The sequence below is a fragment of the Ranitomeya imitator genome, chromosome 2 (genome assembly GCF_032444005.1).
Source record: "Ranitomeya imitator isolate aRanImi1 chromosome 2, aRanImi1.pri, whole genome shotgun sequence".
Taxonomy (NCBI): domain Eukaryota; kingdom Metazoa; phylum Chordata; class Amphibia; order Anura; family Dendrobatidae; genus Ranitomeya; species Ranitomeya imitator.
This window is the reverse complement of record NC_091283.1, coordinates 175,638,892-175,701,511: the sequence shown is the minus strand read 5'-3', so window position 1 is coordinate 175,701,511 and position 62,620 is coordinate 175,638,892. Positions and strand designations below refer to the sequence as shown.

Sequence of the window (62,620 nt, the reverse complement as noted above, 5' to 3'; positions counted from 1 at the left end):
CTCGCATTGAACTCACAAGTGTGACCCTGGCCATAAGATGAGGGTCCTTTATTTTTTTTTTACAGGTTAACTGCATTGATCATAGTTTAGGCATAGCAACCATTGTATCATCCATGGAACCACCAAAGTGTCTACTCTTGCTATCAAGTCCTCACCTGCAAAGTTTAGTAACTATGTATGTAGAACCCATAGCATGGCCCATGGTACTCGCCACAACGAGCAGGATAGCTTCGGTGAGCACAAAGCTGGTGATCCAGCTGACCATTACGCAGAGGCCTGAAGCCGTTCTTCTAATTGCTGCAGGTTCCAGCAAGAGAACACTTTATTGAAGGTCTCTTTTTACAAGTAGAGATAGATCAAAGTGTTCGATCACAAATCTGCAATAAATAAACCATTGGCCTCAACAGAGTAGAACAGGTTCATCCATAACTTCATAGGCAATGCAGTAACACATCTACATTCTTATGACTTCCTGATGTAGGTGCACAGAAATCTAATGGGCACCTGGTGGTCTCCAACGTGTCAGACCCCATACAAGGTGTAACTTCCAGTCTAATGTTCATACTGGGGTAAGTTACTCTCCATGGATAGGTATATAGAGCCATGAACAGAAAAGATGGTCCGCACCTGTCTAAGGAGGGTATCATATGAAGTTGAGCGTACGTGCCTTCAGGTCACTTACCTAATATATACCATATGATACATACAAGGGGGATGATTTCCAATAGTTAACATGAGCATCATGGGTGTGCGGGTAATTCGCAGTTACAGTCAAGTTGGTGGAATTGTTCTTCATGTCCATCTGTGACTGCGGAAGCGAACGGGATGAGACTTGAGCTGAGGACATATCTCGTCGTTTGTGAGATTGTTTTGGGATCCCTTGGACTCATGTGGACTATTGCTTTGTTAGCTGGCACAAGGATTATCTGGAGGTGCCCCCGAATCTGTTCTGTTGGACTCGTGGAAGGACTATTGTTTCGTTTATCGGGTGCGGGATTACTGGAAAGCACCTCCAGATCTGTTTATTTCCTTGGGCTTATTGTGGACTTCTGGTGGACTTGAAGGACATTATGGATATTTGATGTTGTATGCTCCCTGCTTTAATAAATCTCATTGGATCATCCCTCGGCCTGTTGTCCCTTCCTGCTCTGCTGTACACCCCGTCACAAACTGGTTGGCAGCAGTGGGATCAGAGCAGAAGGAATGGAGGACAAAGGCCCATCAACATTCGGAACCAGCACCGCAGAGTACAAGAGCTGGACTGCGATGAACCTACAAACAAAGGCCCATGAAGTAGGAGTCCGTTTTAAAGGACTCTCCAAGGAGCAGCTAATTGAGGCTTTGGAAGGAGTTCGCCTGCAAGATGACACTGAGGAAGGATCCTCACAGCAAATGGAGGAAAGACTGCAGCCGGAGGTAAATACCCATATGCTGCCTTCCAGGTGCGATGATCAAGGATGTGACCGATAGGATACCAAAGCTCTTCAGCTCCAAGGACTTTGAAGAGTTGGGGAAGAAAGTAAAGGAACTGGATGCACAGGTAGTTTTTTCTTCTATCCTTCCAGTAGATGGGCATGGCACCAGGAGATGGAACAGGATCCTTGATGCAAACAACTGGCTAAGACGATGGTGCAGACAACAAGGATTTGGATTCCTGGACCACGGTGTGAATTACTGGTATGATGGACTCCTCGCCAGAGACGGACTACACCTCAACAAACCTGGGAAACACACATTCGCCAGAAGACTCGCTACACTCATCAGGAGGGCGTTAAACTAGAAGAAGAGGGGACGGGAAGAAAAACATTAGACTCGTACAAAGACGACCCAGGAAAACATACTCAGAAGGGAGGTAAGAACATTTCTAAAACAATCCACAGTGAGGAGATTGGAACAAAACAAAATCCTCTAAACTGCATGCTCGCAAACGCCAGAAGCCTGACAAACAAGATGGAAGAACTAGAAGCAGAAATATCTACAGGTAACTTTGACATAGTGGGAATAACCGAGACATGGTTAGATGAAAGCTATGACTGGGCAGTTAACTTACAGGGTTACAGTCTGTTTAGAAAGGATCGTAAAAATCGGAGAGGAGGAGGGGTTTGTCTCTATGTAAAGTCTTGTCTAAAGTCCACTTTAAGGGAGGATATTAGCGAAGGGAATGAAGATGTCGAGTCCATATGGGTTGAAATTCATGGAGGGAAAAATGGTAACAAAATTCTCATTGGGGTCTGTTACAAACCCCCAAATATAACAGAAAGCATGGAAAGTCTACTTCTAAAGCAGATAGATGAAGCTGCAACCCATAATGAGGTCCTGGTTATGAGGGACTTTAACTACCCGGATATTAACTGGGAAACAGAAACCTGTGAAACCCATAAAGGCAACAGGTTTCTGCTAATAACCAAGAAAAATTATCTTTCACAATTGGTGCAGAATCCAACCAGAGGAGCAGCACTTTTAGACCTAATACTATCTAATAGACCTGACAGAATAACAAATCTGCAGGTGGTTGGGCATCTAGGAAATAGCGACCACAATATTGTACAGTTTCACCTGTCTTTCACTAGGGGGACTTGTCAGGGAGTCACAAAAACACTGAACTTTAGGAAGGCAAAGTTTGACCAGCTTAGAGATGCCCTTAATCTGGTAGACTGGGACAATATCCTCAGAAATGAGAATACAGATAATAAATGGGAAATGTTTAAGAACATCCTAAATAGGCAGTGTAAGCGGTTTATACCTTGTGGGAATAAAAGGACTAGAAATAGGAAAAACCCAATGTGGCTAAACAAAGAAGTAAGACAGGCAATTAACAGTAAAAAGAAAGCATTTGCACTACTAAAGCAGGATGGCACCATTGAAGCTCTAAAAAACTATAGGGAGAAAAATACTTTATCTAAAAAACTAATTAAAGCTGCCAAAAAGGAAACAGAGAAGCACATTGCTAAGGAGAGTAAAACTAATCCCAAACTGTTCTTCAACTATATCAATAGTAAAAGAATAAAAACTGAAAATGTAGGCCCCTTAAAAAATAGTGAGGAAAGAATGGTTGTAGATGACGAGGAAAAAGCTAACATATTAAACACCTTCTTCTCCACGGTATTCACGGTGGAAAATGAAATGCTAGGTGAAATCCCAAGAAACAATGAAAACCCTATATTAAGGGTCACCAATCTAACCCAAGAAGAGGTGTGAAACCGGCTAAATAAGATTAAAATAGATAAATCTCCGGGTCCGGATGGCATACACCCACGAGTACTAAGGGAACTAAGTAATGTAATAGATAAACCATTATTTCTTATTTTTAGGGACTCTATAGCGACAGGGTCTGTTCCGCAGGACTGGCGCATAGCAAATGTGGTGCCAATATTCAAAAAGGGCTCTAAAAGTGAACCTGGAAATTATAGGCCAGTAAGTCTAACCTCTATTGTTGGCAAAATATTTGAAGGGTTTCTGAGGGATGTTATTCTGGATTATCTCAATGAGAATAACTGTTTAACTCCATATCAGCATGGGTTTATGAGAAATCGCTCCTGTCAAACCAATCTAATCAATTTTTATGAAGAGGTAAGCTATAGGCTGGACCACGGTGAGTCATTGGACGTGGTATATCTCGATTTTTCCAAAGCGTTTGATACCGTGCCGCACAAGAGGTTGGTACACAAAATGAGAATGCTTGGTCTGGGGGAAAATGTGTGTAAATGGGTTAGTAACTGGCTTAGTGATAGAAAGCAGAGGGTGGTTATAAATGGTATAGTCTCTAACTGGGTCGCTGTGACCAGTGGGGTACCGCAGGGGTCAGTATTGGGACCTGTTCTCTTCAACATATTCATTAATGATCTGGTAGAAGGTTTACACAGTAAAATATCGATATTTGCAGATGATACAAAACTATGTAAAGCAGTTAATACAAGAGAAGATAGTATTCTGCTACAGATAGATCTGGATAAGTTGGAAACTTGGGCTGAAAGGTGGCAGATGAGGTTTAACAATGATAAATGTAAGGTTATACACATGGGAAGAAGGAATCAATATTACCATTACACACTGAACGGGAAACCACTGGGTAAATCTGACAGGGAGAAGGACTTGGGGATCCTAGTTAATGATAAACTTACCTGGAGCAGCCAGTGCCAGGCAGCAGCTGCCAAGGCAAACAGGATCATGGGGTGCATTAAAAGAGGTCTGGATACACATGATGAGAGCATTATACTGCCTCTGTACAAATCCCTAGTTAGACCGCACATGGAGTACTGTGTCCAGTTTTGGGCACCGGTGCTCAGGAAGGATATAATGGAACTAGAGAGAGTACAAAGGAGGGCAACAAAATTAATAAAAGGGATGGGAGAACTACAATACCCAGATAGATTAGCGAAATTAGGATTATTTAGTCTAGAAAAAAGACGACTGAGGGGCGATCTAATAACCATGTATAAGTATATAAGGGGACAATACAAATATCTCGCTGAGGATCTGTTTATACCAAGGAAGGTGACGGGCACAAGGGGGCATTCTTTGCGTCTGGAGGAGAGAAGGTTTTTCCACCAACATAGAAGAGGATTCTTTACTGTTAGGGCAGTGAGAATTTGGAATTGCTTGCCTGAGGAGGTGGTGATGGCGAACTCAGTCGAGGGGTTCAAGAGAGGCCTGGATGTCTTCCTGGAGCAGAACAATATTGTATCATACAATTATTAGGTTCTGTAAAAGGACGTAGATCTGGGGATTTATTATGACGGAATATAGGCTGAACTGGATGGACAAATGTCTTTTTTCGGCCTTGCTAACTATGTTACTATGTTACTATGTTACTGTGAAATGAATGTACAAGCCCATGGAGAGCGAGGACACCAACATGAGAGAACCTGCCATATGACGTAAAAGAAATGGATGAGGAGGGCACCATGTGTGGAGTCCATGGAGAAACATTGATGGGGTTCACATACTTACCAGATATAAAAAGGAGGATTTTCCTGCTTGCTTTATCCATTAACAGAGCTGCCACGAGGACAGAGACCAATCACCTACAGGCACCCTCCAACATCTCCGGGCTGTAGGAATTGTCCTCATACATCATCAGCGCATTGATCCTTGTTCCCACAGCTGCATTGTGTTTCTTATCTTTGTAGATACTGTTATGATCAGGTGACCTTGGAGCAGCATGAAAACGTTCACTGGAGTAGGTGGTAACTATACAGACCGCAAACCCTGATCTTAACACCGCAACTAGAAGTAGCCGTGGGGTGTGCCTAACAAATCCTAGACACCTCGACACAGCCGGAGGGCTAAGTACCCCTATAGATGGAAATAGGAATACTACCTTGCCTCGGAGCAGAACCCCAAAGAATAGGCAGCCCCCCACAAATAATGACTTTGAGTAGTAGAGGAAAAGACACGCAGGCAGGAAAAAGGATTTAGCAAAAGAGGCCACACTAGCTAAAATAGGAAAGGATAGGACAGGATACTAAGCGGTCCGTATTAAAATCCTTCCAAAAAATATCCACAGCAGAAAATACAAAAACTCCACCATCTAACTAAAGATGTGAAGTGTATATCTGCAACTCCAGAGAATCCAACAAGACTGAGAAAACACTGACACAGTCTAAGCTGGACCAGAGAAAACAAATGAATAGCACAGAATATAAGCACACTGCATGTGTGCCACAGAAAAAGAAACAGACACTTATCTTTGCTGAATTGGCAGCTAAGCAGGAGAAGCCAGAAAGGGATCCAACACTTCCCAAGAAACATTGACAACTGGCAAGGACTAATGAATCCTGCACACCTAAATATCCCAGTCAGAACTGCAATCAGCAGATACACCTGGCCAGGACTGCGACTCAGAGCCAACTGCATTCCCACCTACAACCACTGGAGGGAACCCAAAAGCAGAATTCACAACAAGATACCATGTCTCAGTACTTATTTTGGTAGGTGCCATGTTATCTTTATTTTATCAAAAACATTTTTATAAAACAAAACCACTAGTTCTCTTTTTTCAAACAAGAAGAGGATAAAATAACAATCTTTATACACAATTACAGATTGATATTTGTGTATATAGATGTCAATTAATCAAAAACAACAATAAAGTAACAGGATTTGGCATTACAGGGTTTATCCAGGACTTTTACATTGATGGCCTCTCCTTAGGAGAGGTCATCAGTGTCTGATGGGTGGGGTGTGACAACCTGCACCCCCGCCGATCACTGTCCCCGGTGTTGAACGGAACTGCTCAGTTACAAAGCTGCACAGCTCCGTCAGCCGATTTGTGGGGGTTCCAGATGTCACACTCCCACCCATCAGACACTGATGACCTATCCTGAGGTCAACCCATCAATGTTAATGACCGTGACAACCCCTTTAATTAGCCTTTGAGTTGAAACAATATCCATCTAACCCAAAGCTGATTCTCAGTGACTTTTCTGTTGTAGGGTTCTAATTTTGATTATTTCTTCTTTTCTTAAGGCCCTAAGGGTAAGTGGATGGAGAATAGAAAGGGTCACTCTATCAAATTGGGAATATCCAACCAGGGTCACTACCTCGACTCATATTTATGCATGGCATTCCTCGATGCCGTGAAAACCAAGGCCTCTTCCACCCGGCTGATGCTCTTCCCTTTGTGATGCCCAGAAAATGTACGAATGACCAAGAATCCACACAGCGGGTTTCACACCTCCTGAAAAACTAATTCTACATTTAATGGATTAATAAATCCGGTCTGATGTACCTGTCAAAACAGGAGGAACGCCATCTACCAATACGCTGAGTCGGTCGCTTCTGTAGCCGCTCCAATCCTGAATGAGTACCAAACTCCCTAGGAAGGAGGCCCAGTGAAGTAAGGAATTACGAGAGAGGGATTGTAACTGAAATACTGTCAGTGGGGAACCATCCTCATGGGAGAAAAAAGCCCCACCAGAAAGGCGGACTGATAAATAATTGTTAACTAGATTTAAAGGACACATAGGACCAGGAACTGCAAAAAGTGGCACCCATGAAACCATCCCGGACAGGTCCATCTTAGATTTACGAATCCAAAGACCCCAGATGCTGAGGGAGGCGTCATCATGCTGAAGACCACCCAAAGTATGCTTTGAGGAGGGGACTAACTCAAAAGTAAAGTGCCGAAAGAAGCAATACTAAATGTGGCAGATAAAAGAGCAGATTCGAAAGGAGAAGAACAGATGGCGGGGGGGGTGGGGGGGGGTGTCGTAAATCAAACTGGTAAGCAAATTGAAAGAAACAGGCCGTCTGCTCTCCTGACGAATGTGTCAACTCCTCCAACCCTTGATGGCCTGACGACTGATAAAAAGCTTGGTAACATCTGTCCAACCAAAAAGACAAAAATAAAAGGCCAAACCAGAAGTGCGGTTCTGAACAGCTGCTCCAGATACCCCAGTGCTGCGAAGGTGAAGTAGGTAATCAATGGTAACTTCAAAACGGGAGCCATGGGATGACAAAATCAGTCTGTCCCCTACTAAATTATACCACTCTTCCACGTCTTACGGTAAGAACACCATGTAGACAGGGCAACCGAGGATCTCACCAGATCCATTAAACGTCCTCCACCACTTGCCACATGAGGGACAGGCATGGATGCCCCTCCACTTTGGCTGTGGGTAAACAGTCTGAAAATTTCTCCCAATCACAATGAGAAAGAGTCAGCAATTCAATTGTTAGTACCTGGGATGTGGTGAGCTCTAAACCAGATGTTAAAATTTAAACATTGCAAAACCAAGAACCTAAGTAGCTTGATGACAGGGGGAGAAGAGGATGCCAGGTGATTTATGGAGTGCTCTATATTTAGGTTTTCTGTCCAAAAACAAATTAGTTTATCCCAGAGAGAGGAACCCCAGATGGCAATAGCCATGACAATGGGGAATAACTCTAGCAAAGTGCGATTTTTTACTCAGCCTGAGGAGAGCCAGGACTTTGGTCAAGGTTCTGCACAGCATTGATCCCCAAAAATAACACCGAAACCTGAGGACCCACCAGTATCAGAAAAAACAGATCCTCATTAGTCACTTCCGGGACTGAAAACATGTGTGACCATTATAGGACAAGAGGAAATCTTTCTAGACCAGCAACTCAGCTTGTAAAGCTGGTTTTATTCGAATTCTGTGATGGGGAAGCTTGATACCTCTGGTTGACAAGGACAAACATCTTGAAAAAATTCTTCCCATAGGCATTACATGGCATGCAATTGTGAGAAGACGACTGCATCTGTCCTAGCATAACTTTTTGGATGGAGCAAAAACTTTCAATCAGCGACAGCAATTTTGAAATTTTCTCAGAAAAAAGCCGAAAAATCAATACCTTAGAATCGATCTCAATCCCTAAAAAGGATAGGATGGTGGAAAGACCAAATGTGTTGTTGGTGGATACAGGAACACCAAAATGTGCCATGAAAAACAGAAAGTGTCCAACAAAATCTGGCAGGACCTGAAGTCCTTGGACCCACAAACAAAAAATCATCAAGATAATGGATAATCGTTGGGGAACCGGTCTCATATTTGACTACCCTCTCCAGGAAACAACTGAATAATTCAAAAATAATAGCAAGAAATAGAACAACCCATAGGCAAACGTGTCATAATAATAAGAACCATCTATGAAGCAACCCAACAGGTGCTGGCAATCCAGATGAACTGGCAAGAGGCAGAAAGCAGACTCAGTGTCTGATTTTGCCATTAAGGTCCCAGGACCAGCCTCACTAATCAACATGATAGTCCGATCAAAGGAAACGTATGTGACCGATATGTTGCTTTCCGAAATGCCGTCATTTACCGATGATCCTTTGGGGTAGGAGAGGTGTTGAATTAAACTTGCTGGGATCTTTTTTGGGAAATATTCCTAAAGGGGAAATGTGCAATTTGTAAAATGCTGGGGTCGAGAATGGACCTTTTAGTCCGCCTAGGGGGACCTCTTTCTGAACCTTATCTATAAGAATTAACGGAAAATCGCATGCTGATTTTAAGTTTGGGGGAAAAAAACGGCTGTCTAGTAAAAGAAAAGGGGATGAAAAAAATGGAACTGAAACATAACTGAGCTCCCGCTTCCTTATTGGGGGTAGAGGTCGAGCCAAGGCCCCATTGTGGTTACGCTCACTGGGGTCCTTAGATTCTGGGTGGTTGATGGGTTTTGTGGGGAATTTTGGTGAAGTCCAAGGGCATTTGACTTTGGCATGGGAGCCTCCACAGTCCGAACACTCATGTTTGTACTTGCATAGTCTGAAAAACTGACAGTGCCCTTCATTGAACAGCCAATAGGAGCCGGGTCTGTGGACAGCCACTGACCTTGCTCGGGAGTGGGCAGAGGCAGCTGTGTGAAAGGCAGGTGTGACTTTTTGAGCCAACATGAGTCAGATCCATGTATCCGTAGCTTTTACTCCCCAACCCAGATTTGGTTGTAGGGCTAAACGCCTCCTGAATTCGTCATGGTAGGGCCACCAAGCGCTACCCCCATGAGCCTTTCCCTCCAGACCAGAATATATATATAGGGGAGCCACCCACAAGCTCGATCAGAGCTCCCTCTTCTGGCCTGGAGTGTGAACATGTTGTATGCTTGTGTTTACCTAATGAAAGAGATCTTCCTTCGCTTCCAAGCGTGACATCACTCTCCCCATGAGGAAATCAATGCCACTGTAACAATCAGGATCCTGGGGTGTTAGGCCTCTTTTACACATCAGTTTTTTAGAATCAGTCACAATCCGTGAGAGAGAGAGAGAGAGAGAGATTCCCTGAATGGAAAAATGGGCTAAATTAAAGGAATAGATATTCTTCCAGGCATGCTCAGTTTAAAAAAATGGAATCCGTCGTTGAATTCTGTCTTTTGATGGACAGCGACGGATCCTGCGCCCATAGGCTTCCATTATAGCCAACGATGGACGGTGCAGGACCCGCTGCTGTCCGACTGTCGACGTACACCAAAAACCTTACTTTGTCCGTTGTCTACGGCCGACGGACAAAGACTTTACGACAGATCCGTCAAACGAAGGCCATCCGTCACAATCTGTCGCTAATTCAAGTCTATGAGAAAAAAACTGATCCAGCAGCAACATTTGCTGGATCTGTTTTTTTTTAAAAAAAAGACGGATTGTGACTGATGGCAAAAAACTGATGTGTGAAAGAGGCCTTACAGGGTAATCTTCAGACCAAACAGGCAACATGTGAGAAAGTTTTATATTTGTTTTTTTCCGGGGAGGGAGGTCTATTTATCTAAATTCCAGGCTTTTTCTGTCATCATAACCAGATGAACAGGTTGTCTATCATTACAGTCTTCACAAGTACCCCCTGGTGTCATACATTCTTCTACATTTCTACATACAATTGCTGGGTACAGTCAATAGCATATGCCAAGCAACCAGTATTCAAGTTCCAGCTGATCACAGGCTTGCAAAGATGGGTGACTACCATTATGTCTGCAAATACAGCTGCCACCAGGGTTTACTTCCATTTGAAACTCAAATTACAAAAAATATAAGTCCTGCCCATATTCAGCATAAGAACAGAATTTCTCATGTATGTTCAGATTATAAAACGTGACATATATATACGCCCCTAGTGAGTATAATTTTTTTTCTATACATTAAAGAATAATGGGGGACATATACAAGGATGCGGAACATATACCAGGATGTGACCCAAGATAAGGGACAGGTACCAGGATGGAGCCCAGGATGAGGAACATAAATACCAGGATAGAGAGTATGTATATATATATATATATATATATATATATATATATATATATATATATATATATATATATATATATACAGTATACACTAGGAGGAGGGACATATATACCAGGATAGAGCATATATATATATGGGGGGCCCAGCCCAAATGTTGCACCGGGGTCCTCAGACTTTAGTTACGCCACTGGACATGATGACCCTGGAGGTCCCTTTCTTTCTTTGGATTCCTACATATTCTTCTCATTACTACCTTTTCCCATAGGATCACATATTCTTTTTACACTTTTTATTTTTCCTTGCCAAGAGCCATAACTTTTTTTATTTTTCCGTCCCCACAGACATCGTTTTGAATGATAATATTTATTGTTACCATATGATGCAGCCAATAATAGGAAAAAAAATTCCGAGCGTGGTGAAAAGGAGAAAACAAAACTCCCGCACTTCCGCCATTGTCTTTTGAATTATGTTTCTAAAGCGTTCAATGTGCAATAAAAATGACTTGTCAACAAAATTCTCCAGTTCGCCATGAATACAATGATACCATACTCATAAGTTTTTATTATATTTTAGTAGGTAAAAAATGTAGAACATTATTATAGAAAATTTAGAATTTTGCCACCATTTTCTGACACCTTTTGTGGGCACAATTTTTTGCCTGGGGAGCAGATGTTATTATTATTACCATATAGGATTACATACAACATTTTGATAGTTTTTATAGCATTTTCTTTGTATGGAGGTTCAGTAGCCAAAAAATTATTTATAGGGAAATGTGGTAACTAAAAACTTTGTTTGCAAATTTATGTTTGGACGTGGAGTGAGGTAAGTTTGGCACAAAGAGGGCATAATTACCATAGGGAGGCACTTTCACCATGTAGGGAGACAGACTGAGTACAATTACCATATTTGGGCACAGGGGGCAGTATTACAGTGCGGAGGCACAAAGCAGGGAATATTGAGGTTTGATTTTGAAGGGCAGATAAGTGATATTGGTACTGTCTATGGCACTATGGCTATGGGAAGCAGTTGAGGTCTGTGCAGGGGGTGAGAAAAAGTTGGGAGGGTGCTGGAAAAGTGATGCGCTAAAGATGTATTTGTGTTACATTCTGCATGGACGGTTCTTGGATGGAAAAAGTCGTCATGGCTGTCTGGGTTTTAAAGACAATAAAAGGAAAAGTGAACAACTTAGATGATAGAAAGTAACACCGAGGAGTCACTGGATTTGCTTATACATTATATATTTTCTGGGCCAGGGCCAACTTTTGTCAGGCAGTGTATAATGCCGAATCCAAACAGTACTTAACATGAACACTGTCAGGATTCCTCTGTGCTTGCTGGTTCGTCATATGCAATTTCCATATATGCAATTATGCCGTGATTAGCTTCTCTTTCTGCTTTTTCCAATGTTCATATCAAGTGGAACTGCGACCTGACTGGTAGTGATAAGCGAGTATACTCGTTGCTCGGGTTTTCCCCAGCACGCTCGGGTGGTCTCCGAGTATTTGTAACTGCTCGGAGATTTAGTTTTTGTTGACAGAGCTGCATGATTTACAGTTGCTAGCCAGCCTGAATCCCCACATGTAATCAAGCTATCTAGTAGCCACAAATCATGCAGCTGCGGCAAGGAAAATAAAATCTCTGAGCAGTTACAAATACTCGAAGACCACCCGTCCGTGCTGGGGAAAACCCGAGCAACCAGTATACTCATTCATCACTACTGACTGGTTGTTATGGGCATCAGCACCAGTCTTCATTAAATGTCCCCAATTATGTAAGCTGTACTTTCCCTTTAAAGAACATAATATATCTATCGTAGATGTTATCCTGCGGCTTGCAGGTCGTACATTACGGATCAGATTTGTATATGGTTGTTGTTTTTTATTTTGTTGTTAAATTTCCTGTTGCCACATCAGCCGTGGTAAAGAACGTCTTTTCGCATATTCTAATGACCCGTATATGTCAGCGATGTTTCTGCCATCAACCCCAGCACGTGATCAGCGTTAACTGTGATTTCATGGAATCCATAAAGTTAGCCACTGCCGGTGACAAAACCTCCTTTGTTAGTGAGGTCAAATTACTCGTATATTTGAAATTTCCTGCTCATCATCAGCGTAACTGGGCTCTCCTGGTCCTTTGAAATTGAAGGACTACCCTATGCATAGACCACTAATATTAGATTATTGGGGGTAAAACACATCCAGTTCCATTTAAAGGGCCATTCCAAGGTACACTGCCTCTTCTGCTTTTGGTATATAACCAGAATGGCAGTCTACCAGCCGCTCCGGTGGCTACTTGATGAAGGAACGTCGACCAGTCCGGAAGTACGATTCAATTTGTTCCAAAGTCCGTCCCTTGGTTTCTGGGACATAGAAATAAGTGAAGATGATGCAGCACACGCAGATGATGGTGAAGAAGAAGAACGGAGTCTCCAGATTAAAGGCGTTCTGTGAAAAGATGAACATTTCTAATTAGTTTATTACGGCATCAAGTATAAGACTTTCTAAGGTCAGAAAAACATAACCACATCTACACTACACTGCCATCCTGTTACCTATCCTAGAAGACAAGGACGTGGACATTGGAGCCGTTGGTTGAGTTAAGGCCTTCATACACATTAGAGGAAAGTCAGCCAAATCTGTTAATTTTTGGGCATACAGGCCTCCCAATTCTCCCCTAGTGGCAGATGCCAGGCTAAAGAAGCTAAATTTTAATGCTTGATCCTTTTGGGACTTGAAGGAGGAGGGTAAGGTCACTGTCTCTCCAAATTGAAACACATGCATGCTCGGTTGAGTCAAGAAAGCATGTACCGTATATAGGGAGTCAACAGCTATTGAAGGTGTGTTGACAAATTTATGTTGAGATATCCTAGTTCTTTACATGATGAGTGTGTTGACCATTGACACAACCAGCGGAAACAAGGTGTCCCTTCTGAAAATCGGGGGCCCATAGGACTCATAATGAACAAGCCACCTGCAACGTAAGAAGATATTGCCCAAATTTTCATAGCTTAGACTTCAACCCAACCACCAACCAGACAGAACTCTGCTGTATAAGTAGGACCCATGGCATGGCTCACGTTCCTTCACTGGTACTCACCACAACAGGCAGGAAAGCTTCGGTGAGAACAAAGCCGGTGATCCAACTGACCATCACGCAGAGGCCTGAAGCCGTTCCTCGGGCTTTCAGTGGTAGGATCTCAGACATGAGAAGCCAGGTGATTGGTCCCCAGCCAAAAGCATAACCTGAAGAGGAGATAGCGTTAGCACAATGAAACAGGTACTGAAAATTATGATTACTCAACTGCCCATAGAGCGTGCACTTAATGGGGTTGTGCAATTTCGAAAATGTATTTTTATAAACCCCATTAGTTAATTCAGATTAAATAAAAAGGGGACCCCTCTGTTCAGAATTCTCATCTCTTGGCCAAATAGGAGAGTGGTTACAAAGGAACGTCTCTTTCTCTGGAGAACCCTGCATCACACAGGTATCCACAAAATAAAAAATAGGCATTGTATAATACTTCCAATCCCCTCTAAAGGCACTGAATGGAAATTTAATAGTTTTGCTAAAGTTTACAGATGATAGGTAGAGGTTCCAGCAAGAAGATACATCATCAAAGGTCTCTTTTTACAAGTAGGGACCCTTTAATGTGTTTTTGATCACCGAGCTGAGATAAAAAAAAAAAACATTGGGCTCAAAAGAGTATAACAGGTTTATCCATAACTTCATAAGCAATACACTTCTAGACTCTATAGAGGCGCACAGACATCTAATGGGCACCCGTTGGTGTCCAACAATGTTGGACCCCATACATGTCAGACCCCAATGGTCATATTGAGGCAAGTTACTCTCCATGGATATGTGACGCCCCAGGGTCCTGGTTGTCACAGTGGCATTGCTTTCCTCACGGGGAGAGTGATGTCACGCTTGGAAGCGATGAAAGATCTCTTTTTTCAGGTAATCACATACACACAACATGTTCATACTTCAGGCCAGAAGGGGGAACTCTGAACCCGAATTAATGGAAACTTTCCTATATTCTGGTCTGGAGGAAAAGGAAGTCAGTCAGTCTGTCAGCGGACAGAGAAGAGAGCAGTCGGACTGTGAGTGTCAGAAAGACTGAAGGGGCCATGTTGCCAGAGTTGCTGCAGCTCCTGGAGAAAGGGAACTAAGAAAAAAAGGACAGTTTGTAGAAAGTGTGCAGAGAGCAAAGCACAGGAGAGAGACACCAGAATAGCAGCATTTGGACTACCTCCCTGACTGAGCGCAGATTCCGGTAGCCGTAAGACCAAGGTTGTGTCAGACTCTAGGACGCTCAGCAGAAACCGGCAGGACAGCTGAATTATAAATCACCCATCCGCCTTAACACCCAGGAGGCACAGTGGCACATAGAGCTCGGGTCATGATAGAGATCATGTAAAAAGGCTCGAGCCACCTATCATACGGGTTTGTGTCCCAACCTATATCGGGGACAGTGGAGAACTGTGAGGACCTTATCAGAAGCCATAGGCAGTAAGGGACTACAATACCACCGTGCTTTGAGGAAGGCTTTCATCTCCACCTGGTAAAGGGGACTCTGGATTTGCTTCCAATCCGGTCGGACCTTGCCTGTACCTATAATCTGGGGCCCTGGACTGCGGTTGCCTGAAGCTACAGTAAACCAGGTAAAGAGACTGCAAACTTGTGTCCTCGTTCTTTACTGCACCATGCACCATCTTCATCTACACACCGGGAGCCCTGGGGACCCACTTCACCTGTGGGAAGTTATACCATCTAGCTGCCATAACATCACCCCAGATGACCCCTTTAAGCAGCGTCGGTCCCCACTGACCGAATACCACATGTGGCGCCACGAACACAAACTTTATTAAACCCTTAAAAGACCTTCCCCTTTATTTGGGCGCCCAGGGCCACGAACCGGGTCGCAGCCACCGTGACATCCCCTTTAAGTACTCGACCCAGTACCGAGTACCCCACGGCCCTGGCGGGCGACTCAGATAGGTATATAGAGCCATGAACAGAAAAGATGGGCCGCACCTGTTTATGGATGGTATCACATGGAGTTGAGAATACGTTCCATAAGGTCACTTACCTAATATATACAACATGATACATACAAGGGGGATGATTTCCAAATAGTTAACATGAGCGTCATGGATGTGCAGGTCATTAGCAGTTACAGTCAGGTTGGTGGAATTGTTCTTCATGTCTACCGTGAAATGAATGTACAAGCCCATGGAGAGAGAGGACACGAACATCAGAGAACCTGCCATACAAGGTAGAAGAGACAGATGAAGAGGGCACCATGTGTGGAGTCCATGGAGAACCATTGATTAGATTCACATGCTTACCAGATATAAAAAGGAGGAGTTTCCTGCCCGCTTTATCCATTGCTAGAGCTGCCACGAGCACAGAGACCAATCTTACAAGTCCAACCAGGGCAGCATCATATCCGCCTCTCTAGAAGAAGACACCACAGGTCAAGGATCACCTACAGGCACCCTCCAACATATAAAATTTCCCAACATTTCCAGGAGTAGGAATTGTCCTCATACATCATCAGCACAACCATCCCTGTCCCCACACACTGCATTGTGTTTTTAATCATTGTAGATACAAGATCTCAGTCCTTATTGTGGTAGGTGCCATGTTATCACTAGTCTGTGAGATATCCCTGATATCTGAGACTCACTGAGATACCAACAATTGCCCTCAAGATCAAAGGACTATAAAGTAGTAGAAAGATGGAATTTTAATTTTTCTATCATTAGATACAGATTGGGAAAATTGTGGTAAGTTTCGGCGCTGCTAAATCACTAGAATTCAAGAATTATTAGTACATGTGGCGTTATTATTCTACGCGAGTTCAAGACTCCTTCATCAGGAAACACCACAGAAACATCATGGAATTCTAGAGATTTAGCAGCGCAGAAATTTACCACAATTTTCCCAACCTGTATCTAACGGCTGGTCCTTCCTGGACTCGTGGATCTGCTGCAGCGAATCCTTTCAATGCTTCAACTCAGCTACATCTGGTGAGTGCAATCTTATGGATTAACCTTTTAACCTTCTCAGATAAGACACTATTTGTGCTCTTTCCTTCAACAGTTTTCATAGAATTTTTCTATCATGATATTTTAACTTCACGTATATCTATGAACTCGTTCACACAGAATGCAGTATTTACCATGATTGTGGTGCAGGACTCCGTCTACTTCTTTTGGACTATAAAACAGTAACAACTATTAATTTACTATGACTGGGTTGGATAATCAGAATTGGGCAGCTGCTCCGGCCCTCCTTTTTCCATGGGTTCCCAGTATTCTGCACCAATGACAGTTTTAGCAGAGTGGTCATTTAAACTATACAAATTAGATGAAAGTCGGGCAAAACCACAATTTTTAATGGGACTGCCTGACCATCTGATGTGTATGGGTTCTTCCAACGTTCCCCAACAGATGTTGAAAATTTGTAGGCTGATACTTTTGTTTTCATGGAAGAAGCCTGTAGCGGATGTCTCCTCTCTTCCCGTTGAAAACACAAGACAAATGCTCATGTCAATGGGAAAGTCGGAAGAGATATCTCTCTGCTGAACAAATGTTCAGACAACAGCTGAAAACAGAAAAATATAATGCTAGCTCACCGTTGAAGGTTATAGAAGTCGAGCCTGCACGGAACCGCGAGCCGACCACTCGTGTAGAAATTGCAAAAAAAGAAAAAATGTTCCAGCTTCTGGTAAAATTATCAGAGCAATCAGGCAGAGTCCGGCCGGCTTGGAGGCAAGTTGGGAGTCCCCTTTTCCAGGTGGAGATTAAGAGCCTTCCCTCTAGTGTGGTGTTGTTGTAGTCCCTTACTGCCTATGGCTTCGGATAAGGACCTCACAGTTCTTCTCTCTGTCCCCCATATAGGATAGGACAATACCCATATGACAGGTAACTCAAGTCTTTTTACAAGGACTCTATCATGCCCCAGGCTCTATGCGTTACTGTGTCTTCAGGTGTGTGTGGCGGACAGGTAACTTGCAATTCAGCTGTCCTGCCGGTCTCTGATGTAAGTCCTAGAGTCCCTTACAACCTTGGTGTTCCGGCTACCGGTTATCTGCTTTTGCCAGGGAGACAGTCTGCTCACTGCTGTCTTCCCCCTGGTGTCCTCGCCTGTGCTCCTCTCTCCTACATGCTCGCTGCAATATATTCGGCTTTCGGTGTTGTCTCTGTCTTGTGGCTGCACGGCTCCTCTGTTTCCTTCCCCTCTGTCTCTCTGACACGAACTAACTGAACTTTCCCTCCAAGACCACAATATATAGGGGAGTCACCTAGGAATAGGATCAAAAGCTCCCCCTTGTGGCCTGGAGTGTGAACATGTTGCATGCTTGTGTTTACCTGGTGAAAGTTATCCTTCCTTGCCTCCAAGCGCAACATCACTCTCCGGCTGGAGTCACACTCAGCGTAAGACAATACGGTCCGTATATTACGGCCGTAATATGCTGAAAAGTCCCCAAAATAGTGGTCCGTAGCTCCTCCGTAGGCAGGGTGTTTCAGCGTTTTTTGCGCATGGCATCCTCCGTATGTAATCCGTATGGCATCCGTACTGCGTGTTTTTCTCGCAGGCTTGCGAAACCAACATACGGCTATACAAGGGATCCATGTGTAAAAAAAAAAAAAAAACATATATACTGTCTATATATATATATATGTCAGTAGACACATATATGTATATATATTATTACGGTACTTCATACAGCGCTAGATAGCTTTAAAGCCGGTAATTCAATTGCCGGCTTTTGCTATCTTCTTCCTAAAACCTGACATGATATGAGACTTGGTTTACATACAGTAAACCATCTCATATCACCTTTTTTTGCATATTCCACACTACTAATGTTAGTAGTGTGTATAAGCAAAATTTGGTCGTTCTAGCTATTAAATTAAAGGGTTAAATTGCGGAAAAAATTGTCGTGGGCTCCCGCACAATTTTCTCCGCCAGAGTAGTAAAGCCAGTGACTGAGTGCAGATATTATTAGCCTGGAGAGGGTCCATGGTTATTGGCCCCCCCCCTGGCTAAAAACATCTGCCCCCAGCCACCCCAGAAAAGGCACATCTGGAAGATGCGCCTATTCTGGCACTTGGCCTCTCTCTTCCCATTCCCGTGTAGCGGTGGGATATGGGGTAATGAAGGGTTAATGCCACCTTGCTATTGTAAGGTGACATTAAGCCAAATTAATAATGGAGAGGCGTCAATTATGACACCTATCCATTATTAATCCAATAGTAGTAAAGGGTTAAAAAATACACAAACACATTAATATAGAGTATTTTAATGAAAAAATCACAAAGGTTGTTGTAATATTTTATTCTACGCTCAATCCACTCACTGAAGACCCTCGATCTGTAAAAAAAAAAAAAACAACAATATACATACCTTTCGAAGATCTGTAAACTCCCACGATGTAAATCCATCTGAAGGGTTTAAAATATTTTGCAGCAAGGAGCTCTGCTAATGCAGCGCTGCTCCTTGCTGCAAAACCCCGGAGAATGAAGGTAAAGTAGGTCAATGACCTATATTTACCTTCATTTGCGGTGAGGCGCCCTCTGCTGGTTGTCCCTAGATCGTGGGAACTTTCCTAGAAAGCTCCCAGGCTCGAGTTCATAAGAGGCGCCCTCTGCTGGTTGTCCTCATATGAACTCGAGCCTGGGAGCTTTCTAGGAAAGTTCCCATGATCTAGGAACAACCAGCAGAGGGCGCCTCACCGCAAATGAAGGTAAATATAGGTCATTGACCTACTTTACCTTCATTCCCCGGGGTTTTGCAGCCAGGAACAACGCTGCATTAGCAGAGTTCGTGGCTGCAAAATATTTTAACCCCTTCAGATGGATTTACATCGTTGGACGTTACAGATCTGCGGAAGGTATGGATATTGTTGGTTTATTATTTTTTTTTTTGTTACAGATCGAGGGTCTTCAGTGATTGGATTGAGCATAGAATAAAATATTACAACACCATTTGTTTTTATTTCATTAAAATAATTTTTAATAATGTGTTTGTGTTTTTTTTAACCCTTTACTACTATTGGATTAATAATGGATAGGTGTCATAATTGACGCCTCTCCATTATTAATTTGGCTTAATGTCACCTTACAATAGCAAGGTGGCATTAACCCTTCATTACCCCATATCCCACCGCTACACGGGAATGGGAAGAGAGTGGCCAAGTGCCAGAATAGGCGCATCTTCCAGATGTGCCTTTTCTGGGGTGGCTGGGGGCAGATGTTTTTAGCCAGGGGGGGGCCAATAACAGTGGACCCTCTCCAGGCTATTAATATCTGCCATCAGTCACTGGCTTTACTACTCTGGCGGAGAAAATTGTGCGGGAGCCCACGCCAATTTTTTCCGCCATTTAACCCTTTAATTTAATAGCTAGAACGGCCAAATTTTGCATATACACACTACTAACATTAGTAGTGTGGAATATGCAAAAAAAATGGGGATATGTGATGGTTTACTGTATGTAAACCATGTCTCATATCATGTCGCTGCATGAAGTAATAATATATATACATATATGTGTCTCACTGACATATATATATATATATATATATATACCTATTCTATGTGTACACATTTATTCTACCTATTCTAATGTAAGCTGTCAGTGTGATTTTACTGTACACCGCACTGAATTACCGGCTTTTCTCTCTAACACCGCTGCGTATTTCTCGCAAGTCACACTGCTGGTCCGTGTGTAATCTGTATTTTTGGGGCTTCCATAGACTTTCATTGGCGTTTTTTTTGCGCAATATTGTGACAAACGCAGCATGCTGCGATTTTCTACGGCCGTAGAAAGCCATATAATACTGATCAGTAAAATACGGCAGATAGGAGCAGGGGCATAGAGAATAATTGTGCCGTTTGTTTGGCGAGTTTTACGGACGTATTTTCTGCGCTCTTACGTCCGTAAAACTCGCTAGTGTGACTCCAGCCTCCCAGTGAGGAAAGTAATGTAACTGTGACGACCAGAACCCTGGGGTGCCACAAATGCGTTGTTTGCTTCTGTTCCTGTCCACCATATTTTTTAATTGTTTTTTGATGGAATAAAGATTGCGCTGAAAATTTTACCAGAAGCTGGAATATTTTTTCCTTTTTTTTGCAGTTGTCAGACAACAGCCACCTGATGTGTATGGCCACCTTTCCTGGCGTGCTTTAGTGAATGAGAGTATTATTACTGCGCTAAATGACAAAATTGTGCCGCATCATTGTCAGTCTCAGTTACTTTGCAAAGCTCTATATGGCTGTAGTCTGGACACTGAATGGCTGTATTATTTGAGCACTGAATATAAATATTGGGTTGGTAATGTATGACAGTTTTATGAGCGCCATCAGGTAGAATTATTATTTGAGTACTGTATAGAGGTATTAATTAGGCATTGTATGGTGGGATTTTACATACGGCTGGAAAAGTCACTTACAACAGCAGCGGTAAGAACTTAGGGTAATGGATATGCACTGGAGATGTTGGTAAGTGGGAAACTCAAAAGCACAACTGTCCTCACCAGAATGACTTTGGTCTTGTTAAAGATGGGCTCCAGGTAGGTCAGTATTGGATTAATTCCAGATAATTGCTGCAAACACCTCATGAATACCGAGATGAGGATGGGTTTGTAGTAGTATGGATCGAAGAGTTCGCTCCAGGTGAGAGAACTGCTCTGAAAAGATAGAAACATACATTTTCACAATAATTTCAATTATCTCAATCACTGCTCCCAGCATCCATCCATCCATAACTCCCTTTGGAGCCTTACCGCTTTCAGGACGCTCTCTTTAATCCTCTGGAACTCCCCTCTGTATGCCGTGTTGGGGCCACGGAGCCAGGCCAGCGCCTGAAGGGCCTGCTCATCCTTACCTTTAGATATTAGGAAACGGGGGGAGTCAGGCATGAAGCAGAGAAGGAAGAGCATGAGGAATACGGGCACCTCACCAACTATTGCCAGCCAGCGCCATGGCAGGATGAGCCCTTGGAGAATGAGATGGAGAGAACATAATGCAATGATCCCATGAATAAGACTGATTTCTATCCTCTTGAAGTAAAACATAAAGGTCACAGCTTGTCCCCAGTTCAAATGTGGACAGTTTTACTATTATTTTATTCCTTCTGTTCCCCTGAGTATTCAGGTTGTTGTGTTTTTTTTGTTTGTTTTTTTTATATCCGCTCACGGTTCCAGAGATATGGTCCTTTTCATTTAGCGCTAATTTTTATTGTCTTAGCGAAGGATAATTATGCATAGCAGCCTAAAGACACGCCCCAGAGGATGAATCATAAACTGTGAAATAAAAATTTAAAAAAATTAATATTCAGGGAAGCAGGGGGAATGAAAAAAAACAACAAAAAACTGGCCACTTTTGAAAAAAAGCATTTTAAAACATTATATGTACTCTGAGATGGTACTAAGAAGTACACCTCACCACGCAAAAAGGCAAAAAAGCAAAAAGAACAAGCCCTCACTTAGCTCGAGCAAAAAAAATAAAAATTACGTAGCTCAGAAAATGGCGACAAAGCACATTTATATTTTAACTTTATTTTACAAAATACTAATTATTTTATCAGTTAAATGAAATAAAAAACTGTACAAGTTCAGTATCGCTGTAATCACACTGACCTGGAGAATGATGTTAGGCTATGTTCACATGTTGCTTTTTTCATGTTTATTTTTCTGCAGACAAAAGCTACTCTCTTGGCAGAAAAGAAGCAATGTAAATAAAGTAGGTTTTGCTGAGTATTTTCTGTGGGGGTTTTTTTTAGCATTTTTGGTACGTTTTTGTCATGGTACATTTGTCTCCTGTGCATGCTGATAATGTTTAGTGCATAAAAAAAATATGATTCAACTTCTTAAAAAACGCAGCAAAACCTGATACCCGTGTGTTTGCAGCGTTTTTTGCACCACCCATTGGCAATGGGTGAATAAATGCTGAAAGAAGTGACTTGCTACATTTTAGTCAGGAAAAAAGGTGTGTGCATGAGATTTGTGAAATCTCATAGACTTTGCTGGTGATCTGAAAAGCAGCTGAAAATTTACATGCAAAAAAATGCATGAAAAACGCTATAACAGCGATAAGTGTGAACATAGCCTTACCAGGTCATTTTTACCGCAATATGACAGCCGTAAAAATGGATTTTTTTGCACCTGGTCACTTGTAATTTTTTCCCTCATCTTTTAATACATTATGTAGTAAAATACACAGTGTAATTCAAAACTGGAACCCGTCCAGCCGAAAAAGAAAAATGAGCCCTCTTTCTGCTATTGGGATGGAAAAATAAAAACGTGATTGTTCTTGGGAAAAAGGGAAGAAAAAAATTGGAAGCTCAAAAATGAAAATTGGCTGTGGTAGGAAGGGGTGAAAACTAGAGTTGGTGCAAATTAGTTTGCATGACTCGGTTTATCGGCTAAGTCAGTAATCTCTAGCAATCAGACGGAAGCCATTTTGATTAGCCAGCCTGGAGCAACTTCATCTTTGCAGTGTGAGGCCGGCTAATCAGAAGAAGGGCCGCGAATGTCGTCAGTTAAACGGCGGTTCTCATTACAATCATGGCTGATGGACAGGTCATGTGAATCGATTTCCACCAACTTTAAGACATTTTGGTTTTCATTCAGTAATGGGAAGCAGAGATCTTAAACATGGTGGAGAATTGTAACACAAAGTATAATAGAGAGTTGCATGCTAACATGTTATGACTGTGGTTATAGCAATAACTATATGGCTGTGTACATGACTGTCCGTAGGCAATGACATGTTGTTAATAAAGTTAGGTGTAAAAAAAAATTACCTCACAAAGTGACAGAGAGAGCACAGGGCAGAGACACTCCTGTACACTGACTGACAGACATAGTGTGATTAAATACTGACAGAAATACTGTTCTGCGCGAGCATGAGTAGCCATTAACATGGCCGGACTGTGTCCTCAATAATCTGCTGCTCATGATAACCAAAGGAACACTCATTCCAGAAGAAGCAAAGATGGCTGCCAGCACTAATCCTGTCAGATTGCGCTTTCTCATTTCCACCGCTTCTTCCAAGAGCGATAACTTTTTTTACTCATATGAGGTCTTGTTTTTTTGCTGGATGACTTGTAGTTTTAAATGACACCACTCATTTTACCATATAATGTACTGAAAAACAAAGGTAAATTTCCATGTGCGGTGGGAAAAAAAAAATCACAATTCTCCCGTTATTTTTCAGGGTTTCGATTTTACGGCTTAAATTGTCAATAAAAAATTACCTGGAAACATGATTTTTCAGCTCAGTACGATTACGGAGTAATCGCAACAATAATTTAAATTACAAAATTGCTGTGTCCTTTTTTTTTTGTCTCCAAACCTGCTTTCAAAAATATCCAATAAAGAGCTATTAACCCCTTCATGACCCAGCCTATTTTGACCTTAAAGACCTTGCCGTTTTTTGCAATTCTGACCAGTGTCCCTTTATGAGGTAATAACTCAGGAACGCTTCAACGGATCATAGCGGTTCTGAGATTGTTTTTTCGTGACATATTGGGCTTCATGTTAGTGGTAAATTTAGGTCAATAAATTCTGCGTTTATTTGTGATAAAAACAGAAATTTGGCGAAAATTTAGAAAATTTCGCAATTTTCACATTTTTAATTTTTATTCTGTTAAACGAGAGAGTTATGTGACACAAAATAGTTAATAAATAACATTTCCCACATGTATACTTTACATCAGCACAATTTTGGAAACAAAATTTTTTTTTGCTAGGAAGTTATAAGGGTTAAAATTTGACCAGCGATTTCTCATTTTTCCAACAAAATTTACAAAACCATTTTTTTTAGGGACCACCTCACATTTGAAGTCAGTTTGAGGGGTCTATATGGCTGAAAATACCCAAAAGTGACACCATTCTAAAAACTGCACCCCTCAAGGTACTCAAAACCACATTCAAGAAGTTTATTAACCCTTCAGGTGCTTCACAGCAGCAGAAGCAACATGGAAGGAAAAAATGAACATTTAACTTTTTAGTCACAAAAATTATCTTTTAGCAACAATTTTTTTATTTTCCCAATGGTAAAAGGAGAAACTGAACCACGAAAGTTGTTGTCCAATTTGCCCTGAGTACGCTGATACCTCATATGTGGGGGTAAACCACTGTTTGGGCGCACGGCAGGGTTTGGAAGGGAAGGAGCGCCATTTGACTTTTTGAATGAAAAATTGGCTCCACTCTTTAGCAGACACCATGTCACGTTTGGAGAGCCCCCGTGTGCCTAAAAATTGGAGCTCCCCCACAAGTGACCCCATTTTGGAAACTAGACGCCCCAAGGAACTTTGAACCCCCAGGTGCTTCACAAATTGATCAGTAAAAATGAAAAAGTACTTTTTTTTTAACAAAAAAATTATTTTAGCCTCAATTTTTTAATTTTCACATGGGCAACAGGATAAAATGGATCCTAAAATTTGTTGGGCAATTTCTCCTGAGTACACCAATACCTCACATGTGGGGGTAAACCACTGTTTGGGCACATGGTAAGGCTCGGAAGGGAAGGAGCGCCATTTGACTTTTTAAATGAAAAATTATCTCCATCGTTAGCGGACACCATGTCGCGTTTGGAGAGCCCCTGTGTGCCTAAACATTGGCGCTCTCCCACAAGTGACCCCATTTTGGAAACTAGACTCCCCAAGGATCTTATCTAGATGCCTAGTGAGCACTTTAAACCCTCAGGTGCTTCACAAATTGATCTGTAAAAATGAAAAAGTACTTTTTTTTCACAAAAAAATTCTTTTCGCCTCAATTTTTTCATTTTCATATGGGCAATAGGATAAAATGGATCATAACATTTTTTGGGCAATTTCTCCCGAGTACGACGATACCTCATATGTGGGGGTAAACCACTGTTTGGGCACTCGGCAGGGCTCGGAAGGGAAGGCGCGCCATTTGACTTTTTGAATGGAAAATTAGCTCCAATTGTTAGCGGACACCATGTCGCGTTTGGAGAGCCCCTGTGTGCCTAAACATTGGAGCTTCCCCACAAGTGACCCCATTTTGGAAACTAGACCCCCCAAGGAACTTATCTAGATGCATATTGAGCACTTTAAACCCCCAGGTGCTTCACAGAAGTTTATAACGCAGAGCCATGAAAATAAAAAATAATTTTTCTTTCCTCAAAAATGATTTTTTAGCCTGGAATTTCCTATTTTGCCAAGGGTAATAGGAGAAATTGGACCCCAAGTGTTGTTGTCCAGTTTGTCCTGAGTACGCTGATACCCCATATGTGGGGGTAAACCACTGTTTGGGCGCACGGCAGGGCTCGGAAGGGAAGGCACGCCATTTGGCTTTTTAAATGGAAAATTAGCTCCAATCATTAGCGGACACCATGTCACGTTTGGAGAGCCCCTGTGTGCCTAAACATTGGAGATCCCCCAGAAATGACCCCATTTTGGAAACTAGACCCCCAAAGGAACTAATCTAGATGTGTGGTGAGGACTTTGAACCCCCAAGTGCTTCACAGAAGTTTATAACGCAGAGCCATGAAAATAAAAAAATAAAAAATATTTTCTCAAAAATGATGTTTTAGCCTGCAATTTTTTATTTTCCCAAGGGTAACAGGAGAAATTTGACCCCAAAAGTTGTTGTCCAGTTTCTCCTGAGTACGCTGATACCCCATATGTGGGGGTAAACCACTGTTTGGGCACATGCCGGGGCTCGGAAGTGAAGTAGTGACGTTTTGAAATGCAGACTTTGATGGAATGCTCTGTGGGCGTCACGTTGCGTTTGCAGAGCCCCTGATGTGGCTTAACAGTAGAAACCCCCCACAAGTGACCCCATTTTAGAAACTAGACCCCGAAAGGAACTTATCTAGATGTGTGGTGAGCACTTTGAACCCCCAAGTGCTTCCAGAAGTTTATAATGCAGAGCCGTGAAAATAATAAATACGTTTTCTTTCCTCAAAAATAATTATTTAGCCCAGAATTTTTTAATTTTCCCAAGGGTAACAGGAGAAATTTGACCACAATATTTGTTGTCCAGTTTCTCCTAAGTACGGTGATACCCCATATGTGGGGGTAAACTACTGTTTGGGCACATGCCGGGGCTCGGAATTGAAGTAGTGACGTTTTGAAATGCAGACTTTGATGAAATGGTCTGCGGGCGTCACGTTGCGTTTGCAGAGCCCCTGGTGTGCCTAAACAGTAGAAACCCCGAACACGTGACCCCATTTTGGAAACTAGACCCCGAAAGGAACTTATCTAGATGTGTGGTGAGCACTTTGAACCCACAAGTGCTTCATAGAAGTTTATAATGCAGAACCGTGAAAATAATAAATACGTTTTCTTTCCTCAAAAATAATTATTTAGCCCAGAATTTTTTATTTTCCCAAGGGTTACAGGAGAAATTGGACCCCAAACGTTGTTGTCCAGTTTCTCCTGAGTACGCTGATACCCCATGTGTGGAGGTAAACCACTGTTTGGGCACACGTCGGGGCTCTGAAGGGAAGTAGTGACTTTTGAAATGCAGACTTTGATGAAATCGTCTGCGGGCGTCACGTTGCGTTTGCAGAGCCCCTGGTGTGCCTAAACAGTAGAAACCCCCCTCAAGTGACCCCATTTTAGAAACTAGACCCCCCAAGGAACTTATCTAGATATGTGGTGAGCACTTTGAACCCCCAAGTGCTTCACAGACGTTTACAACGCAGAGCCGTGAAAATAAAAAATCATTTTTCTTTCCTCAAAAATGATGTTTTAGCAAGCATTTTTTTATTTTCACAAGGGTAACAGGAGAAATTGGACCCCAGTAATTGTTGCGCAGTTTATCCTGAGTATGTTGGTACCCGATATGTGGGGGTAAACCACTGTTTGGGCACACGTCGGGGCTCGGAATTGAGGGAGCACCATTTGACTTTTTGAATACGAGATTGGCTGGAATCAATGGTGGCGCCATGTTGCGTTTGGAGACCCCTGATGTGCCTAAACAGTGGTAACCCCTCAATTTTACCTCCAACACTAACCCCCCCACACCCCTAACCCTAATCCCAAATGTAGCCATAACCCTAATCACAACCCTAACCACAACCCTAATTCCAACCCTAACCCTAAGGCTATGTGCCCACGTTGCGGATTCGTGTGAGATTTTTCAGCACCATTTTTGAAAAATCCGCGGGTAAAAGGCACTGCGTTTTACCTGCGGATTTTCCGCGGATTTCCAGTGTTTTTTGTGCGGATTTCACCTGCGGATTCCTATTGAGGAACAGGTGTAATACACTGCAGAATCCGCACAAAGAATTGATATGCTGCGGAAAATACAACGCAGCGTTTCCGCGCGGTATTTTCCGCACCATGGGCACAGCGGATTTGGTTTTCCATGGTACTGTAAACCTGATGGAACACTGCTGCGAATCCGCAGCGGCCAATCCGCAGCCAAATCCGCACCGTGTGCACATAGCCTAATTCTAAAGGTATGTGCACACGCTGCGGAAAACGCTGCAGATCCGCAGCAGTTTCCCATGAGTTTACAGTTCAATGTAAACCTATGGGAAACAAAAATCGCTGTACACATGCTGCGGAAAAACTGCACGGAAACGCAGCGGTTTACATTCCGCAGCATGTCACTTCTTTGTGCGGATTCCGCAACGGTTTTACAACTGCTCAAATAGAAAATTGCAGTTGTAAAACCGCAGTGAAATGCGCAGAAAAAACGCGGTAAATCCGCCATAAATCCGCAGCGGTTTAGCACTGCAGATTTATCAAATCCGCAGCGGAAAAATCCGCAGAGGACCAGAATACGTGTGCACATACCAAAACCCTACCCCTACCCCTAACCCTACCCCTACCCCTAACCCTACCCCTAACCCTACCCCTAACCCTAGCCCTAACCCTAACCCTAACCCTACCCCTAACCCTACCCCTAACCCTAACCCTAACCCTACCCCTAACCCTACCCCTAACCCTAACCCTACCCCTAACCCTATTCTAACATTAGTGGGAAAAAAAAAATTCTTTAGTTTTTTATTGTCCCTACCTATGGGGGTGACAAAGGGGGGGGGTGTCATTTATTATTTTTTTTATTTTGATCACTGAGATATAATCTATCTCAGTGATCAAAATGCACTTTGGAACTAATCTGCCGGCCGGCAGATTCGGCGGGCGCACTGCGCATGCGCTCGCCATTTTGGAAGATGGCGGCGCCCAGGGAGAAGACGGACGGACCCCGGCAGGATCAGTAAGTATGATGGGGTGGGGGAGAGCACGGGGGGGGGATCGGAGCATGGGGGGGTGGATCGGAGCGCGGGAGGGGTGGAACGGAGCAAGGGGGGGTGCATTGGAGCATCGGGGGGGTGGATCGGACTGCAGGGGGGGTGGATCGGACTGCAGGGGGGGTGGATCGGAGTGCAGGGGGGGTGGTTGGAGCACGGGGGAGGGTGATTGGAGCACGGGGGGAGCGGACAAGAGCACGGGGGGAGCGGCGCACAGGATGGAGGGGAGCCGGAGCAGTGTACCCGACAGATCGGGGGGCTGGGGGGGCGATCGGTGGGGTGGGGGCACATTAGTGTTTCCAGCCATGGCCGATGATATTGCAGCATCGGCCATGGCTGGATTGTAATATTTCACCCGTTATAATAGGTGAAATATTACAAATCGCTCTGATTGGCAGTTTCATTTTCAACAGCCAATCAGAGCGATCGTAGCCATGGGGGGGTGAAGCCACCCCCCCTGGGCTAAACTACCACTCCCCCTGTCCCTGCAGATCGGGTGAAATGGGAGTTAACCCTTTCACCCGATCTGCAGGGACGCGATCTTTCCATGACGCCACATAGGCGTCATGGGTCGGATTGGCACCGACTTTCATGACGCCTACGTGGCGTCATGGGTCGGGAAGGGGTTAAAATGTCCCTTGGACCCCCAAAAACATAACATTTTTTCATCTCCATTTTTTTTTTTTTTTGTTGTTTTTACATAGCCACGTGATGCATTGTTTTTTACGGGACGAGTTGTACTTTTGAATGACGCCATCCATTTTATTATGTGATGTACTGGAAAGCGGAAAAAAATTCCAACTGTGGCTTAATAGCAAAAAAAAAAAAAGCAATATTACGCAATTATTTTATTTTTAAGTTATAGCGTTCATTTTAAGGTAAAAATGACCTGACAATATAATTGATTCTCCAGGTCAGTACGATTACGGAGATACCAAACATGCATAGTTTTTGTTTTATTTAAGTGGTGAAAAATATTTAGAAAGTTGTAAAAAGAAAGCCGCATTTGACTTCATTTTCCGAGAGCCGTAACGTTTTCAATTTTTAGACTATGGGGCTGGGTGAAGGCTTGTTTTTTGCGCTCCGAGCTGATGTTTTTATTCATATCATTTTGAGTAGATATGATGTTTGATCACCTCTCATTACAGTTTTTTGTTGTTGCAGCAGATGAAAAACTGCAATTCTGGAATTTTTATTTTTTTTCTCGTGACGCCGTCTATTATTCAGATTAATTTATTTTATATTTTGATAGATCGGACTTTTAAGAACGCATCAATTCCATATATGTATATTTTTTTATTTCTTAATTTTTAATGGAAGAAAAGGGGTGATTTCAACTTTTATTTTTTCTTTCATTTTTCATATTTTTTAAAACTTTTTTTACTTCTCTATGTTTGTTAGTCACTTTCGGGCACATGAGAATGCGTTCGTCTGATCGCTCAACTATATATAGAAATACCACAGTATTGCTGTATATAGCAAAAATCACGGTCTTCTATGAACATCAGCCACTGGCTGGCTTTCACTGGAAAACTTTCATGACAAGAACAGGGGTCTTCAGCAGACCCCTGGCCATCATGGCAACTCATCAGTGCCCACAATCATGTATAGAGCGGTGCAACTCCCTGCGAGTGTGCTGTAAATGCCGCTGTCATGGATTTACAGCCGTGGATAGGGCTCTGTTACAGTCACATGATGGCTGATTATCACAGCGATCATCTGCCAGCAAAGATGAAGGCTCGATTTATAAGCCTGCATCAAAGTCAGGGAGATGGCATATGATGTAATTTGTACATCATATATCGTTGAGGGGTTAAAAACTGCACCTCAGCAGCTACACTTACCCAAAGCATAAAGAACCAAAGCTCCACAAACAGCCATCAGCTGAGGACAGGCTCCCAATGCTCCCCGTACACCAGCGTGGGAGATTTCAGATATATAAACCTAGAACACACAAAACATCACATATGTTAGTATCGTGAGTCGTGAGCCACCTGATTCATTAGTAGAATTCCAGAACTGCAGTCGACACACACAATCGTGAAATCAATAAATAGTAGATGGCGAGTCATTTCAGTGGGATTGGCATATACTTACTTACAACAATCCTGTTGTTCTAAAATTGGACTTCCGCATAGTAATGAACTCTGTTAAGCTGATCAGTTACCATAAATGACCCTTCTGTCCCCAAATATGAGAACAGCTTACACATACCATAGATTAGTACAGGGCATTGCATTGGGGCTAGAAACCTCAAATAGGGAGCTGAGATATGGGGATCGGTATGGTACGGTACTCACACTGTACAACGTACATCAAAAGGGCTAATAAGTGTTAATCCTGGAATGCATAGCCCATGCTTACGGAAATTTCCACGGTATGTGATGGGATGTCCATATTACGGTATGTGTGAAGAACAGAGAGACGATTGTGGGATATGGGAACCATAAAATGTATGTGTCAATAAGATGCATTCATTTTGGTAGGTGTCCATATATTTATCATATACAGTTGAAACCAGAAGTTAACGTACACTACATAAAATCAGTTGGATGCATCAGCTACACCAGTTTTGTCAAGAGGAATGGGCCCAAATTCCGACCAACTATTGTGAGAAGCTTGTGGAAGGATATCCCAAATGTATGTAAACTTTTGACTTTGCAGTAAGTCATAAAAATGCCTTAAAACATCCTCTCTATCATTATTCTGGCATTTGGCAAATATTAATAATTATGGTAATCCTAATTTACCTAAAATGGGAAAGGTTTATTCTGATTTCATGTCAGATATTAAAAAAAACATGGCGATGTGTATTTTTATATGGTGTATGTAAACTTCTTGTTTCAACTGCAAGTGTCATTGTAAATGTGGTAATTTCCATGTGGCGACTTTAGAAATGTTACTTTCCGTCTATCCCTTTATCTTTCTTCCAACAAAACACATGGCAGAAACATTTCCTTCCCTTAGTCCATATTATATCATTACATGTTGAAAAAAGTCTGTTTCTATAGCACACTCTGGTCCATGTTATATTATTACATGTTTATCTAAGTCCGTTTCAGTACAACTCTTTGGACCATAATATATAATTAATTTCACATCCATATTACATCATAAATCTGTTTCAGTAGTACTTCTTGGTCTATATTATTTACATGTGGATCTAAGTCCGCTTCAGTAGAACTCCTTGGTCCTCATTATATCATTATATGCTGCTCTACATACGTTTCATTAGAGGTCCTCGGACCATGTCATTACTCATTACATGTTGCTCTAAGTCCATTTTAGTAGAACTCTTTGGCCCACATTATATCATTACATGTTAATCTACATCTGTTTCACTAGAGGTACCAGGTCCATGTTATTACATGTTGATCTAAGCCCATTTCAGTACAACTCCTTGGCCCATATTATATCATTAAATGTTGAGCTAACTTTTTTCCGTAGAAATCCAGGTGTAAGCATTATTGTTGTCATTTTTCCACTTTTGAGGCAACCAGGCGTTTTTTTAGTTTTGTAGTTTGCATGTCATATCAGTAATCAACCAGACTGGTGGCTATGGACATGCTATCTGACAAAGATTTAGTAAACAGTCTGACTCACATTAGATAGCATAGGAGTCAATGCAAGCAACCAGTTAGTTACATACCCCTGTGCAGTGTCTCGGGTGATTTCAGGTGGGAATACCTCCATAACTCGGCAAACATTGCCACATGACACAATTTTGCATGTGAAATTGGAGACACTGGGAGTGACAAGTGACAAGTCTTACCGGTATAGATGATGATGTCAGTCCTCCGGCCAGACCTGTTAGAATCCTGCCCAAAAGTAACATTGAGACGTGTTGTGCACTGCCCATGAGCAGGAAGCCCACCGCTGCTGGAAAAGCCGAGAACATGATACTCAGTTTACGTCCCAATCGGTCATTTAGGAACATCGAGCTTATCCCTCCAACACAGCATCCCAGAGCAAAGATGGACTGTCCAGGGAAAAAAAAAATTTATAAGCATTGTTCAGGATTAGAAAAGCATGGCTGCTTTCTTCTAATGACAGCACCACAGCTGCTCACAGGTTGTGTGTGGTATTGCAGCTTAGTCATATTCATTTCAATGTAGCCAAGCTGTAATACCACACAGAACTCATTGATTGATACAAAGAGAGAAAAAATCTGTACCCCGAACCATGACTTTTCTGCGTCTGTAATGTGCAAAACTGGATCAACATCTTCTTCCAGAACTGGCAGCACAGGTGAGGGGTAAACCAGACCGTAACCAAAGGAGAAGTTACCAAGAACGGCGGAAAAGGCGGCCAAGAACATCTTCTTGTTGTCTAGTGTTCTGTATGGAAGGAGGTGAGAAGAGTTTCAAAATAGGGACCCCCAACTTAGTGATTGTCATCAAATCATGACCTAGTCGACGAGAGGACTCAGAGCTCCTCCCCAAGCTGAAATTTTCGGCCATTGGAGAGAGAAAGGGGGTATGAATCTGAGGTGGGGGGCCTTCATACTCAGTTCATCCACATATGTGGAAGTTGGATATGGAAAATAATCTCCAAATTGTTGACAAGGGCACCTCTTTTTTTGTGGGCATGCAATGTGCATCAATGGCTTATGGCACCGTAGCTGTTGCTGTTGCAAAACTGACTAGAAGAAAGTAAAAAAAAGTATATTACTGAATTATATATTTATATAATAATGATTATTATTATTATTATACATTTTTATAGTGCCATTTATTCCATGGCGCTTTACATGTGAATAGGGGGCAAATATAGACAAATACATTAAACATGAGCAAAAAAACAAGGCACACGGGTACATAAGGAGGGAGGACCCTGCCCGCGAGGGCTCACAGTCTGCAGGGGATGGGTGATGAAACACTAGGAGAGGGTAGGGCAGGTTGTGCGGCGGTTCAGTAGGTTCAGGATCACTGCAGGTTGTAGGCTTGTCGGAAGAGGTAGGTCTTCAGGTTCTTTTTGAAGGTTTCTATGGTAGGCGAGAGTCTGATGTGTTGGGGTAGAGAGTTCCAGAGTATGGGGGAAGCACGGGAGAAGTCTTGTATGCGGTTGTGGGAAGAAGAGATAAGAGGGGAGTAGAGAAGGAGATCTTGAGAGGATCGGAGGTTGCGTGTAGGTAGGTATCGGGAGACCATGTCATAGATGTATGGAGGAGACAGGTTGTGGATGGCTTTGTATGTCATTGTGAAGGGCTTGACATACGGGGAGAGGCTTGGGAATAGGCTACGTTCACATTTGCGTTGTTGTGTGTTGCGTCGGCGACGCAACGCACAACGCATGCAAAATGCATGCAAAACGCATTGTTTTGTGACGCATGCGTCCATTTTTGGCTTGATTTTGGACGCAAAAAAAATGCAACTTGCTGCGTCCTCTGTGCCCTGACGCTTGCGCCAAAAATGCCGCATGCGTCACAAAACGCAAGACAACGCATGTCCATGCGCCCCCATGTTAAATATAGGGGCGCATGACGCATGCGTCACCGCGGCTGCGCCCGACGCAACACTAATGCGAACGTAGCCATAGCGGGGAGACAGGTAGATTAGTTGGGCAGCAGAGTGTAGGATGTATTGGAGTGGTGCCAGAGTGCTAGAGGGGAGTCCAGAGAGTAGGAGGTTGCAGTAGTCGAGGCGGGAGATGATAAGGGCATGCACTAGCTAATGATCTGGGTAGATTGTTAAATGACTAAGATGCTGTCACTGTCTGCACATAGAGATTGAAGTATATAGTCACAAGTACTGCTCATATAAGAATGTGGTGGCCCAATCCTGCATGGGGGCCCACTGGAGGATTCAGAGATGCGGCCGAGGTAAGGAGGCTTAGCTCGACCATCACTGAACAAGACATAGAAGTGCAAGGTTTTCAGTGCTCAGAGACAGGTTCGAGGTGCTGATCCTGAACCAAACCACCACTGAGCAAGACACAGAAGGTGGAACGTCAAGACTGGACCAAGAAATATCTGATGACAGATTGATCAAAGGTTTTATGGACTAATGAGAGGAGAATGACACTTGACAGACTAGATGGATGACTCGTGGCTGGAGCAGTAACGGACACAGACATCCACATGCACTCAGACACCAGCAAGGTGGAAGTGGGGAACAGCTATGGGCTGGTATTATTAAAGATGAGCTAATTGGACCTTTTGGGGTTAAAGATGGGCTCAAAATCAACTCCAAAACCTACTGCCAATTTTAGAAGATACTTTCTTCTTGCAGTGGTGGAGGAAAAAGTCTGCATCTTTCAAGAAAACTGGCTTTTTTTATGCAGGACATGACAGCAATGAAATCTGCACTGCTTGTGTGCCAGTAAAGACCTTAAAGCATAACCAATGTTTTAATTTTCATTTCATAAATCAATTGTACACGTGAAAATAAACAACTCTGTCATATATCTTATCAGATACATTTTCTTCTCTCTCTGCCAAAATTGATTGGTCATTATCAAAAATCTCAATTGAAAGGTAAAATCTGTATTCAGTGAAGACTTTCCCATTACTGTGGTAGGAGATGGCAGCTGCTACTGATAATATTATATGTAGATGGGAGGAGGGAGAGACAGAACTGACCCCTCTTCCCATCTACATAATAATCAGTAGCAGCTGCCGTATCCTATCTCAGTAATGGGAAAGTCAGATTTTACCTCAGAATTGAGAATTTTGATAATGACTGATTAATTTTGGCAGAGAGAGAAGCAGATCTCTCTGATAAGATATACCACAGAGTTGCTTATTTTCATGTGTACTACTGAATTATGAAATAAAAATTAAAACGACGGTTACGCTTTAAAGATGAAATAATAAAGACATGGCTCCTTCCTCACCCCACCTAAACTTTATTGAGCACTTATGGGCCATTCTTAAACAGGAAATTTACGGTGAAGCAAAACAGACACAAAAAGTTGATCACCTGTAGAAAGATGGACTGGGCCAGTGGTGCCTCTCTTTTGCCGGTCCCGGAACCATCGGGACTGTCACCATTGTTGCAGGGGAAAAAGCATTTAGACCTGGAAGGACATTTGCACTTGATTGAAGGGGGCAGGACAGAGATAAAAGGTGCTGCGCACGGGAAAAAGGGAGACTCAATGGGAAGAGTACACAGCAGGAGACGACGTGAGACGACGCCACAGCACCGGCCCTCACTGCCATTTGCTACCTCGCTCCTCTGCTGACCGTGAGAGAATTGATTGTGTTCCCTCACCCATCTGTAATACTGGATTGACCACGTGTGCCGTTCCTCAGGCACACTTCTGGACAGGACAATCAGCCGGAGCCGGCCGGCTTACATCCCGCCTCCGCCACTGAACTCTACAACACTCCAGCGGAACCAGAGACTGAGTCACGACTCTTACGTTGCTCCGTCCTTGTAGGACCTCGCTCAAGAGAACCCGGACACACTGCTTCCTTCAGGAGACAGTGCCTCAGTTTCCTTCAGGATCAAGCCAAAGACTTCACATACTTTCTTAGGCGCCACCGTGGGAGTACAAGCCTTCACCATCCTGAAAACTTCAGACTGATAATTTTCCTGTTATTTAGCCAACTGTTTCTTACCCCTGTTTATACATTTTGCTTTCACCACTTTATCATCAATACTCTCCCTGTGTGGAGTATCCCCTGTAATAAACTCCTTAACTCTTGTTCTGCCTCTTGCTCATCACTGCATCCTGCGTCCCTGCGATTTCTACAGATTAAAGAGGTTTTACGACATACAAAGTGCATTTAAATTAATAGATCTTGGAATAATAATAATTCCCACCATTGGATGTGTTTAAATAAAATGTTCCTGTTATGAGATAATCTTATAAATGTGCTGTGTACTGTGTAATGGCTGTGTCTGACCGTACAGGCATATGGTCTGATCACACCATAGCCTCTGGACAGGGGAGGACTCAAAAAAGTGTATACAGACATTAAAGCAGGGGATCACAAATGATTCTTTTTGTGAGGTTAAACATTTCCCTGCCTGTTTTACAAGCAATGCTTTACCTCAAAGAAAGAATCAGCTGTGCTCCTATGCTGTCCTGTCTGTATATTTCTTTGCTTCCACCTGCCCAGAGGCTGTGGTATGATCAGACCATGTCCCTGCACCAGGGCCGCCATCAGGGCATTACAGCCGTGACTGGCGTATGGGGCCCGGTGAGCAGAGGGGGCCCGCATCATCGGAACCGGGCCCTTAGCGGCGGCCGACGCTACAGCTGTACGCTATTGACGTGCGGGCCCGCGCCCGCACGTCAATAGTTAACAGCCGCCAGCCGCAGCGTGCAGGTCGCCGGCGTCTGACGTCATTGTCAGTCGCCGGCGAGTGCACTCTGCAGCTGCGTGGAGAGAGCAGAAGCGCGGCAGGTAAGCAGAACTTTTTTTTTTTTTAATTGAGAGCGGCGATCCGGGGGGGGGGGGTTGGGGCCCAGGGCAGTAAAGCTGGACACGGGGGGGGGGGGGGTTGGGGGGCAGAAAGCTGGACACAGGGGGGGCAGTAAAGCTGGACACAGGGGGGGGCAGTAAAGCTGGACACAGGGGGGGGCAGAAAGCTGGACACAGGGGGGGCAGTAGAGCTGGACACAGGGGGGGCAGTAAAGCTGGACACAGGGGGGGCAGAAAGCTGGACACAGGGGGGGCAGAAAGCTGGACACAGGGGGGGAAGAAAGCTGGATACAGGGGGGGCAGAAAGCTGGACACAGAGGGGGCAGTAAAGCTGGACACAGGGGGGGGCAGAAAGCTGGATACAGGGGGGGCAGAAAGCTGGACACAGAGGGAGCAGTAAAGCTGGACACAGGGGGGGCAGTAAAGCTGGACACAGGGGGGGCAGTAAAGCTGGACACAGGGGGGGCAGTAAAGCTGGACACAGGGGGGGCAGAAAGCTGGAAACAGGGGGGGCAGAAAGCTGGACACGGGGGGGCAGAAAGCTGGACACGGGGGGGGCAGAAAGCTGGACACAGGGGGGGCAGAAAGCTGGACACGGGGGGGCAGAAAGCTGGACATGGGGGGGGCTGAAAGCTGGACACGGGGGGCAGAAAGCTGGACACGGGGGGCAGAAAGCTGGACACAGTGGGGGGCAGAAAGCTGGACACGGGGGGCAGAAAGCTGGACACGGGGGGGCAGAAAGCTGGACACGGGGGGGGGGCAGAAAGCTGGACATGGGGGGGGCAGAAAGCTGGACACAGAGGGGGCAGTAAAGCTGGACACGGGGGGCAGAAAGCTGGACAGAAATGGGGCAGAGTGCTGGAGAGAGATGGGGCAGAGTGCTGGACAGAGATGGGGCAGAGTGCTGGACAGAGATGGGGCAGAGTGCTGGACACTGATGGGGCAGAGTGCTGGACAGAGATGGGGCAGGATTGGACAGAGATGGGACAGAGTGCTGGACAGAGATGGGGCAGAGTGCTGGACAGAGATGGGGCAGAGTGCTGGACAGAGATAAGGCAGGATTGGAAACAGATGGGGCAGAGTGCTGGACACAGATGGGGCAGGATTGGACACAGACGGGGCAGAGTGCTGGACACAGATGGGGCAGGATTGGACACAGATGGGGCAGAGTGCTGGACAAAGATGGGGCAGGATTGGACACAGATGGGGCAGGATTGGACACAGATGGGGCAAAGTGCTGGACACAGATGGGGCAGAGTGCTGGACACAGATGGGGCAGGATTGGACACAGACGGGGCAGAGTGCTGGACACAGATGGGGCAGGATTGGACACAGATGGGGCAGAGTGCTGGACACAGATGGGGCAGAGTGCTGGACACAGATGGGGCAGGATTGGAAACAGATGGGGCAGAATGGAGACAGATGGGGCAAGATTGGAGACAGATGGGACAGGATGGATACAATGGAGACAGATGGGGCAGGATGGGGAGATCATATGGGGCAGAATGGATACTCATGAGGGCAGGATGGGAGAACATATGGCTGGAGCCTGGAATGAGACACACGGGGGCTAGGACGGCGAATATTACCATAGGGGCTAATTAAGGGATATTATTATTACAGTGATGTATTTATTTTATTTTTTGAGTATACTGTTTTAAATGGGGGGGGGGGGGGCGGTCCTGTTACTGTGTAGAGTGATAATTAAGTAATGTGTTCTACAAGCGGAACTCGAGATAACTGTTTTATTTCCTGCAGAGACGAGTCCTGGCTGGATGAAGTGATGGCGGTCTGTGCTGGATGAAAGATGAAGGACTTCACCTGGAGACGTCACTGGTGAGTCAGTGTTACCTATACACTGACACTATACACTGTATACTATATACAGAGGTCCTGTGTACAATGTCACCAGTGATCACTGTATTACCTATACATTATATACAGAGCTCCTGTGTGTAATGTCACCGGTGATCACTGTATTACCTGTAGACACTGCTTACTAATTACAGATCTCCTGTGCATAATGGCACTGATGGTGATAGTATTGTGGTTTTTTTTTTTTTATTACTGATCAGTATTGTAGTATTCAGTCATTGGTGGTAATATGCGGTCTGGTCATGGTGTAGCGGTATTTGTTCCTTGTATTTTATATTATTCGATCACTGTGGTGGTAATATGTGGTCTGGACATGGTGTTGTGGTATTTGTTCCTTGTATGGTCATTTTAAAAATTGAAAAATAAATAAAAATATACCTAAATTGTATTGCATATTTTAACAAATATTTAATAGGTTACAGCAGAGTAGGGCCCGGCCAAAAGTGTCTACCGTGTTATGGTGGCGGCTTAAAAAATCTTTTGGCCAAAACAAAAGCTGCCGGCTATATGTGTGATCTGGTTATGGGAACTGTCAATGTGTGATAGGTGAGAAGTGGAGATTTTCCAAGAGAGAGCGGTGGGACTGTGGAACCTGGAGGCGGGGTGGAACCTGGAGGCGGGGCTGGGGTGGAGCCTGGGCGGAGTTTCAAGGGGGCCCCGAAAATTTTGCCAGTATGGGGCCCCAAAATTTCTAGTGGCAGCCCTGCCCTGCACGGTCAGACACGGCCATTACACAGTACACAGCAGGGGCACATGTATAACATTATCTCAGCACAGGAACAACATTTTGTAAACACATCCAATTGTGGAACTTATTATTATTCCAAGATTTATTGATTAAAATTAAGTTCCTTCATGAGAATATCCCTATAAGAAACTGACAGACTCCATGGATGGACAGCTTATGACTGTTAATGAAAAGAAGGGCGGCTATATTGTTCACTAATATTTTTTATGGAAATATCGAACATTTATATTTGTACATATTGAGTTGTTTGGTTATTATTCTCATTTTCACAGATGAAAATAAACAATTGAGGTTGAAATGTAACATTTTTCATATAATTGCATAATAATTCTGCACACAGAGATATTCTCCTAAAAAAGACAAAACTGCACTTTTACTTTCTTAAATATTTGGTTTTTGGGTTTATTTACCTTTTGGATTGACCAACAGTTCTGTAATTGTTCAATAATAAAATTATTAATTAAAAATACAAATTGCATGATGATTGCGCATGCAGCATACAGATATTCTATTACTCAAGTGACTTCCATTCAGTAAGCGCTCATTTCTAGTGACATTTTGAAGTGTTGTAACATCTCGAAAAATGAGAAGTGACAATTACTGTATCCTGTCTGGAGCCTACGATGAAGAAATGAGTATTCACTCTGGAAAAAGATAGATAGATAGATAGATAGATAGATAGATAACAGATAGATAGATAATAGAGATAATGGACAGATAGATAGATAGATAGAGAGATAATTAATAGAGAGATAATGGATAGATAGAAAGATAGATAGATAGATAACAGATAGATAGATAGATAGATGATAGATAGATAGATAGATGATAGATAGATAACAGATAGATAGATAATAGAGATAATGGACATAGATAGATAGATAATTAATAGAGAGATAATAAATAAATAGAAAGATAGATACATAGATAGATAGATAGATAGATAATAGATAAATAGATAGAGGATAGATAGATAGATAGATAGATAGATAGATAGATAGATAGATAATAGATAGATAGATGATAGATAGATAATAGAGGATAGATTGATAGACAGATAGATAATAAATAGATAGATAGACAGACACATAGATAGATAGATAGATAAATAGATAGATAGATAATAGATAGATAGATAATAGATAGATAGATAATAGATTAATAGATAGATAATAGATTAATAGATAGATAGATAGATAGATAGATAGATAGATAGATAATAGATAAATAGATAGAGGATAGATGGATAGATAGATAGATAGATAGATAGATAGATAGATAGATAGATAGATAGATAGATAGATAATAGATAGATAGATAGATGATAGATAATAGAGGATAGATTGATAGACAGATAGATAATAAATAGATAGATAGATAGTTAGATAGATAGAAAGAGAGTGAATAGATAGATAGATATACAGTAGATAAATATAAATAAATAGACAGAAAGATAGTTAAGGATAGATAAGAAATATAAATAATACAAAGATGAACATATAAATATGATGGATAGAAGGCAGAAAACATGTACCTAGATAGACAGATAATAGAATGATATGAAAATCTGAAATATTGTTGCCTAGTTAATAGATAAGATAGACATGTAAGATGGATAAATGATAGATATGAAATACATAGATGAAGAATAGATAGATGAACAGGATACATAAGTAGATAGATAGAAAGGTAAGCGGATAGGATGTATAGATCGATCACTCACTTTATATATTTCTTTTCAGCTTCTCTCAGGGCTTTTCCCACAGACTGATAATTTGATTTTTCGGGGTCGCTCAGGAGAGGTTTGTTGTCCATGGTGGACATGTTGTGAGGTCCAGGAGGATGATTTTGCGGAGTCCTGTCCAGTTACTTCATGCTGCTGTAGTCCTTGCTGTGCTGAGTGGAGGACTGTGCATCAGAGGTGGATTCTCACCACTGGGGAGGGTCAGTGTCATCGCCTACTCATTGTGTAATAAAGGAAATCTGCACTTGTCACATTTAGTGGATGTCATGCAGCTGACATGTCATGCAGAGGTCCTGACTGCACAGGGGGAAATCTCATCATTCATGACAAAAGTGGGCAGAGCCACTTGCGACCTGGTCAAAAGCATAGTGCCCAAAGGGAAAGGGGGCACTGCCTCTGGCAAACCTGACAAAGTTCTAATTTCACCAAAATGCACACACTTAGATGGAAACTGTAAAGAAGTTTCTGTAGACTGATCAGTTATTGTATGTGCACACAATCCGGAGTTGCTGAGGGTTGGACGCTGTGTACTTGTTCAACGTCCAAACTGCTGCGTCCAGATGTTACAGCATAGTGTATGGATTTTAAGAAATCCCCTGTACATTATGTGTGCACAGACGCCCCCGGCTCACCCTTGGAGACTGACATGTGGCGCGTCTCTCCAGACCACAGCAGATCGATTTCTCTTGCGCAGACGTGAGTTTCCGCAAAATAAATTTCACCATGACAATGTATTGGACTCGGTGAATCTGCACGGTTCAGTGATCACATGCAGATTAACCTGCGTTCTATAGACAGCAGCGCTCTGGACGTAGCAAACATGCCCTGCGTCCAAAGCGCTGTCAGATCCGGATTGTCTGCACATACCCTTAGGCTGTAGTATGGCTACAACCCCCAAGCCATTGGGAGATGTTATCATGGTTGGTTCAGTGTTGCCATAGTTAAAGGGATCCTATAAAGGTGTCTATATCATGGTTGTCTAAAACGAATAACGGATCTATTAACAGCATCTTGTTGACAGTTACTGTGGTTCCACATAGCATGAAGGTATTTATGTATTAACCTACAGGTAGCACATGGGTATTTATGAGTATTTGAATGTTCACATAAGGACCACAGAAATAACTGGCCTCAGTGGCGACATTTGCATGTAGAGTCCTTGAACCATGTCGCCAGATTTGGTAGCTAAGTGAGTTACAGACTGAACATCATGATTGTGGGATCGACGGAGACCATGGCTGTTTAAACTCTTTTTGAAGAAGCATCAATAAATGGGCAATATTGAGGACTGAAGACGCAGTGGTCGGCCAAAGAAAATTAGTGCAGCTGATGAAAGACACATCAGGCTTACTTTACTTTGAAATCGGAAGATGTCCAGCAGTGCCATCAGCTCAGAACTTAACATATAGTCAATGTCATTAAGAAATATCTTCAGTGTAATGAAGAACAAGGAGTACTGGAAGTGATGATCCTGCTCCAGAGAGCCCTGATCTCAAAATCGAGTCTTTCTGAGATTACATGAAGAGACAGAAGGATTTGCATACGCTTCATACCCAGAAGATCTGTGGTCAGTTCTCCAAGATAATAGAGGTAGTAAGAAGCTTTTGCACTCAATTCAATGAGTGTAGGTGCCCAGAAGGAAAAACAATATACAGTAGTAGAAAACACCTAAAAAAAGGGATAACTCTTGAGAATATTCTGTGTAACAAGAGAATCTTTATTTATGACCGATATATGACAAGAGAAAATTCCCGACGTTTCGGCTCTCAGGCCTTTATCAAGGATGTCGGTCACAAGATGAATCGGCATGCCGGAGGTGTTTTCTGTTATGACCTGGTGGTTAGGAGCACCCGGAATGACCTAATAATTAAACCTCATACAGGACGAGCTCTGGGATGTGGGAGCTCTGCTGACCGCAAGCCCTAATCCTATCACACACACTAGAAATAGCAGTGGAGCTCTCCTGACCAGACCTAGGCGCCTCGTCACAGCCTAAGAACTATCTAGCCCTAGAGATAGAAAATAAAGCCTACCTTGCCTCAGAGAAATTCCCCAAAGGTAAAGGAAGCCCCCCACATATATTGACTGTGAGTAAAGATGAAAGTCACAAACGCAGAAATGAAACAGGTTTCAGCAAAGGGAGGCCAGACTTACTAAATAGACTGAGGATAGGAAAGGTAACTTTGCGATCAGCACAAAAACCTACAAAAGACCACGCAGAGTGTGCAAAAAAGACCTCCGCACCCACTCACGGTGCGGAGGGGCCACTCTGCATCCCAGAGCTTCCAGCTAGCAAGACAAAATCATGAAAACCAGCTGGACAAGAAAACAGAGAACAAAATAAGACTATAAGGAACTTAGCTTCTGCAGGAGAAGGCAGGTCACCAGAGAGATCCAGGAGCGAACTGAACGAATGCAAAAACATTGACAGCTGGCATGGAGTAACGATCTGAGAGGAGTTAAATAGAGCAGCCAACCAAAGGATAAACCACGTCACCTGTGTAAGGAACCTCAGAAGCAGCAGCTTCACTCATAGCCACCAGAGGGAGCCCATAGACAGAACTCGCCGAAGTACCATTCACCACCACAGGAGGGAGTTCGACAACAGAATTCACAACAGTACCCCCCCCCCCTTGAGGAGGGGTCACCGAACCCTCACCAGAGCCCCCAGGCCGATCAGGGTGAGCCAAATGAAAGGCACGAACCAGATCGGCAGCATGAACATCAGAGGCAAAAACCCAGGAATTATCTTCCTGACCATAACCCTTCCACTTGACCAGGTACTGGAGTTTCCGTCTCGAAACACGAGAATCCAAAATCTTCTCCACCACATACTCCAACTCCCCCTCGACCAACACCGGGGCAGGAGGATCAACGGAGGGAACCATAGGCGCCACGTATCTCCGCAACAACGACCTATGGAACACATTATGGATGGCAAAAGAAGCTGGAAGGTCCAAACGAAATGACACAGGATTAAGAACTTCAGAAATCTTGTATGGCCCAATGAAACGAGGCTTAAACTTAGGAGAGGAAACCTTCATAGGAACGTGACGAGATGACAACCAAACCAAATCCCCAACACGAAGTCGGGGACCAACACAACGCCGGCGGTTAGCGAAACGTTGAGCCTTCTCCTGGGACAATGTCAAATTGTCCACCACATGAGTCCAAATCTGCTGCAACCTGTCCACCACCGCATCCACACCAGGACAGTCCGAAGGCTCAACCTGCCCTGAAGAGAAACGAGGATGGAAACCAGAATTACAGAAAAAAGGAGAAACTAAAGTAGCCGAGCTGGCCCGATTATTAAGGGCAAACTCAGCCAAAGGCAAGAAGGACACCCAATTATCCTGATCAGCAGAAAAAAAGCATCTCAGATATGTCTCCAAAGTCTGATTAGTTCGTTCGGTTTGGCCATTAGTCTGAGGATGGAAAGCCGAAGAAAAAGACAAATCATTGCCCATCTTAGCTCAAAAGGACCGCCAAAACCTCAAAACAAACTGGGAACCTCTGTCCGAGATGATGTTCTCTGGAATGCCATGCAAACGAACCACATGCTGGAAAAACAATGGCACCAAATCAGAGGAGGAAGGCAATTTAGACAAGGGTACCAAATGGACCATCTTAGAGAAGCGATCACAAACCACCCAAATGACCGACATCTTTTGAGAAACAGGGAGATCAGAAATAAAATCCATGGAAATATGCGTCCAGGGCCTCTTCGGGATCGGCAAGGGCAAAAGCAACCCACTGGCACGAGAACAGCAGGGTTTAGCCCGAGTACAAGTCCCACAGGACTGCACAAAAGAACGCACATCCCGTGACAAAGAAGGCCACCAAAAGGATCTAGCCACCAAATCTTTAGTACCAAAGATTCCAGGATGACCAGCCAACACTGAACAATGAATCTCAGAGATAACTCTACTAGTCCATCTATCAGGGACAAACAGTTTCTCCGTAGGACAACGGTCAGGTCTATCAGCCTGAAACTTTTGCAGCACACGCCGCAAATCAGGGGAAATGGCAGACAAAATTACCCCTTCTTTAAGAATACCCGCCGGCTCCGGAACACCCGGAGAGTCAGGCACAAAACTCCTTGACAGGGCGTCAGCCTTCACATTCTTAGATCCCGGAAGGTATGAAACCACAAAATCAAAACGGGAGAAAAAGAGCGACCATCGAGCCTGTCTAGGATTCAACCGTTTGGCAGACTCGAGAAAAGTCAAATTCTTGTGATCCGTCAAGACCACCACACGATGTTTAGCTCCTTCAAGCCAATGTCGCCACTCCTCGAATGCCCACTTCATGGCCAACAACTCCCGATTGCCCACATCATAATTGCGCTCAGCAGGCGAGAATTTTCTAGAAAAGAAGGCACAGGGTTTCATCACCGAGCCATCAGAACTTCTTTGCGACAAAACAGCCCCTGCTCCAATTTCAGAAGCATCAACCTCAACCTGAAAAGGGAGCGAAACATCTGGCTGGCACAACACAGGGGCAGAAGCAAAACGACGCTTCAACTCCTGAAAAGCCTCTACAGCCGCAGAGGACCAATTGACCACATCAGCACCTTTCTTGGTCAAATCAGTCAACGGTTTAGCAATACTGGAAAAATTAGCGATGAAGCGACGATAAAAATTAGCAAAGCCCAGGAACTTCTGTAAGCTCTTCACAGATGTCGGCTGAGTCCAATCATAAATGGCTTGAATTTTAACAGGGTCCATCTCGATAGTAGAAGGGGAAAAAATGAAACCCAAAAATGAAACCTTCTGAACTCCAAAGAGACACTTTGACCCCTTCACAAACAAGGAATTCGCACGAAGGACCTGGAACACCATTCTGACCTGCTTCACATGAGACTCCCAATCATCCGAAAAGACCAAAATGTCATCCAAATATACAATCATGAATCTATCCAGGTACTCTCGGAAGATGTCATGCATAAAGGACTGAAACACAGATGGAGCATTAGAAAGCCCGAATGGCATAACCAGGTACTCAAAATGGCCCTCGGGCGTATTAAATGCCGTTTTCCATTCATCACCCTGTTTAATTCGCACAAGATTATACGCACCACGAAGATCTATCTTGGTGAACCAACTAGCCCCCTTAATCCGAGCAAATAAATCAGACAGCAGCGGCAAAGGATACTGAAATTTGACTGTGATCTTATTAAGAAGGCGGTAATCAATACAAGGTCTCAAAGAACCATCCTTCTTGGCCACAAAAAAAGAACCCTGCTCCCAATGGTGACGACGACGGACGAATATGACCCTTCTCCAAGGATTCCTTTATATAACTCCACATAGCGGCGTGCTCTGGCACAGATAAATTAAACAAACGGCCCTTAGGAAACTTACTACCAGGAATCAAATTAATAGCACAGTCGCAATCCCTATGAGGAGGTAGGGCACCAGATTTGGGCTCTTCAAATACATCCCGGTAATCTGATAAAAGCTCAGGGACTTCAGAAGGAGTGGATGGCGAAATTGACAGCAATGGAACATCACCATGTACCCCCTGACAACCCCAGCTGGACACAGACATAGATTTCCAATCCAACACTGGATTATGGACCTGTAGCCATGGCAACCCCAAAATGACCACATCATGCAGATTATGCAACACCAAAAAGCGAATATCCTCCTGATATGCAGGAGCCATGCACATGGTCAATTGCGTCCAGTACTGAGGCTTATTCTTGGCCAAAGGCGTAGCATCAATTCCTCTCAATGGAATAGGATACTGCAAGGGCTCCAAGAAAAAACCACAGCGCCTGGCAAACTCCAAGTCCATCAAATTCAGGGCAGCGCCTGAATCCACAAATGCCATTACAGAATAGGACGACTGTTATGATGAGGTAATTCAGTACCACAATGGACATAGAAGTCAGAGCACATACAGTGATCTGACAATAACCCAAAAACATAGAACGAGCTCTGAGACGTGGGAACTCTGTTGACCGCAATCCCTAATCCTCTCCAACCACACTAGAGGCAGCCGTGGATTGCGCCTAACGCTCCCTATGCAACTCGGCACAGCCTGAGAAACTAGCTAGCCTGAAGATAGAAAATAAGCCTACCTTGCCTCAGAGAAATACCCCAAAGGAAAAGGCAGCCCCCACATATGACTGTGAGTTAAGATGAAAAGACAAACGTAGAGATGAAATAGATTTAGCAAAGTGAGGCCCGACTTACTAAACAGAACGAGGATAGGAAAGGTAACTTTGCGGTCAACACAAAACCCTACAAACAACCACACAAAGGGGGCAAAAAGGCCCTCCGTACCGAACTAACGGCACGGAGGTACACCCTCTGCGTCCCAGAGCTTCCAGCAAGCAAGAAAAAACAAATAGACAAGCTGGACAGAAAAAAACAGCAAACAAAATAGCAAAGCAGAACTTAGCTATGCAGAGCAGCAGGCCAAAGGAACGATCCAGGAGGAAACAGGTCCAATACTAGAACATTGACTGGAGGCCAGGATCAAAGCACTAGGTGGAGTTAAATAGAGCAGCACCTAACGACTTCACCACATCACCTGAGGAAGGAAACTCAGAAGCCGCAGTACCACTCTCCTCCACCAACGGAAGCTCACAGAGAGAATCAGCCGAAGTACCACTTGTGACCACAGGAGGGAGCTCTGCCACAGAATTCACAACAGTACCCCCCGCTTGAGGAGGGGTCACCGAACCCTCACCAGAGCCCCCAGGACGACCAGGATGAGCCATATGAAAGGCACGAACAAGATCGGGAGCATGGACATCAGAGGCAAAGACCCAGGAATTATCTTCCTGAGCATAACCCTTCCACTTAACCAGATACTGGAGTTTCCGCCTTGAAAGACGAGAATCCAAAATCTTCTCCACAATATACTCCAACTCCCCCTCCACCAAAACCGGGGCAGGAGGATCAACAGACGGAACCATAGGTGCCACGTATCTCCGCAACAATGACCTATGGAATACGTTATGTATGGAAAAAGAATCTGGAAGGGTCAGACGAAAAGACACAGGATTAAGAACCTCAGAAATCCTATACGGACCAATGAAACGAGGTTTAAACTTAGGAGAAGAAACCTTCATAGGAATATGACGAGAAGATAACCAAACCAAATCCCCAACACGAAGTCGGGGACCCACACAGCGTTTGCGATTAGCGAAACGTTGAGCCTTCTCCTGGGACAAGGTCAAATTGTCCACTACATGAGTCCAAATCTGCTGCAACCTGTCCACCACAGTATCCACACCAGGACAGTCCGAAGACTCAACCTGCCCTGAAGAGAAACGAGGATGGAACCCAGAGTTGCAGAAAAACGGCGAAACCAAGGTAGCCGAGCTGGCCCGATTATTAAGGGTGAACTCAGCCAAAGGCAAAAAGGACACCCAGTCATCCTGATCAGCAGAAACAAAGCATCTCAGATATGTTTTCAAGGTCTGATTGGTTCGTTCGGTCTGGCCATTAGTCTGAGGATGGAAAGCCGAGGAAAAAGACAAGTCAATGCCCATCCTACCACAAAAGGCTCGCCAAAACCTCGAAACAAACTGGGAACCTCTGTCAGAAACGATATTCTCTGGAATGCCATGTAAACGAACCACATGCTGGAAGAACAATGGCACCAAATCAGAGGAGGAAGGTAATTTAGACAAGGGTACCAAATGGACCATCTTAGAGAAGCGATCACAGACCACCCAAATGACTGACATCTTTTGAGAGACGGGAAGATCTGAAATAAAATCCATAGAGATATGTGTCCAAGGCCTCTTCGGGACCGGCAAGGGCAAAAGCAACCCACTGGCACGAGAACAGCAGGGCTTAGCCTGAGCACAAATCCCACAGGACTGCACAAAAGAACGCACATCCCGTGACAGAGATGGCCACCAAAAGGATCTAGCCACCAACTCTCTGGTACCAAAGATTCCAGGATGACCAGCCAACACCGAACAATGAACCTCAGAGATAACTTTATTCGTCCACCTATCAGGGACAAACAGTTTCTCCGCTGGGCAACGATCAGGTTTATTAGCCTGAAATTTTTGCAGCACCCGCCGCAAATCAGGGGAGATGGCAGACACAATTACTCCCTCTTTGAGGATACCCGCCGGCTCAGATAAACCCGGAGAGTCTGGCACAAAACTCCTAGACAGAGCATCCGCCTTCACATTTTTAGAGCCCGGAAGGTACGAAATCACAAAGTCAAAACGGGCAAAAAACACCGACCAACAAGCCTGTCTAGGATTCAATCGCTTGGCAGACTCGAGATAAGTCAAGTTCTTATGATCAGTCAAGACCACCACGCGATGCTTAGCTCCTTCAAGCCAATGACGCCACTCCTCGAATGCCCACTTCATGGCCAGCAACTCTCGATTGCCCACATCATAATTTCGCTCAGCAGGCGAAAACTTCCTGGAAAAGAAGGCGCATGGTTTCATCACCGAGCAATCAGAACTTCTCTGCGACAAAACAGCCCCTGCTCCAATCTCAGAAGCATCAACCTCGACCTGGAACGGAAGCGAAACATCTGGCTGACACAACACAGGGGCAGAAGAAAAACGACGCTTCAACTCTTGAAAAGCTTCCACAGCAGCAGAAGACCAATTGACCACATCAGCACCCTTCTTGGTCAAATCGGTCAATGGTTTAGCAATACTAGAAAAATTGCAGATGAAGCGACGATAAAAATTAGCAAAGCCCAGGAACTTTTGCAGACTTTTCAGAGATGTCGGCTGAGTCCAATCATGGATGGCTTGGACCTTAACAGGGTCCATCTCGATAGTAGAAGGGGAAAAGATGAACCCCAAAAATGAAACCTTCTGCACACCAAAGAGACACTTTGATCCCTTCACAAACAAAGAATTAGCACGCAGGACCTGAAAAACCATTCTGACCTGCTTCACATGAGACTCCCAATCATCCGAGAAGATCAAAATGTCATCCAAGTACACAATCAGGAATTTATCCAGGTACTCTCGGAAGATGTCATGCATAAAGGACTGAAACACTGATGGAGCATTGGCAAGTCCGAATGGCATTACTAGATACTCAAAATGGCCCTCGGGCGTATTAAATGCAGTTTTCCATTCATTGCCTTGCTTAATACGCACAAGATTATACGCACCACGAAGATCTATCTTGGTGAACCAACTAGCCCCCTTAATCCGAGCAAACAAATCAGATAACAACGGCAAGGGGTACTGAAATTTAACAGTGATCTTATTTAGAAGGCGGTAATCTATACAAGGTCTCAGCGAACCATCCTTCTTGGCCACAAAAAAGAACCCTGCTCCTAATGGCGATGATGACGGGCGAATATGCCCCTTCTCCAAGGACTCCTTCACGTAACTCCGCATAGCGGCGTGCTCAGGCACAGATAAATTAAATAGTCGACCTTTTGGGAATTTACTACCAGGAATCAAATCGATAGCACAATCACAATCCCTATGCGGAGGTAGGGTATCGGACTTGGGCTCATCAAATACATCCCGGTAATCAGACAAGAACTCTGGAACCTCAGAAGGGGTGGATGACGAAATAGTCAGAAATGGGACATCACCATGTACCCCCTTACAACCCCAGCTGGACACAGACATGGATTTCCAATCTAATACTGGATTATGGACTTGTAGCCATGGCAACCCCAACACGACCACATCATGCAGATTATGCAACACCAGAAAGCGAATAACCTCCTGATGTGCAGGAGCTATGCACATGGTCAGCTGGGTCCAGTACTGAGGCTTATTCTTGGCCAAAGGCGTAGCATCAATTCCTCTCAATGGAATAGGACACTGCAAGGGCTCCAAGAAAAACCCACAACGCCTAGCATACTCCAAGTCCATCAAATTCAGGGCAGCGCCTGAATCCACAAATGCCATGACAGAATACGATGACAAAGAGCAGATCAAGGTAACGGACAAAAGAAATTTTGACTGTACCGTACCAATGGTGGCAGACCTAGCGAACCGCTTAGTGCGCTTAGGACAATCAGAGATTGCATGAGTGGAGTCACCACAGTAGAAACACAGCCCATTCAGACGTCTGTGTTCTTGCCGTTCAACTCTGGTCATAGTCCTATCGCACTGCATAGGCTCAGGTTTAAGCTCAGGTAATACCGCCAAATGGTGCACAGATTTACGCTCACGCAAGCGTCGACCGATCTGAATAGCCAAAGACATAGACTCATTCAAACCAGCAGGCATAGGAAATCCCACCATGACATCCTTAAGGGCTTCAGAGAGACCCTTCCTGAAAATAGCTGCGAGCGCACCTTCATTCCATTGAGTGAGTACGGACCACTTTCTAAATTTCTGACAATATACTTCTATATCATCCTGAGCCTGACACAGAGCCAGCAAATTCTTCTCTGCCTGATCCACTGAATTAGGTTCATCGTACAGCATTCCGAGCGCCAGGAAAAACGCATCGATATTACTTAATGCAGGATCTCCTGGCGCAAGAGAAAATGCCCAGTCCTGAGGGTCGCCACGTAAAAAAGAAATAATGATCAAAACTTGTTGAACTGGGTCACCAGAGGAGCGAGGTTTCAAGGCCAGAAATAGTTTACAATTATTTTTGAAACTCAGAAATTTAGTTCTATCTCCAAAAACAAATCAGGAATAGGAATTCTTGGTTCTAACATAGATTTCTGATCAATAGTGTCTTGAAACTTTTGTACTCTTGCCGAGAGCTGATCCACACATGAAGACAGGCCTTTAATGTCCATCGCTACACCTGTGTACTGAACCACCCAAATGTCTAGGGGAAAAAAAAGGCAAAACACAGTGCAGAGAAAAAAAAAAGTTCTCAGAACTTCCTTTTTCCCTCTATTGAGAGTCATTAGTACTTTGGGCCTCCAGTACTGTCATGATGAGGTAATTCAGTACCACAATGGACATAGAAGTCAGAGCACATACAGTGATCTGACAATAACCCAAAAACATAGAACGAGCTCTGAGACGTGGGAACTCTGTTGACCGCAATCCCTAATCCTCTCCAACCACACTAGAGGCAGCCGTGGATTGCGCCTAACGCTCCCTATGCAACTCGGCACAGCCTGAGAAACTAGCTAGCCTGAAGATAGAAAATAAGCCTACCTCGCCTCAGAGAAATACCCCAAAGGAAAAGGCAGCCCCCACATATAATGACTGTGAGTTAAGATGAAAAGACAAACGTAGAGATGAAATAGATTTAGCAAAGTGAGGCCCGACTTACTAAACAGAGCGAGGATAGGAAAGGTAACTTTGCGGTCAACACAAAACCCTACAAACAACCACACAAAGGGGGCAAAAAGACCCTCCGTACCGAACTAACGGCACGGAGGTACACCCTCGGCGTCCCAGAGCTTCCAGCAAGCAAGAAAAAACAAATAGACAAGCTGGACAGAAAAAAACAGCAAACAAAATAGCAAAGCAGAACTTAGCTATGCAGAGCAGCAGGCCACAGGAACGATCCAGGAGGAAACAGGTCCAATACTAGAACATTGACTGGAGGCCAGGATCAAAGCACTAGGTGGAGTTAAATATAGCAGCACCTAACGACTTCACCACATCACCTGAGGAAGGAAACTCAGAAGCCGCAGTACCACTCTCCTCCACCAACGGAAGCTCACAGAGAGAATCAGCCGAAGTACCACTTGTGACCACAGGAGGGAGCTCTGCCACAGAATTCACAACAGACGATCAGAGTAACGGACAAAAGAAATTTAGACTGTACCGTACCAATGGTGGCAGACCTAGCGAACCGCTTAGTGCGCTTAGGACAATCGGAGATAGCATGAGTGGATTCACCACGTTACAAACACAGCCCATTCCGACGTCTGTGTTCTTGCCATTCAGCTCTGGTCAAAGTCCTATCACACTGCATAGGCTCAGGCCTATGCTCAGAGAATACCGCCATATGGTGCACAGCTTTGCGCTCACGTATGCGCCGATCGATCTGAATGGCCAAAGACATAGACTCATTCAGACCAGCAGGAGTGGGAAATCCCACTATGACATCCTTAAGGGCTTCAGAAAGACCCTTTCTGAAAATTGCCGCCAGGGCACATTCATTCCACTGAGTAAGCACAAACCACTTTCTAAACTTCTGACAGTACACCTCCGCTTCATCCTGACCCTGACACAAAGCCAGCGAGATTTTCTCTGCCTGATCCACTGAATTTGGTTCATCATAAAGCAATCCAAGCGCCAGAAAAAACGCATCAACATCACGCAACGCAGGATCTCCTGGCGCAAGGGAAAATTCCAGTCTTGAGGGTCACCACGTAACAAAGAAATAATGATTTTTACCTGTTGAACGGGGTCACCAGAGGAGCGGGGTTTCAAAGCTAGAAACAGTTTACAATTATTTTTGAAATTCAAGAACCTAGATCTATCCCCAGAAAATAAGTCAGGAATAGGAATTCTAGGCTCTAACATAGGATTCTGAACCACAAAATCTTGAATGTTTTGTACCCTTGCAGTGAGATGATCCACACAAGAGGACAGACCTTGAATGTCCATATCTACACCTGTGTCCTGAACCACCCAAAGGTCTAGGGGAAAAGAAAGACAAAACACAGTGCAAAGGAAAAAAAATGGTCTCAGAAGTTCTCTTATCCCTCTATTGAGATGCATTAATACTTTGGGCCAGCTGTACTGTTATTGCATGTAAAGAAGCTGCGGAGACACCATCACGTGTTTCTCGACGCAAGCAGTGAATAGCCAGGCCTTTCCCCGGGAAGGAACCACGGGAAGGGCAGCATCCTATGAAGGAAAGCCACCTATGCCAAGCATGGTATCCATCCACAGACAGCTGTTTCGGGGTTTTTGCCCCTCATCAGTGTGGAGTAGGAATCTGGCTATTAGGAGCAGTGCCTAGTAAAAAGGCTAGATAATAGCCAGGCCTTTCCCTGGGAAGGAACAACCACGGGAAGGGCAGCATCCTATGAAGGAAAGCCACCTATGCCAAGCATGGTATCCATCCACAGACAGCTGTTTCGGGGTTTTTGCCCCTCATCAGTGTGGAGTAGGAATCTGGCTATTAGGTTGTTCCTTCCCGGGGAAAGGCCTGGCTATTCACTGCTTGCGTCGAGAAACACGTGATGGTGTCTCCGCAGCTTCTTTACATGCATCTGCATATTTCCCATAAGGGATGGGGGCAGTGTTCTGGAATCACTGCGTTGAGAAACACGTGATGATGTCTCCGCGGTGTTGGATGTTTTGGTCTCCCCGAGGCCAATCATCTGTGCCTTTATAGCTGTACTGTTATGACCTGGTGGTTAGGAGCACCCGGAATGACCTGATAATTAAACCTCATACAGGACGAGCTCTGGGATGTGGGAGCTCTGCTGACCGCAAGCCCTAATCCTATCACACACACTAGAAATAGCCGTGGAGCGCTCCTGACCAGACATAGGCGCCTCGTCACAGCCTAAGAACTATCTAGCCCTAGAGATAGAAAATAAAGCCTACCTTGCCTCAGAGAAATTCCCCAAAGGTAAAGGAAGCCCCCCACATATATTGACTGTGAGTAAAGATGAAAGTCACAAACGCAGAAATGAAACAGGTTTTAGCAAAGGGAGGCCAGACTTACTAAATAGACAGAGGATAGGAAAGGTAACTTTGCGATCAGCACAAAAACCTACAAAAGACCACGCAGAGTGTGCAAAAAAGACCTCCGCACCGACTCACGGTGCGGAGGGGCCACTCTGCATCCCAGAGCTTCCAGCTAGCAAGACAAAATCATGAAAACCAGCTGGACAAGAAAACAGAGAACAAAATAAGACTATAAGGAACTTAGCTTCTGCAGGAGAAGGCAGGTCACCAGAGAGATCCAGGAGCGAACTGAACGAATGCAAAAACATTGACAGCTGGCATGGAGTAACGATCTGAGAGGAGTTAAATAGAGCAGCCAACCAAAGGATAAACCACGTCACCTGTGTAAGGAACCTCAGAAGCAGCAGCTTCACTCATAGCCACCAGAGGGAGCCCATAGACAGAACTCGCCGAAGTACCATTCACGACCACAGGAGGGAGTTCGACAACAGAATTCACAACAGTTTTCTACTACAGTTCTCCAAGATGTTTGGAACAACCTCCTGCCGAGTTCCTTCAAAAATTGTGAGCAAGTGACTGAGAAGAACTGATGCTTTTTCGACAGCCAAAGGGCTCTCACTAAATGCTGTAATTTATATATATTTTTTTATTCACCTTGCATTTTGTTGATTGATAAAATTAATCTATTAATACTTGTGTTTTCGAAAACATTATCACTTTGTAGCATTATTCCCACACCTGCTTAATACGTTTGTACATTATATACAGTGGCTTGCAAAAGTAGTCACCCCCCATTGGCTTTTTCCCTATTTTGTTACATTACAACCTGTGTTTAAATATCTTTGTAATCCAATTTGTGCGTGATGCATCAGCACTAAATAATCTAAGTTGGTAAAGTGAAGTGATAAAAATGCAGGCATAAATTACATATTTGGGATCAAGTAACTGAAAATTGCCATGTGCATATGTATTCACCCATATGGTATGAAGCCCCTAAAAATTTCTGATGCAAGCAATTACCTTCATAAGTCACACCCTTAGTGAAAGGAAGTCCACCTGTGTGCAATCTATCACATCTGTCAGCATAAACACTTTACCTTTTCTGAAAGGCCACAGAGGCTGTAACATCATTCTGAGGCACCACTAACCAAACAACACCATGGAGACCAAGGAGATCTCCAAACAACATCATGAAGACCAGGGAGATCTCCAAACAAGTCAGGGATTAAGTTGTTGAGAAGTACAAGTCAGGGTTGGGTTATAGAAAATTATCCCAATCTCTGATGATCCCCCAAAGCACCATCAAACACATTGTCATCAAATGGAAATAATATGGTACCACATCAAACCTGCCAAGAGAGGACAGCCCATCAAAACTCAGCCCAGGCAAGGAGGGCATTAGTCAGAGATTCAGCACACAGACCAAAGGTAACCCTGAAGTAGCTGCAGCGTTTCCTAGCAGAGACTGGAGTATCTGTCTGTACGACCACAATAAGTCATACACTCTATAGAGGTGGCCTTTATGGAAGAGTGAGCAGTAAAAAGTCTTTACTTATGCACAAAAATTGTAAGGCTCTTCTTGAGTTTGCTAAAAGACATGTGGGACACTCCCCAAATGTATGAAGGAAGGCGCTGTGGTCAGATGAGACCAAAATTGAACTATTTGGTCACCAAGCTAAAGCTATGTCTGGCGCCAAACCAACACAGCTCATCACCGAAAAACACCATCCCACAGTGAAACATGGTGGTGGCAGCATTATGCTGTGGGGATGGATTTTGGCAGCAGGGACAAGACAAATGGTCCAAGTCGAGGGGAAGATGGATGGTGCTAAATATAGGGATATTCTTGAGCAAAACCTGTTTCAGTCTATCAGTGATTTGAGACTGGAATTGTGAGGATTATCTTCGAACAAGACGATGACCCAGAGCATACTGCTAAAGCAACACTCGAGTGGTTTAAGGGGAAACGTGTAAATGTTTTGGAGTGGCCTAGTCAACGCCCAGACCTTAATCCAATTGATAATCTCTGGTCAAACTTGAAGTTTGCTGTTCACCAGAGAAAACGATCTAAAAGAAGTGGATCAGTTTTGCCATGAGGAATGGGCAAAAATCTCAGTAGCAAGAAGTGGAAAGCTAATAGAGAATTACCCAAAGTGACTTGTAGCTGTAATTTCTGCAAAAGGAGGCTCTACAAGGTACTGACTTTAGGGAGGGGGGGGGGGGGGAGGGAATAGTTGTGCACACTGAAGTTTTCAGTTATTTGTTGTTTGCTTCACAATAAAGCAAAAATCAAATGTTCACAATTGTAGGCATGGCCTTTACATGAATTGATGCAAACCCTAAAAAAGACAGTACAATTCCAGGTTGTGAGGTATCAAATGAAAATGCCAAGGAGGCGAATACATTTGCAAGCCACTGTGTATGTATATATACACATATATATTATATATATATATACATATACTGTATATATATTATATATATATATATATATGCATATTCTAATTATATATATACATAATTATATATAGAGAGATAGATACATGTATTCCTTATGCCCTATGATATGATTGTTGTCTGTTTCATGTCCTCACAGTTGTGATTGATCTTATGGACTGTTATGCAACTTCTTGGAAATCTCTGCTTCCTCTTTCACGATATGCAAATTGCCTTTTCTGAGAAAAAGAGGACTTAAACTCTATAGCGCCACCTGTTGGAAGTAGCAATCCTACAAGTCACAATCAACCCTTTAACGAGTCGTGCAATATGACTTAGGACCAGAGCCTCTTTCATGATAAACATCTTCAGATGATGGTTTAATGATCATTTTCACTTTACAGTTCCACTTTATACATGGCAGAATCATTTTCTCTTCCCATGAGAAATAAAACAGGAGAGGGGAATGATAATCAAATTATCTATATCAATTCATCTAAAATCCATCTATCTTCAACCTGAAATCTCTCTATAAAATCAACACAACTGATATCTACAACCTTAAAGGGACACTGTCACCTGAATTTGGAGGGAACAATCTTCAGCCATGGAGGTCGGGTTTTTGATTCACCCTTTCCTTACCCGCTGGCTGCATGCTGGCTGCAATATTGGATTGAAGTTCATTGTCTGTCCTCCGTAGTACATGCCTGCACAAGGTGCAATCTTGCCTTGTGCAGGCATGTACTATGGAGGACAGAGAATGAACTTCAATCCAATATTGCAGCCAGCATGCAGCCAGCGGGTAAGGAAAGGGTGAATCAAAAACCCAAAAACGCCGCCTCCATGGCTGAAGATTGTTCCCTCCAAATCCAGGTGACAGTGTCCCTTTAATTCCAACAAAGTCGGGTAGGTCTATAAAGTGTGAGAAAACCAGAATGCAATGATTTGGAAATCTCAAAGCTCCATAATTTATTCAGAGCAGAACATAAAGCACAGATCAGAAGTTGAACATTAGACATTTTTCATTTTATATGAAAAAAATAACTCATTTAGAAATTGATGGCAGCAACTCATCAAAAAAGAGTTGTGCCCGAGCAGTGTCCACTATTGTGTCGCATCCCCTCTTATTTTTACAACAGTCTGTAAACGTCTGGGAAGTGAGCAGACCAATTCTGGAGTCAAAGGCGTAGCTAGGGATTTGGTTCGGGGGGGGGGGGGGGGAGGGGGAACTGTTGAGTGGACCCCTGACCAGGTAACCTTGATTACAACTGGGTGACGCGCCCTAATAGTGGAAGAGAACCTCAGCAGATGACCGCGCTGTTACTGAAGATAATCTCTCTATAATGACAAGCACAGATATTACCGCCATATGGTCAGTGGTAGATACCAGTCCTATAGAACATATAACAAATCACAGCACAGTGATAATGTCTTACCGCTGAAGTTCTTTCTGATGGAATCGTTCATTTTTCCCGGCTTTCCCGTCTCGCCCAGAGCGACATGACAACTTCTTCCAGCCAGGACTCGTCCACAGAGATTACAACAAAGACACATTTCACATCTCATATTCCAGCCATCACCATCTATCTCCAACCTGCACAAACTCCTCATCCTGCTGAAACCACAGTACTGAGCTGCTGCTGCTGCCTATGTGTCCCTAATACTGCACCTGCTGTGTGGCTCTCTGTGCCTTCTAAATTCTAAAGCAACTCTCTATAAGGCCGGTTTCACACGTCAGTGGCTCCGGTACGTGAGGTGACAGTTTCCTCACGTACCGGAGCCACTGACACACGTAGACACATTAAAATCAATGCATCTGTGCAGATGTCATTGATTTTTTGTGGACAGTGTCTCCGTGTGCCAAACACGGAGACATGTCAGTGTTCGTGGGAGCGCACGGATTACACGGACCCATTAAAGTCAATGGGTCCATGTAAAACACGTACCGCACACGGACATTGTCCGTGTGCAGTCCGTGTGCCATGCAGGAGACAGCGCTACTGTAAGCGCTGTCCCCCCCACTGGTGTTGAAGCCGCGATTCATATCTTCCCTGCAGCAGCTTTTTCAGTAGAGAAGATATGAATAATCGTGTTTAAAATAAAGCTCCATGTGCCCACCCCCTGTGCGCCCCCCCGCTGTTATAAAATACTCACCCGGCTGCCTCGCTGGCTAGCACTGCTTCCTGTCCTGGCCGCATCTTCTACTGTATGATCGGTCACGTGGGGCCGCCGATTACAGTCATGAATATGCGGCTCCACCTCCCATAGGGGTGGAGCCGCATATTCATTACTGCAAATGAGCGGCCCCACGTAACCGATCATACAGTAGAAGGTGCGGCCAGGACAGGAAGCAGCGCCAGCCAGCGAGGGAGCCGGGTGAGTATTTTAACAACAGCGGGGGGGCGTACAGGGGGTGTGAGGGGGGTGGGCACATGGAGCTTTATTTTAAACACGTTTATTCATATCTCCTCTACAGCAAACGCTGCTGCAGGGAAGATATGAATCGCGGCTTCAGCACCAGATGCTGGTGCGTGTGGTACCCAGCATGGTGCGTGTGGAACCCAGTGGGCACACGGGTGGCACACGTGTGCCACACTGATGTGCCACAGAAACGCACCAGCACACGGACACGGATAATTCCGGTACCGATTTTTCCGGTACCGGAATTACCTGGACGTGTGAGACTGCCCTAATATAGTAATGCCGGGTGCAAGTGCCCCAGAAAACAGTGCTCTTATTTTGCCCCCTAGAAAGTAACATTGCCCTGTGTGCCCCTTTGACAGTCACAGTAACCTGAGTTCCTCTATAACAATAGTGCCCACTTTACATTTAATAATGTCCCGAGTCTCCCCCCTGTACAGCTCCCCTATACACAGTATGATGCATTCTTATACACAGTTTAATGCCCCCTCACTGTATAGTACCACCCACACAGTACACTGACCCCTTAGTAGCCTCCAAACTGTTTGATGGCTCCAACACTGTATGACGGCCCCTCACTAATCTCCACACTGTATGATGCCGCCCCAGATAGCCTCCATATAGTATAATGCACCAGATAGTCCTAAATGTAGCATAATGCACTCTCCATAGGCCTTTATATAGTACTAGACTGTGGCCCGATTCTAACGCATCGGGTATTCTAGAATATGCATGTCCCCGTAGAATATGGACAATGATGATTCCAGAATTCGCGGCAGACTGTGCCCGTCACCATGGCAACCATTATGACATCTACGTCGATACTGTGCCCATCGCTGAATCAGAAACGTGGGATTTCTACGTCCTATATGACATCATCGTCGCTGTGCCCGTTGCTGATTGGTCGAGGTCTGGCGGCCTCGACCAATCAGAGACGCGGGATATCTACGTCCTTTATGACATCATCGTTGTCATAACGACGCATCGGGTATTCTAGAATATGCATGTCCCCGTAGTATATTGGTCGAGGCAACCTTTATGACATCGTCGCCATGGCAACCATTATGACATCATCGTCGCTGTGCCCGTTGCTGATTGGTCGAGGCCTGGCGGCCTCGACCAATCAGACGCGGGATGTCTACGTCCTTTATGACATCATCGTCGCTGTGCCCGTTGCTGATTGGTCGAGGCCTGACGGCCTCGACCAATCAGAGACGCGGGATTTCTACGTCGATGCTGTGCCGGTCTCTGATTGGTCGAGGCCTGGCAGCCTCGACCAATCAGAGAGCCGGGATTTCCAGGACAGACAGACAGACGGAAAAACCCTTAGACAATTATATATATAGATAATGCACTCCCCATAAGCCCCCATATAGTATAATTCGCCACATAGTCCTCCATATAGTATAATGCAGGGGTGTCAAACTGCATTCCTCGAGGGCTGCAAACAGGTCATGTTTTCAGGATTTCCTTGTAATGCACAGGTGATAATTTAATCACCTACACAAATAATGAGTTGGTGATTAAATTATCACCTGTGCAGTACAATGAAATCCTGAAAACATGACCTGTTTGCAGCCCTCGAGGAATGCAGTTTGACACCCCTGGTATAATGCACTCCCCATAGGCAAATTCTATATTGTATTATGCACTCTCCATAGGCAGACTCTATAGCACAAGGCAGCACCCATAGGCAGACTCTATAGCACAAGGCAGCAACCATAAGCAGACTCTATAGCACAAGGCAGCAACCACAGGCAGACTCTATAGTACAAGGCAGCACCCACAGGCAGACTGTAGTATAAGGCAGCACCCCCATAGGCCAACCCTGTAGTATAAGGCAGCACCCCTTTAGGCAGACCCTGTAGTATAAGGCAGCACCCCCATAGGCAGACCCTGTAGTATAAGGCAGCACCCCCATAGGCAGACCCTGTAGTATAAGGCAGCACCCCTATAGGCAGATCCTGTAGTATAAGGCAGCACCCCTATAGGCAGAACCTGTAGTATAAGGCAGCACCCCTATAGGCAGATCCTGTAGCATAAGGCAGCACCCCTAAAGGCAGATACTGTAGCATATGGCAGCACCCCTAAAGGCAGATACTGTAGCATAAGGCAGCACCCCTATAGGCAGATACTGTAGCATAAGGCAGCACCCCTAAAGGCAGATCCTGTAGTATAAGGCAGCACACCTATAGGCAGAGTCTGTAGTATAAGGTAGCACCCCTACAGGCAGACCCTGTAGTATAAGGCAGCACCCATATAGACAGACCCTGTGGTATAAGGTGTTGTGAATTCTGTTGTTGAGCTCCCTCCTGTGGTCATGAATGGTACTTCGGTGAGTTCGGTCCGTGGGCTCCCTCTGGTGGCTGTGAGTGGAGCTGCTGCTTCTGAGGTTCCTTACACAGGTGACGTGGTTTATCCTTTGGTTGGCTTCTCTATTTAACTCCACTCAGATCGTTTCTCCATGCCAGCTGTCAATGTTTTAGCTTTGGTTCAGTTCGCTCCTGGATCTGTCTGGTGTCCTGTCTTCTCCTGCAGAAGCT

At 44.2% G+C, this 62,620-nt stretch overlaps 1 protein-coding gene across 2 annotated transcripts; it reads right to left on the bottom strand.

Annotated features, from left to right (window-relative positions):
- Positions 1-11,239: 11,239 nt before the first annotated feature.
- LOC138662421 (solute carrier family 2, facilitated glucose transporter member 6-like) lies at positions 11,240-41,884 on the bottom strand. Of its 2 annotated transcripts, XM_069748030.1 has the most exons (11): positions 41,666-41,876; positions 33,123-33,285; positions 32,721-32,927; positions 30,793-30,892; positions 21,496-21,707; positions 21,247-21,399; positions 16,051-16,159; positions 15,792-15,965; positions 13,796-13,941; positions 12,981-13,143; positions 12,822-12,940 (listed from the first exon to the last, which is right to left on the bottom strand). In XM_069748030.1, the coding sequence occupies exons 1-10, from the start codon at positions 41,764-41,766 to the stop codon at positions 12,988-12,990; spliced, it is 1,521 nt and encodes a 506-aa protein (XP_069604131.1). In that variant the 5' UTR covers positions 41,767-41,876; the 3' UTR covers positions 12,822-12,940; positions 12,981-12,987. The 2 variants fall into 2 exon arrangements, with proteins under 2 accessions (XP_069604130.1, XP_069604131.1); XM_069748029.1 differs by having other exon boundaries at positions 11,240-13,143; positions 41,666-41,884.
- Between the last annotated feature and the right edge of the window lie 20,736 nt (positions 41,885-62,620).

What these genes read in the sequence shown, in the direction of transcription:
- LOC138662421 (XM_069748029.1), bottom strand. Translation starts at nt 41,766, where the DNA reads ATGTCCACCATGGACAACAAACCTCTCCTGAGCGACCCCGAAAAATCA. An exon ending in TTTGGTTCTTTATGCTTTGG is followed by an intron (nt 21,708 to 30,792) that starts GTAAGTGTAGCT and finishes TCATTCTCCAAG; the next exon opens with GGCTCATCCTGCCATGGCGC. An exon ending in ACTCCTCCTTTTTATATCTG is followed by an intron (nt 15,966 to 16,050) that starts GTAAGCATGTGA and finishes CTTGTATGGCAG; the next exon opens with GTTCTCTGATGTTCGTGTCC.